At 31.7% G+C, this 72,089-nt stretch overlaps 7 protein-coding genes across 7 annotated transcripts; 3 read left to right on the top strand and 4 right to left on the bottom strand.

Annotated features, from left to right (window-relative positions):
• Positions 1–25,698: 25,698 nt before the first annotated feature.
• Positions 25,699–27,904, top strand: LOC137824389 (uncharacterized). Its single transcript, XM_068630025.1, has 5 exons — positions 25,699–26,168; positions 26,265–26,582; positions 26,678–27,047; positions 27,135–27,251; positions 27,343–27,904. The coding sequence occupies exons 1-5, from the start codon at positions 25,941–25,943 to the stop codon at positions 27,450–27,452; spliced, it is 1,143 nt and encodes a 380-aa protein (XP_068486126.1). The 5' UTR covers positions 25,699–25,940; the 3' UTR covers positions 27,453–27,904.
• A 4,247-nt stretch (positions 27,905–32,151) lies between these two features.
• On the bottom strand, positions 32,152–38,140 carry LOC137824452 (uncharacterized). Its single transcript, XM_068630101.1, has 5 exons — positions 37,801–38,140; positions 37,370–37,467; positions 36,780–37,193; positions 32,574–32,622; positions 32,152–32,462 (listed from the first exon to the last, which is right to left on the bottom strand). Exons 1-5 carry the CDS (start codon positions 38,031–38,033, stop codon positions 32,384–32,386), a joined length of 873 nt encoding a protein of 290 aa, XP_068486202.1. The 5' UTR covers positions 38,034–38,140; the 3' UTR covers positions 32,152–32,383.
• Positions 38,141–40,243: 2,103 nt separating this feature from the next.
• Positions 40,244–41,037, top strand: LOC137826250 (17.3 kDa class I heat shock protein-like). The gene has a single exon (XM_068632145.1). The coding sequence runs from the start codon at positions 40,341–40,343 to the stop codon at positions 40,818–40,820; it is 480 nt and encodes a 159-aa protein (XP_068488246.1). The 5' UTR covers positions 40,244–40,340; the 3' UTR covers positions 40,821–41,037.
• A 1,765-nt stretch (positions 41,038–42,802) lies between these two features.
• Positions 42,803–43,671, bottom strand: LOC137826487 (17.5 kDa class I heat shock protein-like). Its single transcript, XM_068632464.1, has one exon. The coding sequence runs from the start codon at positions 43,490–43,492 to the stop codon at positions 43,022–43,024; it is 471 nt and encodes a 156-aa protein (XP_068488565.1). The 5' UTR covers positions 43,493–43,671; the 3' UTR covers positions 42,803–43,021.
• Positions 43,672–46,487: 2,816 nt separating this feature from the next.
• LOC137826561 (17.3 kDa class I heat shock protein-like) lies at positions 46,488–47,180 on the top strand. Its single transcript, XM_068632564.1, has one exon. The coding sequence runs from the start codon at positions 46,540–46,542 to the stop codon at positions 47,011–47,013; it is 474 nt and encodes a 157-aa protein (XP_068488665.1). The 5' UTR covers positions 46,488–46,539; the 3' UTR covers positions 47,014–47,180.
• A 2,562-nt stretch (positions 47,181–49,742) lies between these two features.
• LOC137826588 (uncharacterized) lies at positions 49,743–52,512 on the bottom strand. The gene is made up of 3 exons (XM_068632601.1): positions 51,967–52,512; positions 51,319–51,684; positions 49,743–50,439 (listed from the first exon to the last, which is right to left on the bottom strand). The coding sequence occupies exons 1-3, from the start codon at positions 52,246–52,248 to the stop codon at positions 49,801–49,803; spliced, it is 1,287 nt and encodes a 428-aa protein (XP_068488702.1). The 5' UTR covers positions 52,249–52,512; the 3' UTR covers positions 49,743–49,800.
• Positions 52,513–64,675: 12,163 nt separating this feature from the next.
• On the bottom strand, positions 64,676–68,066 carry LOC137826498 (uncharacterized). The gene is made up of 3 exons (XM_068632475.1): positions 67,929–68,066; positions 67,027–67,617; positions 64,676–65,146 (listed from the first exon to the last, which is right to left on the bottom strand). The coding sequence occupies exons 2-3, from the start codon at positions 67,443–67,445 to the stop codon at positions 64,912–64,914; spliced, it is 654 nt and encodes a 217-aa protein (XP_068488576.1). The 5' UTR covers positions 67,446–67,617; positions 67,929–68,066; the 3' UTR covers positions 64,676–64,911.
• Positions 68,067–72,089: the final 4,023 nt, after the last annotated feature.

The following is a 72,089-nucleotide window of genomic DNA, read 5'->3' as shown; positions in this document are numbered from 1 at the left end:
TTGTTGGCAACGATAATCGAGGCTTCAAATTTTGCTGAAGGATGCAAATTACTCCATGTTCTGCACCCCAGGAATCTTCTAAGGCAGGGTTCTACGACAACTCATCTCTTCCCCGCATAACATTGACAAATCTTCATCCATGATTAATTTGTAGTTATTACCAAAACGTTATAATTTATTTCCATGTCTTCGTATACATGCGTTAATATTTTTCAACAATTTGCTTAAAAAAATGTGATGCTTGCTGGTTTTGTGTTTAAGTTATCTCTTCGCACTCTTGAAACTACTCCCCGATTGTTGGTCCAATTACAGCCATATACCCTTTGTGGTCACTGGTTTCTTTAAATTTTCATGGCATGTTTGTCCATTTTTAATAGTGCTATACTCTCTTTGTACTTTTTGTTATAACAATGAATTGAATTTTAGTAGTTAGTGGCCATGACATGCCAAACTTGATGACTTTACTCATTTCTTTACTCAGTTCAATTACTTGGAGAGATACACACACATCACATCTATACCTTATGATGGAAAGCACACAAAAAAAGGAAAATACCGATCTAAAGTTCTAAACTTGTTGTATGAAAGAGAGCATTAAGGTTATCAATTTTTTGGTTATAAATGAACTTTGAGCGTAGACTAGCCCATTAATCAATTAACATTGTTTTGATTGTTGAAGTTAGATATAAGCGCAATAGAGAATTCAATGTCTAGAAGGCACAATAATGAAGTAGAGTGGCTCCTTAAAGTGCCCCAACATCGACAGTGGTAGGTGCTGCCCATTAGCCCATAACTGTAGCACACTGAAGACGACATTTTCATAGATTAAGTAATAAAGTGAAACCACGGTAACCCATGTTACATAAAGCTTGAACCAATGACACCTCTTATCATCGTTATACGAATCATTGTCCTTTTGCTGAAAACTGTTTACCCATTTGCTTATATTCACATCGAATAAGCTACTAAACTATGTGCGTAGAAGTAGTAGTGGTCCAAATTCAAAGAAAAAGAATGATAATAACAATCTAGAAGATCCAAATTGTTGATATTATTAAGTCATAACTGCTTCTCTGTGTGTTTGTTTTTTTGCCTGTGACTTTGTACTGTTTTTTTCCTAGTCCAGCACTATGCTCTAAGCTCAAATGTGTTTGGCAGGATTGGTAAGAACATGGAGGAGTACATCCTCCCAAAAAGCCAATTTCAACGCATATATTTTTAGGTGGATCGTTGAATCTATGTGTCGTGTTCTTAATCTTGGCACAATTGAAAACGACCTGGTTCTGCCCTTTTTAATTTGGACTTAAATGTGGTTAATTGTGGCAAGATAAGTCCTTTTATGTGTTTGACCACACCATAATCAAGAAATTAACTTTTATGAATATGAATAAAGTATTCAACAATCAACGTCATCCCAATATGTGTATGCGAAAACAATGTTTAATTAGATCATTTCCACTATAAGAAAGTGCTTTCCGGCTGCACCCACATCTGCATTTTACCTTAAGTTTGACCAATGACTATAGATTTGATTTTTGGTATATGGATCACGTGATTCTTTTTCTAGTCACGTGAGCTCTTGTTGGGTACCATACTATACTACTATAGTCTATCCATGCATCTGGTTACCCTTAAAACAAAAACAAATATTTGATTGATCAAATAAAATGATATATTAAAGCTGGAAAGCTATGTATTTGTACAAGAGAATGAATAAAGTTGCACGAGAATGAACAAACTAGTTTAAAAAATAGGAAATAAATCTCAACCAGGTTAAAACAGAATAATTAAATTCCTAAAAATATAAAGACTTATTCAATAACAGAAAAAGCTAACTTGCAATTCTAACACATCTGATCCTACCGGGAAAACTACTGTATGCAACTGTGAATGACCTATTTGGAATTTATGTCAAAGATCTCAGATTTTCCTGTTATGAAGTACTTTGAGTCAATATCAAACACCTTATAGAAAATGGCTTCTACTGTTCTCCATCTCTTGAGCTAATCAACTTTTTTTCTATGAATAAGTTAGTACTAATTGAAAGAGTTTGTTTATGCTAAACACATTTTCAACAGATGAATGTTGTGAACTTACACCTTTTTATTAAAATGGAAGAAAAGTGTTATAATATTTGGTGGGGAAGGGGATAGAATGGTCGTGCGTGTCAGGTTTAGGCATGTGAAGGTTGGACCCTACAGTGTGGAAATTTTGCAATTGCCAACTTAGAGGCATTAGGAAAACTGGTACAGCAGAATGTATACGAAGAAAAATAAATAGATTTGAGGTTGACTCAATATCACTGTGTTTGGTACTTGTCATCATATTCACTGGATACCTAACCTCCTGAGTGCCATTACAAAGTTTTCCGAGGATGATAACTATATATATTCAATATTTAACTGAGTATTAAGAAATTAAAATCAGAAAAATTTCTGAATATGATATACTTTATAAATGATTAAATAAACTTAACTCAAAGGGTCTTGTTCAAGATGTGGCAAAATTTATTTTGGGACTTGCAGAGTAAAGGGGCATGTTATCAGTGCAAGAACAAAGTCAAATCCTGAGATTGCCCTTTGGAAGTGACAAACCATTCTTCTCTGGTGATGCTGCATAAGCACCAGTAGCTAGTTGTAGCATCTTGTTCAGGTAATATATAGCAGCTAATCATCAAATTCTTTTGGTTGTGGTTGGAGAGCAGCTTATCAACACTGAAGACACTAGGAGGCAATAAGCAAGTAAAAGTCCAGGGTCGTGCTTTTGCATTCTGCAAGATGCCAAGAGATCTGATGCCATGATTACAAGTATGGCAGTTGCACTTGAGATTTTACTTAGTTGTTGGTACTAAAGTTGTCAAATTCGAAAGATTTTCATGAGAGTTGGTGACGATTCTTTTGTAAACTTTGAAAAATTTGCCATATTTTAAAAACTATAAATAATAGAAATTATATGATTAAGAGCTTCTACTTTGTAGATCACAAGAAATATTATACCTCAAACAAGATTTGGAGAAATGCAGAAAAACCAATTTATCCTTGCTCTGTGTTCGAAGATTCAATAGAAAAGCCATATAAAATATGTGCTCTTTACATTATTATTCTTGTATTACTCTGTCAAAACAATTACATAAAATCAATTATATAAAAAAATATATGAATTAATTTCTTATTTTTTTATTATTTTTTTCTTATTCATAAATTTTTAAAAATTATAAAAAAAATATGTAAACTTATATTTTATTTATTTAAAAACAAAATTTACAACCATCACCCCATTCACAAACTTCAATAAATTTTTCTCATAAATTCCTTATAACTTATCTTAATTTAAATAATCTCACCATCTTCACATTTTTTTCTCGCAAGTCACTCCAATCTAAATAAAATATAAAGGATACTCACTTATTATTTGTTAAATTAAACTTAGAGCATATTTCTAAGAGTTTTTTCTTAAAGAATTTTAGAAAAGTAAAATAAAAAAGATAGATTAATAAGTAATTATAAATTAAAATTAGTTTGTGCATGAATTTAAAACAATTAAAAAGGTTGTATGAAAGAATTTATATATCGAAATTGAAATGGAATCAATCAATTAAAAAATATTAGATAAAACAAATTAAAAAATAAGCTCTTATGGCTTTTCAATTTTCAACAGCCTCTAATGGAATTTTGACTATGATAGGGTTATTTTTTTTGTTTTTTATCAAAATGGAATTCGTTTAAAAAAAATTACAAATTTAGGTAAGTCGTGCCAATTCGTCACGACTTCATATGCACAACTCGTCCCAATTAGACACGACTCTGTCATGTCATACTGAAGTCGTGTCAACTTGACACGACTTCTGCCCTGTCATACTGAAGTCGTGCCAACTTGACACAACTTTTGTCGCATCATTTTTTTTTTAATTTTATTGTTTATATATTGGGTAGTAAGTTATGTAATGTTAAAAATTAATTTGATACATAATTTTCTAAGAGTGTTAGGTTTAAGGAACAAAAAAATGGATAATCGTGTATAGATCATGTTGGCACGACTTCAGTATGACATGGCAGAGTCGTGTCAAATTGGAACGATTTGTGCATATGAAGTCGTGCCGAATTGACACGACTTGCCTAAATTTGTAAATTTTTTTAAACAAACCCTATTTTAGTAAAAAAAATAAAAAAATAACCCCATCATGGTCAAAAACCTCTACTTAGAAGTCAAGAAAGTACATTAATGGGTGTGAAATTTTGAGCACCATATATAATATAATTTGAGTGTTGGAAACCAAAAATGCTATTGAATGTATCAAAGATTCATGTCTTTTAGAAACTTTTATGAACTTGATGAATTGAGTTTTTAAGTTTTTTTTATCATTGTTATTGTTTTTATTAATGATATCCTAGTGTATACGAAGAGTAAAGAATTAATCAACTATATTTACATCAATTATACAAGTTTCGGTTAGATAACGTAACATTTTGACAAATTCTTACTTTAACTTCATGCTTTTATCTCTATTTTCATATTAATTGTGAAAAGTTGGTTTTAACCATTCTTCATACCCATACCTTTCTTTCAGTTGCATATGGTAACAACTTTTTTCTTCAGTTGTTGCGTATAAGAGAAAACAATTTCATCATTTGAGCGTGTGTGAGAGGGTTGACAAAAACATTGATTGTATTCGACCTTCCCTATCGTGAAGATAATTTTTTTTAGTTTTGTACTTCATTTTTGTACATCATTGATTTTTTTTTTGGGATTTGTGGCTTCCAAAAAAATAAGGGAACAAAAATATAGTCACCACTAATAAAAACATCACAAAACTTACATCAATCATCAATGTTCACCACCAGCTTGATGGAAAATTCAATACAGTAAAAATAATAACTCAACCAAAGCAATAAGCAACAAATAATAATTTCCCTAACTTGCAAGAATATGTGAGAAACAATAACAAATAATGGTAGCAACAAAAACACATTGAAGGAAAACACATAAATTTTTAACGTGGAAAATCTTCTCAATGTGAAAAGTAAAAACCACGGGCACAAGTCAGTAAATCAAGCTCCACTAGGATCAAAATTAAAATTACAAGAGAGTCTCAAATCACAACACAAATTGTGCTCAATAATCAGCCAAATAGCAAGACAACAGAGATGAAATAAAGAACAAGAAACCAGAAAACTCAAAAGAACTGCGGTTGTTGTACACGACCTATATGATACTGTTTCGGTAACTTTTCAACAATTCGAACGATCAAATTGAAACACCCCAAGTTATGAACTTGTTGACAAAATCTCAGTCGATCCAACGGTGGACAAAGCAGCAGCGACGATCAGAAAATTTTTCGTCCTCAAAACACGTTGCTTCAGTGTGAGATGAATTTCTCACTGCTCAAACAACTTTTCAAATATTTGAATGGTTAGATTGAAGTACCACACGTTATGAACTTGTTGACAAAATCTCCGCCCGATCCAACAGTGGACAAGGCGTCGACGACGGCTGAAAGTTGCTAGATAGAACTTCCTCTCTTCACTCTTTTCTCCTTTTCTTTTCTCTCCTTGCTGACGACTTTCTTTGTTTAAGAAAAAAACCTAAAGGTGATTAATATTAGGTTGGGCCTCCACATAGGACGTGAACCCAACCCAACAAATCTCCCCCTCACAACTATGTGGAGATGATCGACAGACAAACCGGCAATCTCACAACAAGTTTCAAACTTGATTCCGAGTAGTGTCTTAGTCATCATATCAGCACAATATCATCTGCGTGAACTTTTGCCAACTCTAGTAACCTAGCTTCCAAAGCATCACATATCCAATGATACCTCACATCAATATACTTGAACCTATAATGAAAAGTTGAATTCTTACCAAGATGAATTGCACTCCAATTATCACAAAATAGTTTCTTGGACAAAATTAAGATCTTGCAAGAGTTTCTTCATCCAAAGCAACTCCTTGCATGCTTTTGTAATGGCAATGAACTCTACCTCAGTAGTAGACAACGCAACACACTTCTACAATCTAGATTGTCATGCCACAGCTCCCCCTACAAATTTTATCACATAGCCCAAGATAGACCTTTTAGAATCTATATCTCCACCCATATCAGAATTAGTATAGCTTACAAGGATAGACTTATCACCTCCAAAACAAAACTTCAAACAAGTAGTAACACAAAGATACCTTAAAATCCATTTTATATATCAAACTACCAACAAGAGCATGTCATCAACATACAACAAAAGCGGTAAATATGTATTAGCTTAAACTTTTATACTAGAGTTATAACGAAAGAATTTAATCTCCATGTATTAACACAAAATCTTTGTTAGTGTAATTTTCAAAAGTAAAAGAAGATGAATTTAATTTTGTATTCTCGAATTTATAAGCTTAGGATATATAATAAAATATGTATTAAAAAATATTTGAAAGTGTGGAGATAAGGAAACCGAAATCTAAAAAGAGGAAAATTGAAGGCGTGTTTGTGTACTGTAGTGTGGTCAGGCTTTTTATGGGGGCAGCAGCAGAAGTAGCAGCAGATATTTTTTACAGTGAAAGTGAAAGTGAAGCAATTCCTCAGCAGAACACTGCACTCTCTTCTTTTTAGGCAACCAACCCAAATCTATTTTCGCGCCAATTCTCTTCCAACCATCTTTCTTCATTAACTAATGGTTAAATGTGGGAATAAAAGATAGTGAAAAAACAAACCAGAGAAAAAGTTTTTTTTTCTCCTAAAAGTATAAAGAGATACGCATAAATGATCATGCATACTTTATTTATAGTAGATTATGTTGTTAAAATGTGGGAGAATTTGAATTACTCGTTTTCCAAATACTCCAGGTAATGTAAATAAAAGTTGCCAAACCAATATCTTTTTCGTGCTTTAGAAGAATTATTAAAATCCTGCAAAAGTAGAAACAATATAATTATTATCAAATAAACAAAATAATTAACCATTTCCAAATATATTCTTTTCATTAAAAAAAAAACATTTTTGTTCACTTCTTCTTTATGTCATTTTTTTTCTGTTTTTATCATTATTAATATTAATAATCATTTTTTGAAGCAATTTATCGAATACAATTTCTTCCATAAAATATTATTCGATGGCCTATTAAAAATAGTGTGATTCCATCGTTTTTAGACCTGTCAAATAATTGTTAATATTAAATATGGATTTCTATTAAGTAAAGTAGTAATTAATTAAGAGCTGGTGATATTGATAAAAAAGACATCAATTAGAATCATACAAACTAACACTTTTTTAAAGCACAGAAGTTTCTCACATAATAAAAATTGGTTTGAATCTGACCTAAGATCTCATACACAAGGATTATGATGTAAGATAACATATTTTCTTTTGGCTATTTATTTGGTGAATCGTTAATTGGATCTAACAATCGTTATTTGTGAATTATTTGATTCATTGTGTTTTTTAATCACATTTTTAAAAAAATAGTATAATTTAACCAATCTAAAACAAGGGCTAAGTTAGTCTTTGACCTAATATACTTGAGAAAAATACGTGACAATATAAAAGAAAAAAAAAGTTATAAGCAATAAAATGTTATATGTCTTGATTCGCCCCCAAATAGCTGTAGGCTAGGAATATGGTGGATTAGGTCCCTAAAAAAGGTTAAAATTTAGAAAGAAAAAAAAGTTATATTTGTAATTAAAGGATACAAATATATTAATAATTAACAGCATTAGGTTTTGCTTTATTATAATTAACATGCATTTTTATTTTTCAACTAAGTATGGTTCAAATTATTAAGAAATTGGGTCAACCCACAAATTTAACTCAGTTTAACGGCTTTATTTTTAATTAATGCTTAGTTAAACAAATTCTCTAGGTGATAGAAGAAAGAATATATAATAATAAAATTATCATGGAATGAAACGTTATAATATTTTCTTTGCTTGCATGATTTTGAAAATATTTTTAATTAAGTATTACAGAAAAATATTAAATTGGCATTTAATAATAATTTTAATGATTTGAAAATTTTACATTTAGAAATCGTTGTTAACATAAATTTTAAATCAGCTATCAATAAGTTTAAAAATTTATCGTATGTGTCATTTTTAATTGAATAATGATATAAAATTATTCTATATTATTAGTGTATAATTTATTTTGTCTTGATCATGCATTCTTGCACCATTTAATAACATGAGTGATTTTTTAAAACTTACGGAAAATCTCAAAACAGAATTTGGATAAAACTTTATTCCTTCAAATTAGATGATTATCATTATTATATTTATTGAATACGAAGCTAAAATAAATAAATAAATTTTATTCACATTAAAACTGAACTCTTCTAAGAGCGATTATCCTACTTTAAATCTAATCTTGATTACTTTATTATTCAAGTGGTGATTCTCTAATACACATTTTGAAAATGATCTTTAAGCTCAGATGGGATGTTTTTTCCATCTTGTAAGTTTCAATCGTCTTATCTACTTCCTTAGACTAATTGACTACACTGTTTTTTCATTTTTGTTCTTAATTCATATATTCACCCCCATATCATTGTTTCATTTGAATCGGATTCGTGTTTTATCCCAATTATGTTATTTATTTAGAGTATATAAATTCATTCACATTTTAAGAAAAACATTTATTGGTAGTTTATTTTCTTGGTAAAATAAAAATTATTTATTGTTTAACACTTTCATATTTTGTACCAATTTTATTAAACTGGCAAAATAAATTATATCATAATGTCAAAGAAATTATTTTAAAGAGAAATATAGTGCATGTGTTATAATTACAATAAACTTCAAGGAATATTTTCACTCAATACTTATTAAGTAAAAACAAAAATAAAATTAAGAAAAGAAATTGATTTATGACAATTTAAAATAAATCCCTTAAGTAGTATTAGCATTCTGGATACATGTCTCAATTTTGGACAGGTTGTGATTGAAATATTTTCTTATCTTTACCGCAGATGCCTCATTTTTTTAATCATATTATGGTTAGAGAGGAACAAGATATTCCTAATTGGATTCTAGAGTCTGGTCGTTTCACTCTTAAATCGGGTATGAATTTTTTCTTGGAACTAGGAGTTCCATGTGGTTGGGGTAAATTTATTTGGTCTTTATCTATTCTGCCTTCCAAAACTCTAGTACTCTGGAAAATATTTCATGGACGACTTCCTACATATCAACATATTTAGAATAAGGGTTTGCATATATGTTCTATGTGTACGCTTTGTGAAAAACATGAGAAATCTATTCAACATATATTTTTTGAATGTTCTAACACATTGCATATTTGGAGTTGAGTTCGACAAATTTTTTTTAGTTCTCGTCTCTCTAATAATGATGATCTTTTTTTTTATTAAGAGTGATGGTAGTCCTTTGGTTAAATTGATTAAGCTTGTTGTGATAACCTTTTCTATATGGATGATATGGCGTATGAGGAATTATGCTAAATTTCAGGATAAGATTGAGGTTTTTAAGGCTATTTCGGTAATTAAATATTTAACTTGTCTAGTGGGAAATTCGTCTAAAGTTTCAATGAAAAATGATATGTTGGATTTCAACGTGATTAAGTTTTTTGTTATTATGACTCACAGTGGTAAAGTTCTTCGTCCTCTTCTTATCATATGGAAATTTCCTTCACGAGACTGGGTTAAAATTAATATTGATGGGACTGTTAGGGGTATCCTGATCTTGCTACTTGTGGAGGTATTTTTCGTGGGAGTATGAGATAATTTATTGGTGTTTTTTCAGCGTTTCTTGAAGTTCAGACTGTTTTGATTGCTGAGTTTTAAGGAGTTATACATGCTATGGAGGAAACTCAAAAAATGCGGCTTACTACTGGCTTGAATGTGATTCTACCTTGGTTTGTGATGCGTTTACTCTTAGGACTAATGTTCCATTGATGTTTCATAATCGATGAAATACTTATTTTAATTTATGTGGGACAATCAATTTAGGGTTACTCATATTTTTCGCGAAGGGAATGTGTGTGTTGATAAGTTAGCTAATTTAGGATTTATTCATAGAGAATCATTTCATTGGTATAATAGACTTCCATCTAGTCTGTTCTTATAATTCTTTATGAATAGATATAGTCTACCTATGTATCATTTTTGTTAACATATGAGTTTTGGTCTAGTCCCTCCATATTTTTATTTTTTTATTTTTGTTTTAATAATTTTTTTTTTCATGTGATGGCGGATGATTGTTGTTACTTGAGGTGTCAATTTTGCTGAGATGTAAGTTGTATAGTAATGTCTAGTTTTAAATGTATTATTCAACGATGTTGTTTCTTATTTTGAATATTTATATCTCGTGTATGTCTTATTTTCTTAGTCTTAAATTTGTTTTAAATAAATATAGTAGGATGATTTTTTAAATACAGTGACTATATATAACATGTTTCACAAGAAACTATTATTCGTGTGAAATAGTTTAATCTAATTTAACTTGTTTCGTATTTGATCGGTAAAAAGTAGGTTAGAATAAACTGATTTTTATAAGAATTATAGGTTAGTTTTATTGACATATGGTATACGGGTGTATGGTCCAGTATAAGCAAAATCCTAAAAAGAAATAGATATATATTATAATAATAATTTTATTTTAATGTTTCAAATTTTTGTTGCATCCCATAAATTATCATCGTTAATAAAATTTAAATAAACTAAATAAACATAAGATTAATAATCAAATATGTAACATCCCTAAATTTTTCCATATCTATAACCAAAATCAGTATGAAATATTAAAATAAATATATAAACATAATATAAATATATCTAAAATTTTATTATTATAATGTTTCAAATTATCTCTCTCTTCATAAGACTTGAAACATTTACATAAAATTTAAATCACAATTTCAAAAGAAAAACAAACATTTTCCCTCATCCATCTTCTCACCGAGAAACTTTATCACCTGTAACATCATCTGCTCCCGTGTAAAATACACGATCATCACAGATCAAAGAAAAACAACCACAAAACAAAACAAATGGTAAGCTAGGTATTTTTAAAACTTATAACACAAATATGACTTTAACATCCACATAAATTCATCCTTTCTCATGCATTTCACATAACCATCAAGTGTCTATCAACAATTTCAATATTCATCTTTCTCATGACAAACTTCTACTGACTGATAACACAGACACTTGACTCTACTTCCGGAAGACTCGTGTATTGAAATTAGCATCCAGAGACCTGCACCTGTCATACCACTGTTGTGAAACCCACACAGTCATGCGCATAATTATCTCAATATCTCCTCATCATCTTCATATGACAGGGTAAATCCATTTGATCTGCTCTGATCAGTTCTTTCAAACCTCAGACTCAGCCAAATGGACCTCCTTCAACTCTCACCAACTGAATAACTTCATCTATGTGATTCCATTATATCAATAGAGTCAGGATTGTCTCATTCACAGGACACTCACAAATCAATACACCCTAATAACAATCTCAACACGGTATTCTCTTTCCTGAAAATACTATGTCTTAATTAGAATTCATATTTTGAACCTCATAATATCCAAAATCAAATAATCAAATCATACCAATGTTTAGAATTTCCAAAATACACAACAATTCATCGACTGATTATATAAATGTCTAATTAAAGAGATTTTCAATTAATTATACATGAAATAAAAGTTTGCATACTTTATAAGAAAAACTATATAGAAATAAATAAATCAATCTTTTAAAAGAAAATAAAAACTAGTTTAATATTTTTTTATTTTTTTTATTTTACTTTAGCTTGAGCTAGAATTCGCTAGCTTGAGCTAAAATCCACCAGAGAGCACCCAGAATTTTAGCTTGAGCTAAAATCCTCTAGAGAGCACCCATAATTTTTTTAGCTTGGGCTAAAATTTGCTAGCTTGAGCTAAAATCCTCCAGAGAGCACCCATAATTTTAGCTTGAGCTAAAATTCGGTAGCTTGGGCTAAAATCCTCCAGAGAGCACCCATAATTTTTTTAGCTTGAGCTAGCACTTTCTAGCTTGAGCGAAATATGCAGATAAATTCTGCATAACTTAATATACCTATTAGATTATAAGTCAATATCTCATTCAATTCCTAAACTATAAATCTACACCTTACATTGCCAGTTCATGTTCAGCATGATACAATCACTCTCATTGAATCATTGAGTTATTATGTCCATTTATACATACATATATATATACATGATTTCCAATTCCAAAACCATTTAAAACAAACAACCAATTCTCAATCACAACACTTTCAATTTCAATCAAACTACAATCTACTCAGAACAAGAAGTCTTGCAACAAAATCTAGCATTTAAATCAACAACCAATTCTCAATCACAACACTTTCAATTTCAATCAAACTACAATCTACTCAGAACAAGAAATCTTGCAACAAAATCTGGAATTGTTGACCCCGTCATACTCACATTCAAATCTTCTAACCTATGGTTCTATTGAAGATTTTAAACTAGCTTCCCTTACCTTTACTTGAACATATGCTCACCAAGAGCTCCAAACCCACCAAAAGCTTAAGGATACCCTAACCTGCACCACAGAGTCCTGATCACAAATCTAACTACATCACTAGGACCCTGAGCTAACAGAGACTAATTTTGAAGATACAAACCTCACATGCAAACTTAAATTAAAAGGCAACCCAACCAGATCAAAACTAACTCAAAGGAAAAAGAGTCAAGAATGAACTTACTCTATCTAAGATTTTGATCGGTCAAACTTGTAGAGTTCACTGCCAGGAGTCCAATGACAGACTGGGGAGGTCAGAATCTAAGAGAGAAGGGAGAGGAAAGGAAAAAGGGAACAAAAATGAACATACTCTATGAAAGATTCTGATTGGTCAATCTCGTAGATCTCGTTGGCAGGAGTCCAATGGTGAACTCTGATCGTCAAATAGATGAGCGAGGAGGTCGGGATTTTAGAGAGAAGGCAGAGGAAAAGAAAAAGGAGTTTTTAGAGATGATGGTTTTTTTTTTAAATAAAACCTGAATAACTAAATTTCTATTTATATAGCCTTTTCTACGTCGGTCCTTACAAAATAAATATGTCAAAATTATTTCTTTCATAAATATTAAAAAAAAATCTATCGTCTACACTACCTAACTAATAATCATCTTGTTTTGACTTAAAAAAATATTATTATTGTTATTTCATTTTAATAATATTAAAATATAGTAAATATTTTGTTGCAGACTGTGTAGACTAACTCAATCCACTTTGTAATTAATTTGCATGAACTATAAGATTATATGAAATAGACTAAAAAGGAATCAGAAAATGAAAATATTTAATTCGTTTTGTACTTTTTTTCAACCGACTAATGTAATCTGCATTGTCATTGTCGTCTTTAATTCTCATTGTCTATTTTTTAAATAAGATAGAAATGGAGTTACAATAATTTATTAAAAGATATATATAATATATATTTAATTTTTGAAAAAAAACTTAGAGAGATGACTCACATTTAAATTAAAACTATTTTAAATATTTTTGCTATTATAATGCAATTCAAAATTGCAAACGTCAAATCCAACACACTAAAAATATATTTGAAAACTTCACATTAGGTATGAGAAATCAACCTAAACCAAACATGATGACTTTATTCAAAGACTCGTCTATTCAATAAATTCAAAAATTTATATTTGTCTTTTCTTTATTATCCTACAAAAGAAATACACGTACAAATGATGAGTGTTTTTATATTTAATTTATTAAACATAATTTACTGATTTTATTTTTTAAAATATTTGTTAACATTATTTTTACAGTTATAAGAATAAAGATATTTATTATATTTTGTATTGATATATTTAGCATTTAAAAACTGGTTTGATATGATTTAATAAATCAGAAAAAAAAAGTTAGAAAAGCAAAGAAACATGAGAAAATAAAAAACAATGATAGCCTAATTCCTTGTTCAATCAGAACTCATTATGTTTGTTATTTGTAAAACTTTAACTTTGAATAAATTTTTTGATGTGTACTTTTAACCTACCTATACAACCATGGATTAAACATGCTTCTAGGGGATATAATGGGCTAAACACTACAAATAGATTTTAAGATTTGAAAGTTTAAAATTGGAAGTGATTTTTAGAATGTGTTTGCTTCGGTAAATAACACGTGGGAAATGATTTGGACTATAATGATAAGTGAGTTGTGGAAACATAAAAATAGCGTAATTTTTAAAGGGAGAATTGTCGATGGTTTAAAAGTTGTTGTCTTGGTTCAAGTGAAGTTTTGATTTTGTTTTACATCAAAGTCTCTTTCTATTTTTTTGTCTTTTTCGATTGGTGCCTCGAACATTTGGTCGTATGAGAATGGTTTTTTGACATATTTTTAAGTTCAATTATTTGTTTTTGGGGTGTTTGATTTTGAGTAAAGTCATGAGTATTTTTTAATCAAAAGTGTTCGGTGATGTATACATTTTAGGATGAAGTGACTTAGATCTTTTATTTTGTATAAGGATTTGATCACTCTGAGTAGTTCACATTTATTTATTTTTTATTGTAAAAAAATAAATTTGATATCTGGTGTGATTTAAACTTAATTTACAATACATTTAAAATGTAATTATTAATTTAATTTTAATTGACAATTTTTTAAGCAATAGTTGACTGTTAGTCTTTAAGAAAAGAATACCAGAAATGGACTAAACAAACAACTTAATTTTTATTTTCTTTAATAAGAAAGTTCAATATCTGAATAAAAACACTTCCAAGGAAAAAGCCATAGATAGAATTTTAAGTTTTATGAGAACAATTTTAAGAACTGTTTATTTATAAGTAATTTTAAAAAAAATTAGGCAACTTACACACAACATATATATAAAAAAGATTTAATTAAACTAATATATTTTTATATAAAAAAAATTATAAACAAATTTTATTGAAAATGTTTTAAAAAGGATTAGATTATACTGAAAATATTTGAATACTATAATGTAAAAGAATAAATAATGTGATGAAATGGGCGGGAAATAGATTAAAGGAAATTGAAGGTTGGATTGAAATCCGAGGAAGATGCATCGATGCCCACGTAACGTACGACTGGTCCACGTCAGCCAGGTCTTGATTCACGGGATTTCTGTGACTATGCAGAAATTAGCTGCAATAAATGCTGCTACCTTACCTTTCTTTTCTATTCCCATTCTCACTGTCACCGCTTTAATCTCACCAGTAAGTAACATCCCTTTTAAACATTTTTTTTGTTTTACATCTCTGTTAAACGTTCCAAATTTAATTTTATTTCAACAAAATTACAAATACACCTTTCAATTTTCCATTTCTAGTTTTTTCATTTCAAATTATTTTATATTTTAAAATAAAAATGTGTATCTTAATGGTGTTGAATAGATAATGTTAGAGTAGAAAATAGGATGTTGGTACATTTTCAAACTTCACTTTATTAACTTGCAAACGAAAGTAAATTAATAAATGTTTGTCTATAACGACATATAAATTTCTTATTGTAATGTATATATTTTATATTTTTTAATTTTATTTAAAAAATAAATAAACTACTAAATATTTAAATTATATAGATACATCTCAGTAACATCAATACGTTATAAATTACTCACATATTTGATAATATTATTTTTAATACATAAAAGACATTATTTCTCATTAATAATAATAACAATAAAGAAGAAAACATGTTTTGCCGATAAAATAAAAACTTAAGAAAACATGTACTTTTTTATATATTAAATGTTACTAAGAAGTACCAAATATTATTAGATAAACTGCATCAAAGTTCAATGTTTGAAATATCATTAATGTTTTTAATAAACACTATTAGCTTGTAATTATTGGAATATAATAAAGAATTATTGAGTGTGATAGATATAATAATATTGTATTATTTATATGTGTAAAATTGTAAATATTTATGTCATGTTGTTAAAGAGACGTGACTTAATTTATTATGGTAAGTGAGAGTGTAATAATACTTAAACTATAACAAACATGCACTTTGAATCATTAAAATTTAAGTTGAATTGAATTATATATATATATATATATATATATTAAGTTAAAATGTAATTTTAAAAAAAGTACTCAATTGTACTTATAAAAAGAAAGAACTAAAATGATTTTCAACTAATTCGACATAATTTATGTAATTCTACAAAACTAATCTTCACATAATAATCATTAAATGACCATTTTATTCACTTTGCAAAATTTATTAATTTTGAAAAGTAGAAAAGTTTGTTCGTTGGAAGACCATAAAATTGTTCGGCAATTCTTAAAGATCATTCTCGAAAAATATCCAAGAATTTTATTTACTAAACAATTAAAAAGTTGTTAGAGAGACATGAATTAATAAATGGACGAATTTGGACACGCGTTTGATTCGTTTAACAAAGAAAGTACTTTATAAACTTTAACTAATACATTTTTTAAATGTTTTAAAATGTTTATATTTCACTAAACTATTATATTCTATTAATATATTGTTCTTAAATATTATTATAGTGTGAAGAATAATGAATTTAAATGTATTAATATTTTTTTTTATGTTATAATGTATGATTTTAAATGATAATTTTTTATAATGAAATCTTATACGATTGTTTATGTAATGATAAAATGTTGAGGTGGAAATATATGATATAAATTATGTATTATGTGGAATAAAATATAAAATTATTTAGAATATACATGAATATATGATGATTATAATATAATATGGTATTTGGTGTATTGTAGACATGTATATAGGAATTATGGATATCTAATTGTTTTTTTTATATTTTATGTTAATATTGATAATTTAATTTTTACTTATAGTATGACTATAGTTTGTATCTACTCATGTCTAAATTATATAAAGATACACATAATAATGATATAAGTATAGTTATATTAAATCGAACATGATATAAATGAATCTAGTATGACTATGTAATTTCAATGTTTCTACTAATAATTGATCAAATGTTGATTGAATAATATTTTATGATATATTTTTATTTATTTACGTATTTTTCTCAACAATATAACTCGGTTAATACATGCTTATAAATATATAATGAACTTGGATTTTTTTTATATCCTTAACTATTTCAATCAACATAACTTGAAATAAAAACTCAACTTGCAAAGTGAATCGCTCTCTTCGACTTTGAAAATTTAACACTCTTGTAATAGCAAAATTAATTTTAATTAATCTTATGTTTTACTGTAAAATAAATTCAAGAAAGTGGAAAAAATAACTGGAAAAATAAGTGTTCAATTTGTGTTTTGTTTTAAACGTAATTAAGAACGAAAAAGACAATACTTCAAAATTGGAAATGAAACGAGTTAGAATTTGAATTAAAAAATAAATAAATTTGATCGTCCAACATTGTTATTGTGATAATGAGTATTGTATTGTCTAAGCCGAATGATCGAAAGTTTGAAAGACTGACAATGAGACAAAAAATTAAATAAAAATAAATAAATAATCAAATATTGTAGTAAAGTCTATTAAATAGGTTCATTGTGTATTACAAGAAAAACACGAATTATTACAAGTCAACATTATATAGTTCCTATATAACTTTGACACCATGAAGCGGAAAGTAAAACAAAATTTGTAGTAGATGGAATTCAAAACCAAGTTACTTCAGTGACCAAATAAAGTTTAACCACTACACCTCACAAATTCTTTAGTATTATTATGATTTTTATTATACTTTAATAGTAAGATGCTTCAATTTTACTGTAAAATTGATTAAATTTCACTGTGCAAAATAGATTTTGTTTTAAAACTTAAATGTAAAAAATATACAATTAAAGGATATATTTTATAAATAGATGGGTATATAAAATTTTCATTCGTTTATTCTCTTTTTTCCACTATATTTAACTTGATTCAAATAACTTAGTTTACATTTAATTTTGTTTGATTGATTGAGTTTCTTTGGCATTAGCTGAGAGGAAGTGGAAAAAAAGAGTGTGAAGGAAAAGAGAAAAATGCATGAGGCTATGATTGGAGGTTGCGGCGTATTCGTGTGTGTATTGGGTTAGCATGTTGAGGAATAAGGAGCTGAGCATGCGTAGTAAGTAGCATGGGACCTCTTTGTTATGAGTAAGCAAGAAGATAAAGTGATTATTAAAGTTTGCATGTCAGTGAAGAGGTAACAAGAAGAACAGGATAAGGATGTTTTTCTGAGGTTTTTGACCATCTTACTGTGTCTTCACCCTCTTACTTGCCACTCACAGCAGCAACCAATAAAGAGCTGTAAGTAATAATCAGTAATAATGCATTGTTATGAGTCAAATGTCACAATGATTATGTCTCATCTTTTTCTTTATAACAAGAGTGGGCTAATTAAAGCAACAGTCAAAGATCACAACTTATGGGACACTTTCTATTTAAGAAATCACGCTTTCGATAAAAAAAAAAACTTCACAATAAATTTTAAGAAAATAAAATATCTTACGTGCTTTATATATCTTACAGGATATTGTTGTTTTTTATGAAAATATTCAAATTTGATTAATAAAACTTTAAAGCAAACAAAGGAAATATATTATGAGATTTCTTTTATTTAGACTACGGAAACACCGACATTGTGTCCCTACATCCCCATTTTTTTTATCATATATATAGTTATATTTAATATTAAAAATTAAATTAAATATGTCATTAATTTTACATTTATATTATTGTTATAAATTTATAATTTACTCTAATAAATAGAATACACATGAGAAGATACAAAAAATAAAATTGAATGTACATAGTAATATATTATTATCATTAAAATATAGTAGTTGTAAATTTACAAATAAATGTCTTGCAAAATTATAACTATATTTCTATAAATATATGTTTTAAAAGAAGAAAACAATAATTTGTTATCTCATTATTTTGTTTTAATACATTTTTTAAGTGAAAGACCAAATAAATAATGATATTCAAAATGTTAGAAAAAATTAAAAATACAAAGACGCAAGTTCATATTTTAAAAATTAAGATGTGTATATCTGTATTTCTTTTATTTTTACTATTCATATGTGTATTGATATTACAAACTCTTGTAAAAACACGATATTTTGTTTCATACTAATTTTTTATAGCTTTTGGTTATTGGTAGTTTAATATGTTTTTTTATCACTTTTAGTTATTGTTAGCTTAATATAGTTTAGACTTTTTATTGAATTTTTTTATTCAAATTACACTGATTTTGATATACTAAAAAAATTATAATATATTTTAAATTATTAAATTTAATACATTTTAAAGATGTACTAAAAATTTAAAAAAAATAAAGTTTTATTTTGTCTTCTTTTTATAGGAGAGTAGATAATATTTTACTAGTGAGACTTATCATTATAACCAATCAATTGTTTGTTAGTTGACTGGTCAACTTCTATTTTTTTCAAAGTTTATTGTAAAAAAATAAATTTATAAAAAATAAAAATCATGATTCAATAAAATTTGCAGACTATAAAATTTTATGGAGAATAGTATTTTCTACACCAATACTTACAAAATTAAATTTTTTATGATAACTATGCAGACTAAATTATTTTGAGTGAATTTTTTGAACAAAAAAATACAGTAATTATTAAAGAAAAAAAATTATTATTTTTTAATAAATTAAAAATATATTTATTTTAGTACCAACGAAAGAGATGGTCTTTAGTACCAAGGAAAGATTTTTATTTACCAATGACATCAAACTATATTAATTTGTCAAGATAATATTAATTATTTATTTTAACACATTAAATACATTACATTAAAATATCATTTTTATCCATGACGGAAATTAAATGTTTCAACAACTTATATTTTAAATTAATATTAATTATTTATTTGAATGTAGTAAAAACACCACCTTAATAATCAACACATAAAATCCCAACTAACAACGAATAAAAAATAAATAATAAACTTGTATCTATTATTTTTTTTTTTCAAATTCTATTTTTTTAAATTAAAATCCGGTAAGGGTTTATGTTATTATACAACTATATTAAATACACACATTTTCATATTATAAAAATATTAAATAAAAAATAATTAAAAAAACATTAGAAAAATAAGTCAATGATTTAAAACATATGAAGTTAAAATGTTTATATATTATCCATGGTCTATCAGAACTTAAATCAACACACCGATAATGATATTTTTAAAAAAAATTGGTTCATATTAATTAAAGGGACTTAAAAAAAAATTAGAAGGGAAAACATTAAAAATAATCGTGAAGGTTAATCAAGAAGTGAAAAGTTAAAATATTTGCCAAAAGTTACACAAAAGAAAGAGAAAAAAATGAATCTTTATATTTCAAAATTTAAAAGTGATATGTCAACTACAAAATGATGGAATAACCTTAATAAAATTATATATATATATATATATATATATATATATATATATATATATAATATGTAAGTCTCGTTCATTATATTAAATTAATTCAACTTAATTTTGAAACATTTTAGAATGATTGTATTTTTAGAATAAATAAAATATTTAATAATAACTCCAAGTATTTTTGGAAAAGAACTTGAAAGAAGATATTATATAATGCTATAGAAGGTTTGTAAATCATGGAGAACACATTCTAAACTATGTAGTCTATGAAGAAATTAAAATAAATAAATGGTTTAAAATATTGAAGAATAATAAATATAAATGCCAGAAAAAATAACAAAAAAATAAAATACAAAGAACAAATAAAGTTAAGGAGAATATAAAGAAATTGGACAAATACAAGGGGTCAAATAAGAATCTCCAAAGGAAATTATAAAAAGTGGTGATAGAAAACACCAACATTGATTTTCTCATTGCCATTTTTTAGTTTGGGCATTACAAAAAGTTAATGAATTATAGTTTTTTATACCCATAATTTATATATAATAATTTTTATTAATAGACAAATTATTTGAGTAATTGTTTTTGCTTATATTTATTTACACGAATATATATTACATTTGTTTCATATCCATTTGTCATTATTTTTCTGAAACGACATAATTTCCCATACATATTTAATTACTCCGTATTTATTTATATAACGCCCTCGTCAATCAATAAGGATATATTTTCTATTTCGATGAGAGATAAATCTTCTAACTTTCTTTCTTTAGAAAGGTGTTCACAATATTTTTTTAACTTTTTTTTATGACACATGACTATATTCAATACATTAAATTGATATCAATTGTATCATATTTTTCATCAATCAATTAATAATTTTCCATCATAAAATTTCTTCCATCACTAACCATTTTTAATATTAATGATTTTATATAAACAACATAATTTACAACTTGTAAATTTATTTTATATTAAATTACTTAATAAATTGATTAATATTTTATATGTTATTTATACAACAAAATTTTGCATTTCAAGCTTTGAGGCGGTCAAGAAATTTTTTTATTTATTTTGTCACTAAATTAAGAAACTTCGTGACTTTCTTGACATGAGAGTAAGCGTTCAAAAAGTTTAAAGATATGAGTCATTGTTTGAAGTACCAGATCAATGACGAGGATGAGATGCAATTTCGTGTCAGTCGATTGAACTCTGCTTGACATGTTAATTATTAATAATTCTTGACAAATATGTAATTAAAGTTGTTTATTATCTCGATTTTTTATTTGTATTACAATAATAAATAAAAGTTTTCCCTAAATGATAAAAGCTAAATGATGCACCCCATCTCTTATCATGGAGGGGGTACGCATTGTTAGAGCAACGTCTCGTGAAGGCTCGGAGAAAGGCAACATGGCTTGAGTTTGTTTACCTTGTATTTCCACTTCCCATTTTGAGATGTGAAAGGTTGCTTACACGAAATCAAATAGACAGATAACTTTAGAGTTTGTACAAATTGTTGTTGATAAAATCGTAAGTATAAATATATATACTACCATTCTTATTTCCCCAACATTCACATGTCATGTATTTATGATTATAAATAATTATTGTTCGTATATTGCAAAAATCTTTAGTTGACCAGACCACTCGTGACTCATTTGTTCCTTGTGATCGAGATGATGATCATAGGAAGACAAGAGCATCCATGACATGTTTGCGATACTAGTGCTTCTTGCGGGCTCCATGATATTTTGACCCATCACCATTAAGGATTATTGACTTTTGCAATCAACATGCGTTGCACAATATGGGAATATAGCTTGAAGAAAAAATGAATCAAATATGACAATGTCTGCAACAAAAGTTTGTTGAGAACTTAAAATCCTTTGCTCGTTCTCAACAATAAACTCAAGAAACACCTTATACAGTTCTTGAGGTTGTTCGAGTGAACACCAAAGAGAGTTGTGATGTGGTAAATCCCTTTGCAGACTATAATCACACTAATAAACCAATCTAATATGAGTTATATGTAAAAGATACCCCCACGTCTAATGACAATTAATTGACAAATAGACAGAGGGTTAACCATCTATGATGTCTTTGCATAGTCGACTTGACATGAATAATGTTTAGTGAAAGCTCAAGATATTGGTTCTCGAGTACCTTTACCCAACAAAGAGGTTAAATTGGTCAAGAAGACTTTAGACACATTTTTAGCTTGACTTGGACATTTGGTCATGCTAGTCTATTGACACGCCTATTACATTATGTTTTTTTTTAGTTTTTATTGTTATAATGTTTATTAATGTCGAACTAACATATTTACTTTGTTTAGGATTTTGTCTATCGTGATAAACAGGTTATGAGAGAACTTGTTACCGATGATTATGACATGGTGGAAGTCGAGGATGAGATACATTAGGACAACAAAGTTTTTGGACTCTATACTACCATAGTTCCCATGAGTCATGTAAACCGTGTTACATCGTTTATGTTTTTCATATTATAATAATTACATATAACTTATAATTTATCATGTTAGGTACATGTATACATAGAGTGTGGAGCAAGGCAAGTTGGAAATATATCAATTTGTTGAGTTTGAATCCATGTAGGAATTTGAGAACACAAATGTTCAGATCCAGAGTATTTGCAAACATGCGCGGGTGACTCATAGAGACATATTTACTTGAATCCATACACTAAAAAATTATTTTTCTAAATTGTATTTTTTAAATTATGCTAATTGTGTACCTGATTACTTATCCTTTACTATAGGTTTCACTGACAATTAATTATAATTATACCCAATGATTACATAATAATGTGATATTGTTTACTTAAGGAAAATATTGTTAGGAAATAAAAAACTTATTATAAGGGCGATTTTAACATTTTTCATTACACATGAAAAATATAAGTGTATTCAGACTCACATGTATGTCCTTCCTATAATTGCTACTCACACAAATAATTTAAATGGAAGGAGACAAACAATGTCACTGTAATTCATATATCTTTAAGTTAAACAACTTTTAATACATATAATAAATATTTTAAAAGTTACAGAGAAATAATTTGTGTCACTCATTTCTCATTTCACTGTAAGAGGCAAGTTGATTCATACGAATCATTTCGACATATATTACAAGTTCACAAACAAAGGTAACACATTTCAACATTTGCTAATGTATTTTACTTTAATAACTATTGCATAATGATGTGAGTCAAATGTTTGAGGTCTTCAATGATCAATCTCCATTGTCTAAGGATGACACCCAACAAATAAGCGAACAACTAACAACATTTCTTGTTCAACATAGATAATATAGTTAGGTTTATTTTCTTACTTAGCTAATTTTTAGGTTATATTTTGTTTTTTTATTGAATTTACTGTTGAAATACGTAGTTTATGTATATGTGAATTGTATTTTTCCATATTTGAAGAATTTATTTAAGTCAAAATCAATTAAATTTAGAAAATAACTTTCATTTATTTCGTTTAACCATATACTAGTGAATGTAAATTTATGTCAAACATCACTAAATTTGACGTAAATTTGAAACATTTTTCTCTTTATGTGAAACCCATTAAGTGTACGAGTATATGACTCGACATAAATATACACTTTTTTAATACCATATCTCATATAAATTTATATCTCCTATATTCGTGTCAGACGATTACCTATTGTAATTAACTTTAAATAATAAATATTAAAAACATATTATATATTAGGATATAACCTCATTATGCCATAATTATTTTTTAAGACTTAAGAGTATGTTTGATGTTGTGAAAAACATATAAATAAAAATAATAGATAAAATTATACTCGTGTGAACATATCATAACAATAGATGTTTTGCTTTGTTTTTCTTGAATTTATTTGAAGATATTTCTATTTATCTTTTTAAAATATATAGAACAAAAAACATATACTGTATTCTTGTTTTCAAAAGACCCTCTAAATTTTATAATAGCCGTGAAGATGAAAAAATCTGGCAAAAACGATGGTACAAGAGTAGTTTCTTTTGGCCCACTAAATTAAGCTTGCCTTCGAAGAGAAGGAAGAGTTTTACTGTGAATCTATTTGTGTTGGAAGCAAAAATTCGGGTGTTTTGTTTTTGTCAAATGTGACAGTGTGAGTGAACTTAGCTTAAAAATACAAAACTATGACGGTGAAAAATATCACAAGTTATTAATGAAAGTAACATGAATATATTTGTAAAGGTTCAATTTATAAGGATTTGATTCATATCACAAAAACATGGGGTTCAATGAGTTGTTGATATGACGACCTTCTTTTTGTTAATAATTTTTTAGGCTTTGAGTTATTCCAATCCGAGGGAACGTTAAAACCCCACCTCAACAACATTCAACATTTTTCTGTTCATTCACTATTTTATTATTTAGTACTCGTATATTTAATTTAAAATAATCCTCACTTATTTTTTTTTATCTCTGGTCATACCATAAGTTTTTTAAGCTTTTTTTCCATTGAAGTTAAAATTGATGCTATGCATTATTGACATTTTATTTTCTTCATTTCATTAGCATAACAAATGATGTTGATTTGAAACAGAAAGGCATATTTCATCGTCACACATACATTATTTTTGCACATTAGACATTTACTAGTGGGTTTTGTTAGTTCATTACAAGTTTGACATAAAAAAAAACTCTAAAAATGTAACTTGAAAAAATAAATGGCCATTCCAATTTTAAAACTACAAACGACCAAAATAAAATTAATCTTTATTTAATTTGAAAAAAACTGTAGAGGAACATTACTGAAAGGACCCCATCGGTTTCGAGATTTACATAATAAAGGGTTGATCTCAAGGTCAGCATCAACGGCAGATCCAGTGACGAAAATAAAAAAAATATTGAAAATTAGAAGGCTAAGAATTTAAATTTTGAAGTGAATGTTGGAAAGTCCAAAATTTTCCAAAAGAAGGTAGGGACAAAAAAAAGAGAGAAAGGAGTAGAGTGGAATTAGGTGAGAGAATGGGAAGTGGAGCAGGCCAAAATTTTGAAATTTGATTTGAAAAGATAACAAACCTTGAGAAGGAAGCTGAAGCAGTAAAAACTGAGAATCCCATATCCCAAAACAATGATTTTGAATGATATCTGTGTTGTGGCGCTTAATTAATTTGAAAGATTATTTCAAGTTTAGGAGAGAAATTGCATGCAAGGACAAATGTCCCCAACCACTGGGCCAGTGTTCCAGTTGTTCACACTACAATTTTCTCATTCCTCTCTCTTTCATACCAATTTTTTTTATTTTATTTTATTATTTTGAAGTGTCTAAAAGGGACCCTGAAACCTTAATAAAAGCAACTTGTCTTCTTACATTCTATTATCCTCCAACTCACCACAATCCTTTTTTTTTTTTTTTTTCTTTTTCATTTGCTGTGTGGGTCCCACTCTGCACACACAGCTGGGTCATTATTAAATCTTCCTCAACCAGCAACTTCAACTTCCTCGTTCCCCTTCATTACCCTCGTAAATCGTAACGGCTTCATCACTTTTTCACTTTCCTCTCAAACCCCTTTTCCTTCTTCAAACCTTTGCTTTGCCTCACTCTCTCGCTCCCTCCACCCATGGATGACTCTGAGTTCGACGCCGCTTTCGGCTTCCCGTCCGAGTTTCCCTACGAATTTCACTCGCTCGGGGCCGAACCGCTCGACTCCGGTTCGACCGGGACTGAGAGCAGCGACGAGGAGGACTTCTTCGCCGGCTTGACTCGCCGACTCAGCCATGCCTCGCTTCATGAAACGAGAAAGGACCAGCTCCTCACTGTTCCAATCTGTAACGCAAACAAAACTGAGGTACTGATAGACAAAGCGCGTCGTTTGGTTTTCTTTTGTTCGTTTTTTTTTCTCTAGGGTTAACTGACGCCGTTTTGTGGATTTTCGTTGATTCAGAAAACGATGGCTCGTGGTTTGGCTGGGTCGCCTCAGTCCATACTGAGTGGAATCGGAAGTTGGTCGGGTCGAAGCGGCGGGTCCGGGGACGGAAGCCCGAACGGGTCTTCTCGTGTTCCGTCGCCGACGACGACGCCGTTCAAGGCTTCCAACGATGCGTGGGATGTACTGTACGCGGCCGCAGGGCAAGTTGCGCGGTTGAAGATGAACGACGAAGTTTCTTCGAAGATTGAGTTTCTGAACGGGGGAGTTTTTGGTGGTGTTTCTCCACCAGTACTAGCGGGGAATGCGTTTTTCGTGAACCAGGGCGGTCCACAGGTGAGTTATTTTGAAACGTGTTCAAGGTGTTTGTAATAATGCGTAAATGAATTTGCATGTTGGACTCGGGTGTTTATTTATTTTTTCTTGTGTAGGCTCGGTACCAGCAGGTTAGACCGGAGCAGATGTTCAAGCAGCAGTGTGGTTCGGTTTGGGGGAGGCAAGAGAAGGTTGGTTGGGTGACTCAGCAGCACCAGCCACAAGTTCAGAATAGAGTGCGTGATTTGCGTGAGTTTGGGTATGACTATGAGGCTATGAACTGCTCACGCGCTTTGCCTCATTCAGCATGGCACCGTCCTGTTCAAATGAAGCACCAGAATCAACATGTGCCGCATTTCGGATCCGGGTCACGACCCGGTCTGCAAGCTGGATCTGGCGGTGTTAACAAAAGGGGTTGCGCTGGAACAGGGGTTTTCCTGCCTCGTCAATATGTGGCCCCTCCCGCTGAATCTCGCAAGGAAACAAGTAATTTACTGAATCTGTTCTTTCTCCTTGGTTTAGCACTGTTTCTCCTTATTTAGCGGTTACCTGATTGATTTGTCTTGTAAATAGGTTGTGCTGCCCCAGTTTTGGTCCCAGCTAAGGTTATTCACGCACTGAACCTCAACACTGATGACCTCAACGCCGCTAACCAACAACGCTTCTCTAGTGCTTTTGGGGTGGATTATGGTAAGTGGGTTTTAAGAAAAGCATTTTGGTATTGTCTTGAGTTCTTAATCGGAGTTAATGGCTAACTTGTTTGGGTTTGTGGTTCTTGTAGATGCTTTGTTAGCAAGGAGAAATGCTCTTCTCCTGCAGCAGAAGTTAAACATGCGGCGAGAGGAGGCAGCAAACCACGAACTTCGCTTGCCTCAGGAATGGACGTACTGACTCCTTTGATGATAGTTCAAACAAAGATTCAATTTCTATAAGTTAAATTCGGTGGTGAAAGCAAGCTAGTGAGAAATAGTAGGGAAGTTGTTTTTTAGTTTTAAATTTTATGATATAAATATGAGATTCGAGAATGTGTTTGGGTAGTTTAGTGGCAATAAACATCCGGTTTTTGTGAGAGATGCAGCTTTTGGGATCTGTTAGCCGAAGAAACAGTGAAAGATAGGAGTTTAGGGGAAGGGATTTATCTTTGATTAAGAATATATTTATTATTTTGTAATAAACGGTGGAAGAAGGGTAAAAAAGAGCTTGCTTTGTTAGAAGCGGGTTCAAGTCTAGCTGGCAGAAAAGTGTTGGAAGATTGCCCATAACTCTCTGTAAAAGCTCTTACTCCTTATAGAATAGTATGTAATAAGTTATACTATATCTAGTAAAGGCAACTGTTTGTGTAATTCCAATATCCTCCATATCTCTATTCTCCTTCTTTTGAGGGATCGCATTTTAAGCTTTTCTTTATTTTCCTCTGGAATTTCTGCTGCCAATGCCCATGAGTAAGTACATGAATATGTTTGACTGATATCAATTTTTGAGTTATTTTCTTTCTGAAGTAAAATTATGAAAAACAAATAAATGAATTAAGAATGCAAAACTAAAGAACTAGTTAAAGATACTGTGGGACATGTTGGAGTTGAGATACTCTAAGATATTTTTCCCTGGAATGTGAATTTGAAAGGTCATTATCAAGTAAATGGAGGGAAGGGCAGAAAGAAAGTAAGAAAAGATGAAAGTGTAAGCATTGGGACAGGAGTTGCTGGTTTAAGATGGGAGTGTACCTCTGATGGGTCCCTCTCTGGATCCAGTGATAGGGCCCTCTCCTCTCAGTTACTACCTCTTCATCTGCAATCCCGCCCTTTTATTTTATTTTATTTTTATTATTTTTATCCAAAAACCGATCTAAAGAGTTGTCATTTTGAAATTCGTGATTGCATTTGGGACATTTCTCTTCTGATTTTGACCTGGTCAAACTTCGCATTATTATATTCCTCTTCTCTTAATATTTTATACTGGTTATCTATTAATTACCTCTATTTTTTATTATGTTAATTTATGTTTTTAAATATAAGGATTTAAAATGCTGATACTTGCTTTTCTATCTATCATACTTAGGCGATTAGTGTTTATTTTATCGTTATTAAACCAGATCCATTAATTATAACTATTATCACTGCTTTTAATGTATGGTTATTTTAACACTTTTTCCACATCATTATCGTATAAGCACTATTGTTGCTTGATGGAATATCAAAACACAGAAAAGGGAATCTTGATTTTCATAGACCACTACCCTCCTTTACGTGATTCTCTTAAGAACAGATACATCAAGATATTTTAAAAAACTGCATTTCAATCTAACGTACACGGTTTATTTAGGAATATAAACAATTTTAACGTCTGAAAAACTTACGATGAAGATGAAAATTTTAAAATTATTTTGATAATTAATAAAACGCGTGAACAAATCATTTATAGTGGTGAAACCCATCTCAAGAAAACGAAACCACAAAATCACATATAATAATAGATAAGTGCTTTTGTTTTAATAAATAAGCGTGAAATGATGATTATATTCATTTACGATGCATAAATTTACAGCTGATAAAAGTGAGCTCATAAATGTGTTTTTTTTTTGAATAAAAGAAACAGTTAATGAATAGCAGTTAAGGACTTATGGACTGCACGTTAGCATTTAGAAGACACATCAGCTTAATAAATTATGCAGTTAACAAGTTGTTGTACTTGCTTGTTTAAGAATCTAAAGAAGCCTTCAACAAATAGTTATTTTTTCCACCATAATTTTCTCTACATGTCTCCTTCGGTGCAGAAAGAAAACACTATATTTTGTTTTTGTTATTTTCTTACTGCAAGTGCCCCTTTGAAATTTCATGTATTAACATGATTATTTTACGGACCAACTTACGATAAGAAACTTGAAACAGAGATAGAAAAACAAACAATTTTTTGGGATGGGAAAATAAGTTGTGAACGTTAATCAATAAAATAAGCAATAACATAATCCAGTTGAGGGAAAAAAGGTGGTGACTGTAATTAAAATGAAGAAGGTGGGTGATATGATCCTAGGTAAAAAACTGTGTAAGATTTGTTTATATTAATCAAAGTGGTTGAGTGGTGGTGAGGTAGTGGAATACAGCTATAAAGTGTGTCACAGAGAATACTAACATGGCAGATGAGATGGGTGTTTGATTAGGGATGATTCTCAGGCTGAGACTGAAGCTGAAACTTTGTGTGCATGTGGGGTAAGGCTAGGGTTCATCTTCACTCATTTGGTTTTTGCAACTTATGCAAGCAAACACATAAAATAAAACAACCCTCTATGTTTGTATGTAGTCTATGTCACGTGTGGCTAGCTAGCTAGCTAGCTAGACGAAACAATATAATCAACACCCAAAATCATTCTTTTTACTTACTTGGCCACTAAGTATGAGTTCATGTTTCACCTGGCAGAAGTGAATGTGTTTTTACTGAGTTAATAATGGTTTGGGAAGCAAAATAGGTGGTTTTGGTGCATCATGGGTGGCTGATATTGAAAAGGGTATAAGCATAGCTGTCTTTTCAGGGATCCAAGATGGAACTGAGTGAGTTGGTGACAGTTCATAGCTTAGTTTTACTTGTACCATGTTTTGCTTAATTGACGGTCTAAGTCCTTGTCTTTTACTAGATGAAAGGGGTATTGGAGAAAGATAGGTAGGATTGTGAAGTGGTTACTAGAAATGGTGCAAGTAAAAGGCACAGATTGAGGTCGGTGGCGGTTGTTGCGCCTCATTAATTGATTTCTTTTCTTTGGTTACTTACTCACTTCTTAATCAAGCCCAATAAGGATGTTAGATTTGTCCCTATGGAGCAACAAAACAAACACCCCAACTTCCTGTCTCCATTGAAATTCAATTATTGCCATTTAAGCCTGTTGTTAAAGAATTATCTACTATGCTATGCTGTGAGTTAATTAATGGAATCATGTGTCTTGTGTTGCTTATCTTTTTCAACAAATTTATTACTTGTCCTTTATCTGTGAGATGGATTTGCACCTTGCACGCCCATAGGGGTGGTTTTGATTTGATTTGGTTTTGTTGGTGGTGGAACTGGCCCTTCTCTCTTTAAAGAGGGAAAGATAAATATTGATGAAAGGTTATGTGCGTATTGATTCACTGTTATGGACTTGTCTTTGCCACCAAGATACCAAGCAAAGCCTGCAAAATAATTTAAAGTAACGTGCAAGAGGAGATGGGTTGTCAACACGTGGAGGGTCATCGAGATGCCATTAGGAGTGCCTGTGATAATATCATCTTTGATGTGATCATTCTTTTGCCCTTTTTTTTTTTCCTTTTTTTTTTCTTCTGGCTTTTGACGAATGGGTTCCCTTCAGCCTTGCTTGATTTCTGGCCCATATCTAGCCGTAAATCACGTTTCTTATGGGTCCCTGATACATCCATTTTTAACACTTATCCTCATTCCATCTGCAACCATTATAACTTACACTTCCCTTTTGTTGTTAACATACACCCAAATCTTACTAATATCTAATTATTATAATGTAATGTCAATGCTTAATGCTTGTGGATTGTTGTGAAATTGTTGGATTGGAAGAAACCCTCATAGGCTAAAGTACATAGGAAAATGAATTATGGATTTGAATATTGAGTTGATTCATATGTGTAGAGATGGTAAAAGTAGTGGATGTTGAGCGTTTGAGTAACAATACTAAGTGAGTGTACGGAGTTTGATGAAGCCAGGTACAGAGTTGGCGTCAATCATATCCTATCCTTCAAGGCCCACACCGCGCACATTCTTCTTCACTGATTCATTTTGTATAATACAAAAATAATAACATGGTTTATCATTAATAATGCACGCTTCATTCTCATCGCTCAATGGCGTGAACATAAGTCAATCATTTGCAGTAACCAATCTGTTTAGAAGAGAGAGAAACTTATCTCACTGTGACCAGGTTTTCATTGCAACCTTTTGCTTAGTTATTCTATTAAAGCATTTCGTTTCTAAAGCTTAGTCAAAGATGTTGATATGCAGATTATAGAGTCAACTATACTTACTTTCGAATTATAACCAAAGGAATCATCAACATGGATGGATTTTGTTTTTGTTATATCTATGGACTTTTTTTTTTCCGTTTAATAGCGGTTTTAATATTTTAATATTGGTCAATACTGTAGTGACTTGTCTTTTCAATAATATTAGTTATTTTTAATAATAAATAATTTGCATCGATATCATATTAAAAACATTAAGTGATATTTTTCAGTTTTTAGTATCTAAAACAGATTAAAATTAAAGAACCAAAACTGAATTTACTTAGTATTTTAAGCATTAAAATTTTTATTACTTTTATCAGGAATTGCTTTATAAGAGTGGTATTTTGATTTTTAATAAGTTCATGTTAAAAACTACCACAACTTTTATGAACGGTCAATATAAACTTCTTGACGTAGTTAATCAATTAAAAAATTATTATATATAATTTTTAAAATAATTATCATAAATAGATAACCATATGTGTGTAAACATTATTATTATTATTATTATTATTATATAAATACTTTGTCACTGCGGAGGAAACAAAATGTCAACGATAGAGTTGAGTCCCGATCATAAAGAACTTTTGACCTTAAATAATAATATAAGCAAACTTGGCATTGATTGCATGCTTAACTTAAAGATTCCACAAAAAAATTGCTTAATAAAGACTTACAATTTAATCCAACTTCATGCTACTTGTCACACAAATATAATGGATAAAGCAGCTGCTTAATACAAGAAAAATTCATTTGGTAAATGCATTTTGTATCCAGAAAAACTGACTTGCAATTCTCTTGACAAAACTTGGCTTACGAACAAAACTAGATGTGGTGCTTCTTACTTTTCTTCTTTCTTGTAGCAAAGCTGCTTGGTCCAATTTCTATTGACATTCTTTTTGTCCTGCAGAAAAAGAAAATTCAACGGATACTTGTGTCAGTATATAAAGCCAGACAGTACTGTTAAACATTCAGAAACTATATCATTTCCATAATTTCTTACTGAAGAAAATACCTTGATGACAACTCTTCTGTCTCCTTGCAATCCTCAGCAGCAGTACCATCTGTGAGAAAAATAAGGAACAACATGAGAGATCAAAACTCTCGCTTCTACTTGCAATACGAAACAACTAACAGCATGAGCATGTACTCATGTCCAATGGTGTCAAACTCTGACAATTATAGATAGTTAAAGGATCAAAAGGGGTATAAAAGATGGTAACTCATGATAGAAAAAAAATCAACAAGATCCTAAAATCCTTCCTAAAATGCAAAATTATATTATATAAATGCATATGCAAAAAAAAAATATAGATAAGGAAAACTAATAACTCATAATTGTCATAAACAACTAAGAACAGAACATAGAGTATTGCTTTGTGTACTCCCATTTTAAAATTATATGGGGGTGCAAAGGCGAGTTCTTTAGTTTTACAAAAAGAAATACCCCAGAAAATAATAGGCCAAACACACTAAGAACAGAGGGTTATAAGCTCAAACAGGTCAACAGACTCCCACGTTGTCTCCTCAGGTGACCCATGCTGCCATTATACCAAACCTGTGGGATTACGTCCCCTTGTTCTGCTATTATGTAAGTAACCAAAATCTGATTAGGAACATAATTAAAAACTTGTTCCCTTCCCGAAGTTCTGTACGTAAGGTAGAGAAACATGGAAAACTGGATATATACGCCCCTCCTCTGGTAACTGCAATTGAAATTTGAGAAGCCCATAGCAACGAGCAGATAACTTTGGATGCAGCCTAGATGGCATAGAAACTTGCCTATGAGGACGAAATTTCAAATACACCCAATGTTCTACTTTTATTTTAGATGGCTTCCTATGGGCAATAGAAAGTCCGACCATTTGGGTCTAAGCTTTCTCCAAATGAAACTTCAACTGCCTTAGAGATTCAACCCTTGTCATTAAATCTTGTGCAACAGTCGCCACATAAGTTTGTCTTGAAAAAATTTGACTAGGGACAGAGGAACTTGACCATATACTATTTCAAAAGGAGTACATTGAGTTGCACCTAGAAAACTGATACTGTGCCAATATTCCAACCATGGAATGAAATCTTCCAAAGATTTGGGCTGTTCAGAACTCAAACACCACAAGTAGGTTTCCAAAGTCTTGTTAAACACCTAACTCTGGCCATCCAATTCACAATGATAAACCGTACACAGCCTGAGTGTTGTCCTTTGCAGTCTGAACAACTCCTTCCAAAAATGGCTCAAGAAGGTTGGGTCCCTGCCACTCACAATGGAAGTAGGAATTCCATGCAGCCTGACTACTTTGACAAAAACTCCTGTCATAGATCTTGCTTAATATGGATTTTATGAGAATAAAATGGCCATACTTGCTATGTCTGTCCACAACCGCCAGAATTGCATCAAAACCTTTAGATCTAGGAAGACTTGCAATGAAATCCATGCTGATGTCTCAATGAGGCACTGGGAGTGAGAAGTGGTTGAATGTGGCCTGTGAAGATACTTGGCATTTACTTCGTTGGCAAATAGGACAGGCTGCGACATAATCCGCTATTGTTCTTTTCCTATCAATCCAGTACAAAAGATTGAGTTAACTTGGGATGTGTGAAAAATCCCTGAGTGCCCTCGCATAGAAGTATGATACTTATAAAGCACTGCTTTAAAAGCAGTTTAGGAACCCTACTGGAAAAGGCTGCTAAGACCAGTCTACCCTTGTAATATAATCTACCATGTTCCAAGGTCGTGGCCATGAGAATTTGGGTCCTTCTGTAAATCTTCCAGAATTTTGCCTAAGACTGGATCTTCTCGTACCTCCTCATCAATCAAATTCACATCTTGCCAAAATGGTTCAACAACACTTGCAATTCCTGCTCCCCATATTTTCTGGATGAAGCATCTGCCACTTCCCCTAGTTTATATACAATACCAAAATCATACCCCCCCAGCAAATTAGCCTACCAATTTTGTTGGTTCTAAGCAGAAATTCCTTGCTCTAGCAATATCTCAAGCTTTTCTTGTCAGTGTACACTATGATTTTTCCACCTAAAAAGATAAGACTGCCAAAATGTTGAATAACTAGCACCAAAGCCATCACACTCAATACAAAACTGTTGAACAAAAATTTGACCTTGCTAAAATCGGAGTTGTAATTACAGCAACTTGCAATTGTTCAGATGCTGCAGTACTATCTTGAGACAATTGGAAATTCCCTTTCTTTAGCAAATCTGTGAAAAGTCTTGCTATTTTTTCACAATTGCTAATGAACCTCCAATAGTAACCTGTGAGTCCCAAAAATCCTCTTGACTTTAGACCATTGTAGAATTGCTTTTATTTCTGTGGATCCATGGCTAACCCGTGCACAGAAATCACATGCCCCAAGTATCTAACCTCTGTCTGAGCAAACTCACTTCTTCAAATTTGCACAGAATCTGTGTTGTTGTAATGTACTAAGAACCTGTCTCAAATGCACCAACTGCTCTTTCGATGATTAACTATAGATTAGTATATCATAAGAACAAACTAAGACAAACCTTCTAAGGTAGGGCTATAAGGTTAGATTTATAGCACATTGGAATGTAGTTGGAGCATAGGTCAACCCAATAGGCATGACTAGAGAGATTCATAATGTCTTCGATGAGTTCAAAACACAGCCTCAGGAATGTCAGGCTTGTGCATGTGCATATGAATCTGATGATATCCAGCTTTTAAATCCAACATAAAAAAATTGGTGATCCCCGGTAACTTATCTAGCAACTCCTCAATGACTGGAATTGGGAATTTGTTAGCTAAAGTGGCCTTATTTAAAGCCCTGTAATCCACACAAAACCTCCAACTTCCATTGTTTTTCTTCACTGACAAGACAGGACTAGATTAAGGACTGGTGCTGGGCCTAATAATTCATGAAATCAGCATATCTCTGTCACTTCGTGGACAACTGGGTTCCTCATGGAGCTGTTTTCCTCAGTTTCTATCCCCCATAATATTCATACTTCCTCTATCTCTGTCACTTTTATCAGAGCTTGCAGAGTAATCAATGTTTTTGACAACTGGGGATCACCTCTAATTTCCACAACCTGATCTTGTTCAACAAATTTCATTATCGAAGTCCTGTCCTACAATGTACTTTTGCATCTCTTAGAGTGGCCAACCATGACACACGCAAAATTAAATCACTCCCTCCCAATTCAAATATGAAAAACTCCCCAATATGAGCACACTCACTGAACTAAACCTTAATATTTTACAGAGTCCTTGTGTTTGTTTTCTAGGCTTATCTCCTGATTTTAATCTGTATGGTGGAGTTGTTTCCACCTGTAAACCCAAACTGTACGCCAACTTAGAAGGAAAAAGTTGTGGTATCTATAAAAACCAAAACAGGTTGCTACCACAAATTTAAAATCCGGCAAGTCAAACCAATAGTTAGGATTTTCAGGATCAAGAAAAGAAAAACTGCAGAAAAAGGTTGACTCTTGAATTTATTCCTGAACCAAAAGAAGCAAAACAGATTACACAAGGAAATTGTATCCTTTCACTCTACCTAGATAACCCAGACACCACAAACTAATATTCCAAGATGATCCCACTAAAAAAAAGGTGAACAACTGTCATTCAACCTATACAAACAAAGCTTAATTCCTACTTTTAAACTGCTTCCTATAATAACCTCGTCAAACCTTCTCCTCAACTGGAAATTGTCTTGTCTAAGAACACATCTATTGACTATAGCAACCGAGGCATTGACAGAGGACAAGAGCATCTTCATTTGTCTAGGTAAAGTGGATCAACGATTCCAACAATCTTGCACTAGAACTTACTCCACAAGCAATCCACACAGCATGCAATGCTTGTGCAAGTTAATACGTGAATCCCACCCCCTCCTCAAGACTGGTAGCATCGAAAGAATCAGTGAGTTTTCTCACAATTTTGACAACACTATTCATGTCATTTTTTAAGCAGTATCTTCAATGTCACAAGTCAAGTTATAAATCAGCTAAGTGCTTGTTTCAGAAACACTCAGACTCAATAACTCATGACACACATTACAATATAAAATCTATGATCAGGATTAATATGGGCACACATCCCAATTAAGTTCAACCGATCAAAATTAACTCAATCAAAAATCAATTCTCCCAACTTTGAGACAAACAAAATCTATGTTATTGACCGTCTAAGTTAATTTGATATTAAATTAAATCTCATTTGTGTTGAGAGCATGAGGGGTATACATACCAATTACATTCCCATCTTCAATTTCCTGCACTGACTCTGACTCTGACTCAGACTCGGAACCCCATCGATCTCCTCCATCATCATGGTCCCACCGATCACCAACAGGAGGCCTCCAGAAGTCTTCCTCTTCGATGTCACTATCCTCATCGGAAGACTTCCTAACTTCTGATCTAATCTCTTCAATTGTCGTGTCCTTATTCTTTTTTTTCTTCTTCATTCTATCCTTTTCTCCAGAATTTTCACTTTTTGACTCCAGTAAGTTTTCCTCATCAATTCCTTTGTTGTTATTCTTCTTCTTCTTGTTCTTCTTCTTTTTCTTTATATCCTTTCTTCCACCATCAGCACTCTTTGACTCCTGAACTCTCTCTTCAACCTCCACTCCTTGGCACGACGACTTCTCTTCTTCCTCTCGCTCTGTTTATAATAAAAGCCAAAATGTATCAGTAAATAAAGCTCCCCATAGCCATACTCAATCACAGATCACATAATCTGAAAACACTAGCAGGAAGACTTGGTCTCGCTTCATTATTGAAGCACTGGCGTCACTCCAAATCCAATATTGAGTGAATAAAAGACATTACATCACTGACCTAATTTATTGAGAAATCTTTTCCCACTCATATGCTTCCAGATATGTTCCTCCGACTTATTCACGTTGTCCCCAGTCAGCTTACATATCAACTTTGAACTGAAAAAGAGGACCAAAAATAACTATGTTAGTAAAATACTTGACACACACAGAAAATGGGGACAACAAAATATCCCTTGTAATTTGACTCATTTTCATGTCCAGATTGTGTTGCTACTTGATACAAACAGGCTCCACACAAATTCAGTAAAAAATCCACATTTTTTTAAACAACATTTGATTACCGGCAGGTTTCGAGATTATTCTGCTTAACCTAATCGAAGAACGTAACATTGGTATGATAGACACACATGAAGTCATGGAGGGAGAGAGGAACAAAAATCAGAAAAAGAAAACATTGGAAAGAAAAGGAGAAAGGAAAGTGTAGATTACCGGCAGAGAGGGTCTTGCTTGAAGATGTTGAGAGGGGGTTTGCGATTGGACAAGGCGAAATCGATGAGACCCAAACGACATTTTTTGCTGTGAGAGTAGGACGCTATGTCCTTAGAAAGGACCTCGTGCCCAGTTTCTACGCACTTGAAACGACCGTTTCCCAATTCTGTGAAAGTGGGCGAACCAAGCAAGTTGGTCCCTTCCTTCTTTCCACTGTCTTCGCTCGTTGCCATTGCCTCACTCTTTGCAGAGATAAACCAAGAACTCCTCTCCTTCGAGCTCAAAAAATACAAGACCTAATTGCACTTTAAATTTTTATTTTTTATTTTTTTAGTTTCTTATTAGTAGGAAACTTTCAATCTTTTCATAACTTGAAAATATAATAAAGTTATTATTATTAAATATTAAAAATGATGGTTATAATTATTTTCTAATTGATTAAAAATGAGTAACATAAATCCCTGTCATTATCAATGACGACTGGGAAACACATGCCCATAATTTTTCTATTTATGATAATAAAAAATTAAAATTTAATTATTATAATAAAATTAATTACTAAAATTATTTTACAATTTTCATTTAAATTATATAAGTAGAAAATAATATAACTCTTTTTATTAACTTTTATAATGTTATAATTATATTGTAAAATTCTATCAAAATAAAAAAGGGAAATTTTAATAAAATGTTTATATGAAAAGAATTATAGAATATTTTAATATTTATTTGAAAATTATGATTTTGGTTATACAATAAAAACAGTTATAGAATAAGTATTGTATTGGGCTCATGGAATAAGGTTGACCATATCAATTGTGCACATCTGTAGCTGATCAATTTTGGCAAATTCTTCCTGCACCATATCAATTTTAACCTCCACCATATCAATTTTTTAAATTTCCAAAACTACCCTCCTGCACCATATCAATTTTAACCTCCACCAAATATTTTTTTAAATTTTCAAAACTACTCTTATTCCAAATTAAAAAATCCAAAATAATAATTATAATTGAGAAATAAAAAAATACATGCTAAAAAAAAATTCTGAACACAAAACTAAAATTACATTCTGGATTAAAAAATTTCAGAATTCAAAAATATGTTCCGAAAATTGAAATCCAAAATATTTCAGATAAAAATTTTAAAAATAATTTTTCCATTTTTGTGTAAGGTTATTTTCGTCATTTAAGAGGAGTATTTTTGTCATTTTCTAAAGCTGATTGGGTGCATGTTGAAATTGATATGGTGGAGAGAGAAATTGCCATCAATTTTTGGATGTCAAAAAGAGATTTCGGCCTACTTTGCAGACCAGCCCAATCCAGCTAGCCCAGAATTCCTGCACCCAATCAATTTTCGAAATTTAAAATTGTTTCTTTCTGGAATTAAATTTTTGAAATTAAAAAATATATTTGGAAAAAGAAAATTTAAAATAATTTTTTGTGTTCCATAAATAATATTTCCGAATAAAATTTGAAAATTAAAATGCATTCTAAAAAACAATTTCAAAATACAAAAAATATATTTAGAAAAATAGTTTTGAAAAAAAAATTCAAAAATTACAGAAAAGAAATTTCAAAAGGATCCTGGAATTCAAAAAACTGTAGAAATCTTGGAAATATATTCTAAGAAAAAGTTTTTATGTAATGTTTAATTCCTGAATTTTTTTAATTTCACAAATTTCCCCTTAATCTTTTTCATAAAATTTGTTTCTCATTATTTTAGCTGTGTGACATTGATTTATGCATTCCACGACAAAAGTGTAAAATTTATCACATCATTCTTTAAAAAGTATTACTTTTAAATAAATTCAGGAAATACTATAATCCATAAATCATATTATGCTAAAATTAAAAGGTAAACAATAATATAAACATATTTTTTGAAACTAAACTTTAACATAATGTTAGCACACTTATTTTTTAACTAAAATTTACAAAATCAGGATAGACATTTATTAAACAAGACAAGAGATTTACAAAATTTCATAGAATTCAACTGAAAAAGATGTGTTAAAAGATGGTGTTGGTAATAATTTTAGTTGCATTATAAAATTATAATTTAAAATAATAATATTTAATTCTATTTTTTATACAATCACATTACAATTCTTAACACTATTATTTTAATTATTTTTTTTATATTATTTAATTATAAATTTACTTTTCATTATTTATATTAATTATATCTAAATCAATCACATAAAAAATTATATACCACTTCTTAGTTTTCAGAATATCATTTATCTATAATTTATAATTAAATAGAATTAGAAAAATCTTAACAGTATATTTTAAATTGTTTTGGAATTCAGAAAATTGATTTTTAACAGAAAGATGTAGAAGGTTACAGAAAAGCACGTGTCTCATCCATCGCCATCTGAATAGAAGATTCTGGAAAAAAATCATGGCAGTTCTCTTGAAACTTATATACAGCTCTCGCATTTTTCTCTCAGCATCAGAAACAGTTCATTTGAAGAAAATATCCTCTCAGCAACAAAGTTTTCATCAAAACCAGAAGAGATCAAGATAACGACAACGATGTCTCTCATCCCTAGCTTCTTCGGTGGTAAACGAAGCAACGTCTTCGACCCTTTCTCTCTCGATATATGGGACCCTTTTGAGGGATTTCCTTTCTCAGCTACTCTGGCCAACGTCACTTCCTCTGGTGGTGAAAGCAGTGCCATAGCCAACACTCGGGTGGACTGGAAGGAGACGCCGCAGGCTCACGTGTTCAGCGTGGACCTTCCCGGGTTGAAGAAGGAGGAAGTGAAGGTGGAAGTGGAAGATGGGAAGGTGCTGCAGATTAGCGGAGAGAGAAGCAGAGAGAAGGAAGAGAAAGATGATAGATGGCACCGCGTTGAACGAAGCACTGGGAAGTTCATGAGGAGGTTCAGGCTTCCTGAAAATGCTAAAATTGATCAGGTAAAAGCAGGTATGGAAAATGGGGTGCTTACTGTTACTGTACCTAAAGAGGAAGAGAAGAAGCCTGAGGTCAAGCCAGTGCAAATTTCTGGTTAGGTCATTTGGTTCAGCTATCACAACCATTTCCATGTTCCAAACAAATGTGTTCTGTTGTTTCGTGTGTTTGTATGTTGTTTGTTTATACATGTTATGTAATGTGGTGATGTGTAGTTTGAGTACACATGATGCTTGTAATTAATTTGAAAAACTTTGTAGAATGCATGGATAAACAGTTATTATCTTAATAAACAAAAAGTTCATATTTTCCTTGTTACTCCATGACCCTTGTTCAGTTTTTTCTTGTTCTGCTTTTTCGATGCTTGTAAAATTGGATATGGTGCTTGAAGCTTCTGATGGAAGCTGATATATAATTAATATTTAATTGATATAAGATTGTTCTGAACCTCCTGTTTACTAATTTACCATTTTTATTTTTATTATAAATTTATGTATATTTGTATTTTTTAAGTATTATTATAAGTTTAAAGGTAGTATTTTAATTTATTATAATTCATAATTTTTAAATATATTATTACAAACTTATAGTGTGATATTCTAATTTATATAGTATTCTATTTATTATAAATTTATGTATATTCGTATTTTTTAAATATATTATTACTTAAATATTATTATAAGTTTATATTATTATATTTTTAATTTATTATAAATTTTATGTATATTTTTATTTTTAAACATATTATTACGAATTGTAATATTTTAATTGATATAGAAATCTAATTTCTTATAAATTTATATATTTATATTTTTTAAATATATTATTACATTTTATACTGTAATATTTTAATTTATTATAAATATTAAAGTTCAATTATTAAATATTTTATTAGATCGTTTGAGGAAGAATACTTTATATATATATATATATATATATATATATATGTATGTATATAAATAATATAGGTATAGATAAAAGAAAAGGAATCAGTTTAATTTTTAAAAAAATCAAATCAAATACATGTATTTCATAGAATTCAACTGAGAAAAATGTGTTAAAAGATGATGTTGATAATAATTTATAGTTAATAAATTCAAATACATGTATGTTATTAATAATCAGTTTATACCTGTAAATTGTCTCAAAAAAAAAATCACAACAATGATTGAGGTTATAACCGTCATTATATTCTGGAGTTTTAACAAAAATTCAAGATATCATAACTTAAATTTATTTATTTATTTTGACGAAAAAATTGTCTCTGTGGTTATTGAGTTTACTTACGATAAGAAATTCTCTTCTAAATTATTTTTAAAATTTTATTTAATTATATAATAGTCCTAAGTGTCATTAAACTATAAAAGTTATAACAACATGCATCTTTACTGACGATAGTTTTAAAATCGTTTTTAGAAATCCTTTCTAACCATTATTAAAAACGATTTGCTAGCAAGGAGAAAAAGATCTAAGAGTATTTTGTCTGATTACAATGAAAAAAATAATAACACGAAATTATGCTAATAACTGTACATTTTTACGTCTTTTTTTTTTTCAATTACGTGGAAGTCAAGAGCCTTAGAACTACATCTACAATTAGCAACCACATCCTTACAGTGTCAAATTCCAAGAGCCTTCAGTTGCCTTGTCTACAACTAATCAGACATCAATCTAAGCTCTACCAGCTTTTGTCCACTTACGATGAGGCAATAAAGAATGTCCCTAAACGAGACAAAACAAAGAAATCAAACATAAACTATGTGATTATCAATGCACTCATTTTTAATTTATTCCATCTATCCACGGTTGTTACAGGGACATACAAACAAAGCAGTGGGGACAAAAGTTCATTTACCTTCCATAGTTATAAATTATTTTTAATCAAGGTTTAAGATTTGATTTTCAAATTAAACAGAAATGAAACGAATGTTCTATACTCCCAAATTGAAAAGAAACTGATATACTCCTTAGTTATAGAAAAATAAAAAACATTTTTAGTAAGAGCATCAATAACTTCCATAACAATTAAAATTTCTTGAGCAGTGTATTATGCAGGAAATAATAAAATTTCACATTAAACTAGTTAATGAAAACAAGTTGCGGAAGCTATATTAATGAACACAAACACTTACAACATTTCAGTAGTATCTGAAACTCCTTAAACTCAATTCAAGCACATACATTTATTCATAGTGAGACACACACATAAAAGAAAAAGAGAAACAAAAAAGACACAACACCATCGTTTGACTCCAAGCACATAGGTAAATAGGTTCCACATGAAAGTGTAATATTTGGGAGCCTATCCAGTGATCTGAACGGGTTTCACATCGGGCTTCTTGACCTCCTCCTTGGGAACAGTGACAGTCAGCACTCCGTTCTCCATAGCAGCCTTTACCTCATTGACTTTGGCGTTCTCCGGAAGCCGGAAGCGGCGGAGGAAGCTGCCGCTGCTACGTTCCACGCGGTGCCACTTCTCGTTCTTGTCCTCCTTCTCCTTCGTCCTCTGTCCGCTTATCTGAAGCACCCTTCCCTCCTCGATCTCCACCTTCACCTCTTCCTTCTTCAGCCCCGGAAGATCCGCTTTGAACACGTGCGCCTCCGGCGTCTCCTTCCAGTCGATGCGCGTGTTGGCGATCGCCGCCGTCTCGTTAGAGACCTCGGAGCGCGGAAAGGAAAGGGCAGTTTCGAAAGGGTCCCACACTTCAAGGGAGAAGGGGTCGAAGACGTTGGTCCTTCGCCCTGTGCCGAAGAAACTTGGAATGAGCGACATTGTTTGCGAGAGTTGTTGATGGATAGATTTAGTCTTGGTGATTGTTTGTGGATGAGATTTTGCTGAGTGATGAGAAAGTGGAGAAGAATAAGCTTATTTATATGCAGTGAGGAGGATGTTCGCGAGGTTTCATGATGGATCAAATGTTTGCAGAAAAGAGAAGAAGTGTTGAGAGGGTTCTGAAGAATGTATGTAACTTCTGATGAATCATGGAAGGAGATGCCAGCGTGGACAAGGAAGAAGCATGAAGATGTTTCGGGAACGAACAAAGCGTTTTTTAACATATGACTGCCACGTGTACGGCTGCATTCATCCTTCAACTGCTTATCATTCCACAGCATACAGCATATATGATTCGATCTCTATAGTATGTTTTTTAATTGATTTTTTTTATATTTTAATAAAATATATTTATTTATTTAATAAATTAAATATATTTTATTTTAAAATAATTATTATTTTTTTTCAAAAAATATAATTTTTCATTAATTATTTATAAAAATAATAAAATTATATATATATATATATATATTTCTATTCTATTCCTATTCCTGTAACTATTAATAAAGAAATTATTTTATAACCATTTTGTAACTGTCATTTATAGTATAAACAATTTATTATAAATTTTAATTTTCTAATTTTATTTTATTATTTTACCATTTATATTTTAGTAATTATTTTTTAAAATTTAACTAACTAATTATAATAAAAAATCATGTATCTAAAATTATAAAAATTATTTACTTTACAAAAAAAATTTATGAATATTTTCTATTTAATAATTATTAAAATAATTAATTTTAATTTTTTTATTTAATAAAAATTGAATATACATACAGTAGAATATTATTTATTCATAAAATAATAATACAATAAAAATGTGAATACAAATGAGTAGAAGGATATGTGTGTTTTCTAGTTTGGTATAAAAATAATATTTTTGTATTGATGAATTAAAGTTTTAAATATCTTTAAATGATTAATAATTAAATATTATAAATTAATAACTTAAGATCAAGATTATAAAAGAATACATAGTCATGTCTAGTTATTGTTTTTTAAAACATCAACTAATTAAATGAAAATACCAAGATGATTAATTTCAAAAATATTTTATCAACAATTTTTATTGATAATAATTAAGTTAGTCAATCATTTTTTAATAGGAGTAAATAAATTGAAAAGATGTTGTAAGCAGGACGGAGAGCATATATAAAATTTACAAAAATTAAAGATTAAATTCTAATCTTGATCCTTTAAATTCTTTATCCATGATTTTGTATTTCTATTTCTCTCGTATAACTTTAGTCTCAGAGATTTAAAATATGTAATTTTTTATTTAGTTTTTAATTTCATACATGTTTAATTATAACAAACAATATTCATAAGGTTCCAACAATAATAATTTATCTAATTAAAATCAAGAACAATAATGTAAGCACAGTTAAAATAGAATAAGATTTTTTAAAATTAGTTAAAAAGACTAAACTCATATTAGAAGTACCCAAAATGAATCTACGTGATTACACCAAACGATCCTTTTAAAATTCAAACCAGACTTGTGAAGTGAAGTGATGAAATTATAAGTGAAGGAGTCGTCTCATCCCATTTACACATTTATTTCATATATGAGTTTGCAAACATTTATTGAAACGATTAAATTCGTATAATCGTATTAACAAAAAAATATCGTGAAAAGAAACCCCTCTCTTCAGACATTTTATTTTGAGTGTTTGTTAAAAATATTATATCCTGTATCGATAGAGTCCGCACTAAGACTATAATTTAGTATTCAGCGATCAAGAATTAAATAATGCATTTTCAAAACACGATTCAACTCTACCATCTGCTCAAATTAAATATTTACATTAATAATTTATTTCAAAGTTATAAATTATGGATGCGGTCAAAATGTAGATTTTTTTTTTATAGTTTTTAGTATTATAAATAAATATTGCGAATAATTTTTTAATATTATAATCATTCAAACTAATAATTAAAGTTACTAGGAATACTAAATAAGTTGACAATATAATAAAAGATTATGATAATCTATGTAATTTCTATTATTTGCATTATAATTTCATCACTTAATATATAATATTCAATGTAAAAAAAGTTGTCTTTAATAATAAAAAAATCGATATATACTAACTATATATATATATATATATTTATTACAATTTAAGCAGCTTTTTTTTATATAAAATATCTATATCAAAAGTTTAAAATAATGTTAAAAATAATATAAAAAATTGAAACAGTAAAAGGATATATACATATATATATATATATATATATAAAAATAAATTAATGCTCTTTATATATAACTTATCCTTTAACCTAATAAACATACGAAATCCGACTTTAGAAAACTTTTTATAATAAGTATGTAAAAAGTACACGCTAAAAAATTCGAAGTAAAAATTATATTACATGGTAAATTAATAATTAATAATTATAATATATTAATTCAGGTGTATCTGAATTTAAAATTTACTTATAGATTCTAAAATAAACCATGTTTTAAAAAAATGTAACAAAAAAAGAACTGTTTGTATACTTAAAGTATGTTTTTTATCATGATCAGAAATCAGTATATATCACAGAGATTGTAAATGATGATTCAGAAAGCCTACTAAGCTAAAGTGAAAATCTTCTGTTGCATGAAAAAAGAACTTTGGGACGTGTCTGCACTTTGGCATAACACTTAATACAGCTAAACATTTGCTCTTGCAACACCTCCTATATCCCCTTTCGCCATTGAACGCCACATCATACACACATGTTCAAACCAGAGCCATGCCTCAATTTGTTTCTTAGTGAAGTTACAATAAATAAAATGTTAACTATTAACTAATTAATACTTAGTTCATGAACTCATAGTTAACCAATGATATAAAGAAGTTAATAACATATTTGAACTAAATCCTACTCAAGCAAAGGTCCTAGACAGACACTGGTCTTGTTTCCTATATAAAGGTTCCTCAGTTTCTTCTCCACAGCACAAAGAGAGTGTGGTGTTCAGAATCCAATAAACCACCATGTCTCTCATCCCAAACATCTTGGGTGGTCGACGAAGCAACGTGTACGATCCTTTGTCTCCTGATATATTTGATCCTTGGGGAGGGTTTCCCTTTCCCTCACCTCACACACCTTCATTCGGTGGCGAAGGCAATGCCATAGCGAACACTCGCGTGGACTGGAAAGAGACTGCAGAGGCTCACGTGTTCAGCGTGGACCTTCCCGGGTTGAAGAAGGAGGAGGTGAAGGTGGAGGTGGAAGAAGGGAGGGTGCTGCAGATTAGTGGAGAGAGAAGCAGAGAGAAGGAAGAGAAAGATGATAGGTGGCACCGCGTTGAGAGAAGCTCTGGGAAGTTCGTGAGGAGGTTCAGGCTTCCCGAGAATGCAAGAATGGAAGAGATAAAGGCTGGTATGGAAAATGGAGTGCTCACTGTTACTGTACCTAAAGAGGAAGAGAAGAGGCCTCAGCTGAAGTCAATTCAAATCTCTGGCTAGATATCTCTTTATTCTATATTCTGTGTAGTGTCCTTGTATTTCTATGTTGTGTGTTTCGTGTTCCTTTGTCTCATCATGCATCATAGTTATGTGAAGTTCTAATGTTGTGGGTGTCAAGTTTTTCTTTACATGTTTCAATAAACCGTCACTGCTTTATTTCTGTTTTATTTCCGACCAGAATTTTCAGTAAAAGGTTAGCTCAAGTCACTTATTAGATTTAAAATTCTAATCCATTAGTAATGGCAATTAAGTTGTTCAAATGTCATTATTCAATTTTTCGAAATCTAAAATATCAAATCATTCTAAACTCAAACAGATATTATAAAATAAAATTAGAAATAAAATTTATTTCACACTTTTTTTTTTTGTAATTTTAAATAATTTTTTATTATATGTCTTTTCAATTAAATTTATTATAAAGTTTTTTTTTTCTGAACTTGACATACTGTGAATCCGTCCCTGTACTACATGGTTTTTCTTGAAAAATACTTATAAGGCAGTTTCTTTCTGCACCCCCACAAGGTTGCACAAAGACAAAACTGTTCCTCTATAAACTGTATATTTATTTTTATTTATTTTTCTTTTTTTATTCCAATTATGAAATCCGGTAAATTTTTGGGTTGACGCTTTTTTGGTAAATTTTTGGGTTGACGCTTTTTTGGCGCATCCGGTAATCTTCTGGATTGATGCTTCTGGTAGTATATGAATAATAGTCTGGTAGTATATGAATAATAGTGTTAATTTCTGGTAGTATATGAATAATAGTGTCAATTCAAAATAAAAAAAATGCAAAATATTCATAATTGAAAAAATCATTTCGGATCCCCAATCCATAATTCAAAATATGCATTCCGGAATTCATAATTAAAAAAAATCATTCTAGATCCACCGATTCTTAATAGAAATTAAGCTTCTGGATTCAACAATCCAGAAATCAATAATTTATGTAAACTTTGCTTTCGGAACACCCATGCAAACTTTGTTTCCGGAACACCCCCTCATCCAGAATGCACCATGATTCACTTCCGGATTGATGAATCCATAGCACACTCCCAAATCCCAAAATTATGGGGTCAGTTTCGGAATTTACAAAATTGTGGAGGTGGATGAAGGAAAATGTAGGGGTAATCCCGAAATTATGGGGGTCAGTTTCGAAATTTACAAAATTGTGGGGGTGGATGAAGGAAAATGTAGGGTTGCAGGAAGAAACTGCCTACTTATAAAGTAGATCAATTTGTTAAACTGTAAAGCCTATGGGCCAATCCTAGTCTGTATGTTATGTGGCTTTTTCTTTGTATTTTTATGCAAAGGCAAATTATTCGCACCATATCAATTTTAACCTCCATCATATCAATTTTTTAAATTTTCAAAAAATTTCCAAAACTACCCTCCTGCACCATATCAATTTTAACCTCCACCATATCAATTTTTTAAATTTCCAAAACTGCCCTTATTTTAAATTAAAAAATCCAAAATAATAATTATAATTTAGAAATAAAAAAATACATGCTGAAAAAAAAATTCTGAACACAAAACTAAAAATACATTCTGGATAAAAAATTTCAGATTTCAAAAATATGTTCCAAAAATTGAAATCCAAAATATTTCAGATAAAAGTTTCAAAAATAATTTTTTCATTTTTGTGTAAGGTTATTTTCGTCATATATAAAAGGCTATTTTTGTCATTTTCTAGAGCTGATTGGGTGCATGCTGAAATTGATATGGTGGAGGGAGAAAATGCCTTATGCAAAACTCTTTTTACTCGGTCCAAGAGAAATTGGGCTATAAGCCATTTTAGCATCTCTAAGAATTTACTTTGATGGGAAACCATTTCCATTCTACCAAGAATATGTAATCTAATAAAGCGTGATTCACTGTTTCAAAAGTAGCTTTTAAATAATTTAATTATGCAAAGTGATGTATATGTAGAGGTTCACTTAAGTATGGTTAGATTGAAGAGAAAAATAATTATATAAATACTTAAATTAAAAAAAGTAAAAATAAATAAGACACATCTAAGCACTCGAAAAGAATATCTGCATTGGAGATTATGTGAGATGGTTACTATTTTTGGCAGAAAAAGAGAATTTCGAATCGATTAAAAAGCAAATCTAAGTGACCAGAACTATATCTAGCTCCTTGAATATTTTTTATCACATTTTTCTTCATTATTATTATTTTTTTCTTCTCCTTTCAATGACGACATTTCTTATAAATATTCTCCTTTTTTTATTCTTGTATTTATTGTTTCATTTTGTTCTTCATCCTTTGAACAATGAAACTAAAAGAAATATTGTGTATATTGGCCCATGAGAAACAAAATAAAACAAGATAAAATAAATTATTTCTCCTTTCTTTTATATTTGAATTTTTGTTATTTATTCATTTATTCCATTTTATATCTAGTTCAAATAGACATCAACATAAGTATTACTCTAATTTAATATTATTAAATAGTATTCATATAAATATACAAATAAATAAGAACTAGTATTACCCAATATTAGACTAAATTGTGTTTTGGCTTTTAAGAAATAATTTTAGTCTCATCGTAAACTATTTCCTACAAGCTTCACCAAGTTCCATAAAATTTTCTGATACATCTTTGGTGTTGCCCTTTTAATATGTCATCAAAATATACTGATTTTAATATATTAAAAAAGTTTTTAATATATTTTAATATATAAAAATCAGTATATTTTTGAAGGTACACTAGAGAACACCAAAAATGCAGGAGAGGAACCAAATTCGAAATTGGTGTGGTCTTACAAAATGGAAGGTACTGATTTACATGTCTTTTTCATCATCACTTTCAGTACCACTTGAATCATCCACGTTAACAGCAGCTACTTTGGAAACATTAATCTTAAAAGAAGCAGATTGAATCTTGTAAGGTAACTTTGTATTGCTTGCAGGCATTGTACAGTCTTGTACCACTTTTTCTTCCTCTTTCTTCAAATCACTAGGTGGTAGGAAGCAATCAATGGACAACCCTTTGATGTTAAAATCCACTTCTTCAATCTTCCAAACCTCTTTTACTCTAGTTTTGGAATGGCCCTCAGGGCCTTCACCAAACCTAGACAATGTCACCCAAGTTTTTCCTGCATGTGCTATGTTTATGCCATCCACAGTTTTGTAGTCTTGTATTAGGGACTCCATGTTGGTTTCCCAGAATATAGCATAACTTGTTGTGGTTTTGAGTTTTAGCAAGTGAGAGTCTTCTAATTGAACCAAGAGACCTGTTCTTTGGCTGAAGTAGCCCCACAAAGTGTGACGAATAATCTCTACGTTGCTGCTACTTCTTGTGTGAAGTGAATTGGAATCAGCTTCAAGTTTCAATATGAAACATTCTTCGTTGTTCACTGTCTTCTCTCCTATGCATATGGAGTTGTTGAACAAATTGGCTGTGGTCCTTGGATCAAGTCCCTGTTTAAAAGGCATTCACTATCAAAGATTTATAGAATAGATGACAGTATTAATTATATAAAATTCATAACCAAAGTGTGGAAATAAAGATGGGCTTAAGAAGCATGGAATGGTTGTTTGATTATGATTCATACGTCAATCACGCATACAGATAATGCATATGATGCTTATTGTTAGTCATACTTCATGTCCTAGTAATAGCCAAAAGATGCCTAAATGCCATTACGTGTTGAAAGGCTTGGGAGGACTTGAAAAAATGGATAAACCAGTTGTCATGCACTGAGGAAACAAGATAGATATGATTGACTTCTAGAATGACTAAATAAGGAAGAAATTTTCTTCTAGTTGCATATTAAATTGTTGACTTTTGTTAATAAATGTAGACGCCATTGCATTCTGGGAGGGCTAAGTTATTAATTTCTATGAAAAACAATGAGGAAAGTAATTTGACTTTTTCTATAAAAAAAAAGTTTTGGTGTTTCTTTTTGCAAGGGAAGCACTTGGTTTTGGGTGAGTAAGATTTGGTTCGGCAGCGCTTGAAAACATATTCAAACTAGCTTTTTTATGTTATAGGGAGCTAAACCTTTATTCTAATTGCTAGAAAAAGAAAAAAGCAAGTGAAGTGGGAATGCAACACATTCAAGTCAGATTCACACTTGAGTGACTCAGGAAATCAAATCTAATCAAATCAAAGAGGAAACAACAACTAGTGCAAGAACACGGTTTAGAAGATAACCTATCAAATCCTAAGCATAACTAATCTTTTTCCATTATGTCAAATATATAAACACACTCTCACGCATTTAACAACTTAAATTAAAGGGAAAAAACTGAAAAAGAAAAGGATAAAGATATTGGTGAAATTTAAAGTGAAATTACCTGAAGTAAACGCCTAAGTGGTCTTGGTGGGCCACGAGAAGCATGAGAATGGTGCCAAGGTGTTTGCCTCCATGCCACTTTCCCATCACTCCCGGCACTGATTTTGTACCCAGAAACAACAAGCTCCAAACACCACAGTTCTGGCTTCTTCTGCCACACAACAAACCCTCCCACTTCCCCTTTCTTCTTCACCTTCTTCACCTTCACCATCTTCTTCTTACTCGTACATTCTTCCCCTCCTGAAAACTCCGATGTCCCTACTCTCACCTCCCCCATCGCGTACATGCTTTCCACCCAATTCAAAGCACTCTCTCCTCCCACAGCCGCCACGTACTGTTTCACTATGTACTTCGCCATCGAAGCCTCCTTCACAACACACAATGAAAGATTCAAACTTTAGATACATACACACTACATAGAAAAAACTTAGCACAGTATACTTTATATACTTTTGGAGTTGTTTTTCAATCAGAATTAGAGAACTAGAGTTTCATATCAGTAATCGACATAATAATAATAATACTAGTAATAAATAATAAAGTTTTGCATTAAAAATTAACATCGATTAGTGAAGTGAAACTCCAAATTGAAAAACAGCTTCTAAGTTTTGTGGAAAACATAGAGAATGTTGTCTCAGTAACTACTAACAATGTTATGGGATTTAATGGTGATGGGGTGGTTGTGAGAGGTGATAGGGAGAGGGATCAATGGCGCTCCAACAACACCAAGCAGGAGTTGGATATCAGTATTTTGGTCTCCAAAGAGTGATGATGATCTAGAAGATTCAACGTTTGGCTTCATCCATGACTTCATGTTATGCCAAGCTCTGCTGGTTCCGCTTCTGATGGTGAAAATCTCTTCTGGGATGGGAACCTCCAGCACCGTTTGGAGCCCATCCTCGCGAGTAAGATTGGGAGAGAGCTTCTTCATAGCAGAGAGATATATATGAAGCAGAAATCAAACAGATGAGTTAATAAATGTGGTTTGATTTTGATGAGCATGAACGGAAGAAGGACTTTGGTGATAAAGGTTATGTGTTTATGGGTTTAGAAAGCTTATGAGATGAGGAAGTGACGAAAGAGAAGAGAAAAGAGAGGGTTGGTGTCTTGAATTGAAAGGGAGAAGGAAATAGTTATACGAGTGTTGTTGAGTATGGAGTATGTTACTTTGGAAAAATATTAACAACCAAACTATGGGGGCCCTCATTTGTCTATATCCTCATAACTTAAGGTTTCCCTCTAACATTAATGTACATGTTTGAATAATTTTAAGGTTTTCATGTTAACTTGTTTTATTTTTTTCTAAAGGGGAACATGCTAAGGTAGGTTGCTGCTGCTTATCTTTATTTACTCAGCCAGAAAATGATACTTCAAATCCTCATAAAGTCCTCCACTTCATACCTTCTTATAGTCTTTCTAAAGGCCAAATTATTAGAATTTATTACATCACTATTTAGCTAAATTATTAACCCAAATGTGCAGTATATAACTATATATTTATAATGTGTCAACCATTATTAAATAGGTAAAAAAAAGAAAGTTACCGAACATAATATTTATTTATTCACTTATTGGTATTTGGATTTAATTTTACTACATCAATATAAAACTGGATGGCAAGTAAAAGAATCAATTCTAAAAATCCATAAAAAAATTGTATAGTTTTTTTTTTTCTTTTAGGTAAAAACGTAAATGGAAATTCAATGATGCAACAATCTGGTGTTCTTTCTCTTTCACATAGCAATATTATGATTATTTAACTACATTAGAATTGACATTGTATCATACGTGATTGAGAGGAGGTGAAATATGTATATACTTAGTGTGGCCGCTACACAATTGGGATACTTTCTCTTGAGACACAGACATAGAGAGTAAGTGAATTTGATTAAGAGGTAAACAAGTTACATTAAAAGTGAAATTGAAGAAAAGGAAAATAGAAAATGATGAGTGAAGTTGCAATTGGGAGAAAAGAGAAACACATAATAAGGAGGAGGTCCAAAGAGAGAACATTACCCCACAATTCAAACTGTGTTACCTCCCAGAATGGCATGAATACTTTTATATAAGCTTTGTCTTTTTTTACCTAATAATTAGTAACTAGTTAAAAGGATAAGATCATGCCTATTGAAGATGCGATACCTTTTAACTTCATATAATGTCGGCAACACATGATGTTTGCGAAGAACATAAAGATGCATGTCCCAAACAAGCATACAAGATATGCAAGATGCGACCAACATTCTAAAATTGTAATTGTAATTGAGAATGGTAGCCCATGGCCCTGGCAATTGGTGGTTGCTGGTTATAGGTTAGGCTCACATGAATTTGTTCATGTCTCCAATGAACAGGGCCACATGAGCTGTGGTCTCTCATCCCATTTCCGATTATTGGTGACAAAGAAGCTATTAAGCGACAAAAACACATCTTGTCGTTTCTCAATTCTGAATCATTTCATGCACGTTCATCAAAATGCTCCAGTAATTAACTATATATGATGTTCTTACAACAATCCAAACGTTTATTATTTGTGATTTTTTTTATTAATAAGACACTTTTGTATACAAGTTTTATATAATTAAGAAAAGTGTATGTACAAGATATCTTAATAAGTTTAACTCTTTGTTCACAATAATGATTTTTTGTTTGATATCATATTGTATTCATATGTTCTAATCGATATTTGATGTTGTACGGTCTAGGTCGAAAGGTTGGTCAAAAGGTTGACCGGAAGGTAAAAATCAAATAAAAATAAAGAATAAATAATTAGTTATTATAGCAAAGCTCATTAAAAGGCCAAAAACTTAGAAAGTGTGTTTAAAGAAGATTAGGTACAAAGAGTAAAATTCCAATTGGGTTTAAGGTCCAATAAGAAAATGCTATAAATAGGTTATCAACTCAGGTAAGTAGAGTGAATTCTATCTGATCATTAACTAAAACCAATTTTGACTTTATCATCGGAGCTCATTGCAAGTACACATTCTCACCCGTGAGAGGATACCGAAACCAAAGACCGAGAGATCCAGTGGACCTAGCCCAGCGAAGGGATAGCCCACAAGTTACATCCAAGCCCAAGTCCAAGTTAGAGTAGTAGTCAATCGAAAGCATACACTGAGATAGAAGACCGAGAAGTCAACGATTTCAAAAGAAAGAAGTTGTTTCTAGGCCCTTGTAAGAACATATGCCAATGAAGGCTTGCCTTAGGGTTGTGACTTCGGAGTGAATAGTTTCCTATGGAATTGAAAAAAAAAAGTTTTAATATATAAAATTAATTAGTGTATCTTAATGTTTTCATGTCAACGAATTTTCACGTCAATGGAACTATTATTGTTTTTTCTACTTAAATGCATTCATCATAAGTTAGAGGTAGTTCCTCAACATGCTTTAGTGCGAGTGAAATTAGATTTAGTTTCATTAAGGTTTCAAAGTCAAATTTTGTAAAAAAAAAACTAAGTTAAAAGAAAATATTCCACTGAAAGGAAATTTTGACCCTTAGCGTAATTGATGAGTACATTCAAGTCCAAGGGCATGGTGAGGAGGAATTTGACCAAGACATTCCAGACTTAGGTAGACCCATGACAAGAGGAAGGTTTAGAAATGTCAAAGATACATTGTAGAACATGCTTGGAGTATTAGAATAAAATCATATTAATATATGTTGCTTCAAGTAGGATTTGAATCTAGAAACAGATAGAAAGTATCAATTAACCACTGGACAAATGATCATTATTGAAAAATATGGATTGTATTTACATTTTATTTACTTACAAACGAGACAAGACCTATAAATAAATTTGTATTTATACACTTTTGGAATTCAGAATGATAATGAATGTTTTGACAATTTAATAAAGATAATATATCTCTACTAGGATTCTTTTCTGCATCTTGCGATCTTAGCAAGAATTCACCAATTCTTGTGGCAATCATCCTCAAGCTTATCAAACTTTGCTTGTGGTGCCTCCCTCTATCTAAGTTTTCATTGTTACTATTTTTAATTGATTCCATTCCGTAACCCTAAATTCTCAATTCTATTGTTAGTTTTATTTGGAATCATATCATCAACTATGAACTTCATATGTATTTTATGTTGTTCTTAGTTTAAGAAGAAAGACTGACCTGTAATACACAATTTTTTCTTACATTTTCGTTATCATAAGGTTTTATATAATCAATATATATATATATATATATATATATATATATATATATTAATATGACCTCTTAATAATATTTAATGAGTTTTTATGTGTGCATATTTATCTATGGAGAGTTATATTAAAAATAATTTACATTGTGTTCGTATTTGAGTGAGTATTGCTCACCCGGATGAATTTGCGATGATTTATTTTGTTTGGTTCCAGTGATTTGCAAGCGAGGAAAAATGGGTAAAGTTGAAAAGAGGATCCTCACATATGGTTGAAGAAATGAGTAGAAAGTCACGTAACATGTAGTCATTTATGTTGGTGCCCTTCATTTTTGGTGAACAAAGCCGTGTGACCCTCTATGTATTCGTGAGAGAGAAGACACTCATAATTGATTATGGAAGTCATTCAAATGATCAATAATCGATTATAGGTTATTTTTAAAAGGATAATCGATTATTCTTGCGCCATTATCGATTACGCGCTATTTTTTTAAAGCATAATTGATTATCCATTTGCCATAATCGATTACGTATTTTTTCTGGAAATGGTAATCAGTTGTCCATGTGCCATAATCGATTATGGGTCCATGTTGATATTAAATTGTGACCCATGTTTACGTAAGTGGTGACCCAAATAAAGATTTTTGTACAAATTTTTGGAATGAACACATTGTATTTTTTTTAAAGGGTGATCGGTTATACTAGTGCCATAGTCGATTTTAAGTGTGTTTTCTACTGTATAACTGATTATCCTTGGTTGATAATCGATTACGGGTCAATGTTGATATTAAATGGTGACTCATATTTACATATGTGGTGACTCCGAGTTTTTGTACAACTTTGTTGAATAAACACATTGAACCTGATGGTTAAATGAGAATATGAATCGTAACATCAAATTAATTACTTTCCTGACTCTTTTGAATAATACACATTTTCCTATATGATTGTTATTATTTTATGAGACATTATTCTAAAATCTTTTTTTTTTTTCATATTATGGATTGTACATTAATTTGATTAATATCAAACCATTTTTCATATGTTAGGACAATGTTACATAATTTATATATTTTTTTCAAATTCATTTATTTGACAGTATCATAAATAATGTTTTAATTATAAACAACTAGAATGCAATAAATAAATAGATCATATTTCTTTTCCAGATAATTTTAAATATAATGGAAAATTTATAATCTTCATTTTTTTATCAATTAAAAAATTAAAATTTCAATCACATTATTCAAGTCACTCACAAACTTTCATAATTTTTTCTTTTATTTTTCTTTATTTTCCACTCTATTTATCTTAATCCAGAGAATCTCATGTTTTCTCACATTTTTCCCCATTCCTCCAAATCATCTCAAATTCACTCTCCTAATTAAACAAAGCATTAAAATGTTAAAATAAAATCAGACAAATACTTGATTGTATGCTGCAAATTTAACGTAAATATACATATTAATGTTAATTGTTGGTTCATGCTTATAAATAAAATTTTCATTTTTTTTAATGAGGATGTATGAGGAGCTTAATATTGATTAAAAATTAAATCAAGTTGTTTACATAAATTGCTTTGTTCGATTTACAAAATAAATTTATTTATTTTTAAGTATAGGTGAGATTAATATTAAAATAATAACTTTTTTTTATAACTTTCATATTTGAGATTCTCTACTATAATTTTAAGTATAATCAATGATATAATTGATAGTCAAAACAGTATAGTAATTTAAATATTATATTCGATAATAAATTGACGTACAATCTTTTCATAGGATAACTAATACACAATTAATAAAGATAAAATACATTTTCGGTCTCTTGAATTTTAGATTTTTTTGTTCGTCATTCTTATTTTGTGGAACTACAAATATGACATGTTAATCATATGTAATTTGTTTGTAAATTGTTTATTACCTTTTTATAATAGTGACTTTTTGTTGCTTATCATTTTGTTAACTAGTTTTACTAAATAACATTTTATAAATAGTTTGTAACTGATTTTTGTTAAAATAGATGTAAACTAGGATTAATCTAACCTATTATAAGATTGTCATGTCATTCATAACTTTTTTCTATTGAGACTTAAAATGTTAATATCTACACTTAAATGTGTCAATTTGTCTCAAACCACAAGGTTTGACTTTGACCGACATGGACTTGCTAAAAAAAGTTTAGGAGGGCAAAAAGTTCATATAAAAAATATTGGGTGAAAATGTCTGCAAAAATTCCAAGGATAAATGTAAATTCATGGCCAAGGAATTGGGGAATGGTAACCTTTAGACAATTGAATCAAACAATTTCTCTCGAATTTTTGTCTCGAATTTTTGTCCTATTTCTATTGACTTGAGTTTTGAAATCGCATCCTCATTGTCCAAACACGATATTTGCTTGCTAATGTTGCACGAACACATTCCAAACTTGTTCACAGTCATTCCTAGGAGTTGACTCAAAATCCTAGGCGACGAGGTTCAGATTCCTCACCTCCTCCGATTCGCCCTCCTTGAAATCCCCAATCTCAAACTCGTCAAACATGACGCTATTCTCGTTGAGGATCCCAAAGTGCTTCAAGATGTTGGAGCGGGAAGAGGTATGGGAGGCTTTAGAGGTGTGTGAGCATTGATTGAGGTGGAGACATTGAAGAATTGGTTAAAGTTGGAGGATCCGATGACTTTAATGGAGATGGCAAGAATAAACCAGTATTAAAGAAGATGAAGTAGAATGAGAACGAGAAACATATCCAAAGAAAACGTAATTAAGTTATGGAAAATACTAGCATATGCACATAACAAATTTATAAATTCTAAAATTATTAATTATATCGGTTAAAACTATAAGTCACATAACAAAAACTTATATTTTTTTATGTCATTTTTATTTCTAACATAATAATAAGTTTGTAATTTATTATAAAAATACTACTGCCTTATTTTTTGTATTGGTAGATTATAACTGTGATAATATATTGTCATATAATCACGATTTTCCATTAGTGTATATTTATTTACGAAAAGAATGTTCAAATAATCAAAACATGCTTCCCATCTTGAAAATATGAAGAAAACGTATACTCCCCGGGTGAAACACTCCATCTCAACTCAAAGCTTTCGTTTTCTTTTCTGTTCTTTTCGTGTTTATTTTGACAAGTACCAAAAAATAAAATAGGATTGTTTTTATTTATTATTATGTTGAGGTACATAGTAAAATGTCATTAAGAGAATCTTAAATATTTATTTTCTTGCAATCCGTGTTCTCTTTATTGTATGACTGTGAGTTTTACACAAAATTTAAACAATATTTTTTAAATTAAATATTTAATTGAATACTAAATATAATACTCTAAACAATAGATATAATAATATATTTATAAATGTTATGAGTAAAGTAAGTTTCATTATTTAACCTATTTTAAACTATATTACATTTAAAACTCATACACATATATTATGAATGAAGTGTATTTTGTTTTTTCATATATTCATAAATGAAAAAAAAAAAAAGTTGACACGTGTAGTGGGTGAGATGAGATGGAGATTTAGGTGAGAAAGGAATGAGCGTTAATTGCGCCGAGTTAATGGCAAGAACTCGTGCATTCACTCAAGAAATTGGTTTCCAATTTATTAGTATTAATGATAGCATTCTAATTATGCTGCCTCACCATCTGAATAAACAGACACCTTTATGTCATACTCTGACTCTGCTGCATCATCTCATTCCTCTCTCTTTTTTCTTCTAAACCTAACTTCTTTCTCACTACAGCTGTATTAGCTTCACCTTCTATATGCGACCCACTATTTAGGATAAGAAAAAGCTTAAGAGATTATCATTATGAATTAATGTTAGCCAATAACAAATTCTAATAAATATATTATTTAAAACAGTTATCCTAAAAGTTTATAATCTTAATTTTAATAAATTCTTTTCATAATTTGATTAAAGAATTAAACTTGTGATGAAAGCATTAAGATCTAGATAAGAATATAATATCTTATAAATATGATAATATTAATGTTAATTTCATACACTTAAAACATTGTTTAAATCATATGGGTTGGGTGTTAAAAAGTCCACATGCCAAATAACTCGTAAAAGAAAAATTGTATAAGATCAAAATAGCAATAAAAATCCTATATGACAAAGACAATCAATATGTTCGATTTTAAAGTAAAAAAACTTATTTTATTTAAAAATGAAAAAAAAAATCTTTATCCACGTGAAAAACAATTCAAAATAACAAAGTCAGATTGGAATTTTGTCAAGTTAGACTAAGATAATATCATCTCAAATTGGTCGACATGAGCCCATGTAATCAGATTTTGGTTCAGGTCAGGTTAAGTTAGGTGTGAAGCAAGTCCTATCGAGACGTGAAATTGAGTTAGGATAGGTTAAGTCAAATTGAGTACAAGTGAAGTTGAGTTTAGTTTCAAACAAGTCAAATCAGGTTGAGATGACTCATGTCTGGCCAAGTTAGATTGAAACCATGTTAGCTAAGTCAGGTCGTGTTTAGGTCAGGTCGATTCGGGTAAAGGCCAAGTATGTATGAGTCGGTCCCGTCAAGATAGACATGGTTGAGGTTGTGCCCAAGTCAAGTAGGTCGATCAAGTTAGGTTAGAGTCAAGCCAAGGTTGGTATGGTCTATGTCATGTTGAGTTGAATCAAGTCCACGTTGGACTAAATTGAGTTATGCTTGTCAGACTAACTTGACTCGGGTCCACATGAGTCGAATCAAGTTAGGTCCATGTTGAGTCCAGATCAAGTCGAGTTAAGTCGAGGCACCTTGGATTGAGTCATTTTGGCTCCACTTGGGTCGAGTTGAGTTAAGCCCACCTTGAGTCGATTTGAGTTAGGTTCACACTTTGCTAAGTCGTGTTGGACCAAGTAAAGTTGTGTCCATGTTAGGTCAAGTAGCATCGACTCACCTTGGGGATAGTTCAATTTGTTGGGTCGAGCACTTATCATTAGGACAAAATTTATAATTAGTAGTCAAAGCATCATGATTCAACTGTGACTTGGTCCACTTGGCCTCCGCCAATGAACAATTGATGTCACCTGTAACAATCTCCCCCTCAACAACTATCACATTAGGAATCAAACTCTTTGATTGTGACTCAACACCTTATCTACACCATAGGACAATTGTGCAACCTACAATAATCTCTCTCTCAACAATTGTCTCACTGGGAATCAAGCTTATGACCTTGACTCTGATACTAATTGTTGGATCTAACGCTTACCACTAGGCCAAAATTTATAGATAATAGTCAGAGCACAACTCTTTCTACTTAAGAGTGTAACAATCCAGGCGTCACGATTCGATTGTGACTTGAATCACTTGAGCTTCGCCACCAGACAATTGATATCACCTCAAACATAGTTGGGTGAACATCAAGCTGAGTTAAGTTGGATCCATATCAGATCAAGTCGAGTTGGACCCACATTGAATCGAGTATAATCGATTCCACATCAGGCCGAATCGATTCATGCCCATGTCAGACAAAGTTCAGATTAGGCCATGTTAATTGAAGTGGAGATAGGACTAACCACCCATATCGGACTATATCAAATCGGCCAAACCCAAGTTGGCCAAAAGCTCAAGAGTTTATTATTATGAATTGTTGGTATAATTTTAGCCAACAACAAATTATAATAAGTTTATTATTTAAAATAGTTACCTTAGAATTTATAAACTTATTTGTAATATTTTTTTTATATCTTAGTCAAGAGTAGTTATTTAACAAAGAATGCTCAATTTTAATTAGGAGTGACTAAGTTCTACAAATGTTTAGTGTTAGTCAGGAGTGGCTGGATCCAAAGACTACTCAATTTTGAGTCAAGAATGGTTGGGATAAAAAATACTCAATTTGATTCAGGAGTAGTAAGGTTCAAAGAATAACCGATCTTAGTCAAGAGTGACTGCATTCCAAACAATACTCAAGAGGTTAGCTATGAGTGGCTACGACCCTAAATAATGTTCACAGGGTTAGTTATGAGTGACTACAAGCCCAAACAATACTTAAGAGGTTAGTCAAAAGTTGTTACAAGCGTAAATAATACTCAAGGGGTTAGTTAGAAGTGACCAAAAAATACTTAAGGGGTTAGCTAGGAGTGACTACAATCTCAAACAATACTCAATGGGTTATTTAAGAGTGACTACAATTCCAAACAACACTCAAGAGGTTAACCAAGAGTGACTACAAACCCAAAAAATACTCAAGGAGTTAGCTATAAGTGACTATGAGTTCAAAGAATAATAATTTGTAATTCACAATATTAGTCTACTTAATGAAATCCAATCTATTGATTAAGATTTGGACATAGTATGTTGTGTGAGTCAAACCAATATAAACATATCGTGTGTATTTTTTTCTTATCTTTTTTACTTTTCATGTTATTATTGTATGAACTAATTTAAGAAGGCGAATTATTAAAAAACACTAAATTTAAAAAAATGCTTTAAAACAAGTAAATATGTTAAGTTATAAAAAGTTGTGTTTGTCACATCCCATTAAACCAAATATAAGTTAAAAAAGACTTAAACAAATGACTTGCCATGTAAAACTATCGTTTAAATAATCACAGTTAAACATATTTAGGAAAAGTTTTCAAAAGATTATTAAAACACAATCAAACCATCATTTCTTATATTTTTCCTATTTTTTTTACAAATGTTTACGGATCAATTTGCAATTTATAATATTGGAAGGAGCTTTGGTGGATGAGCTTTTTCAAGTCATTCATTTGGTGTACCAATTAAAGAAAACTTATTTCAAGAATTGGTTCAACCTGACTTATAAGTCATGAGTCAAAATTATAACTTTAATAATTATTATAATTTAACATATTTAAAATGTGAAGATTAAAAATTGTATGAAACAAAAGAATATTTTTAAATCATTCATAGTTTTTAATCATTTATTATGATTAAATGTTTGTTTAGGTATGATTAATTGTCCCATTTAATTTATAAGTTAAAATGTGAGATAGTTTATATACATTATTCATTTCTTTAACTAATTAATTATCAGACAAAAAATTTAGTATTATTTTTATCTTTAGAGTCAAAATCCAAATTTATAATATGTTATAACAATTATGATACAAAAATTAATATATAAAAAGTAAATTATAAGTTATTGTATTAGTCGGTATCGGACGAGTCATGTCAATTGGTCTCGATGATCGATCGGTTGGTTGAAGACACCTTTAAAGCAGATACAACTACAATAAATAGTAGTTAAGGCAAGGCATTTGCAAGAACTCTTTGAAAATACAGGAGACGTTCCACCGAATCTAAATAACGTCGTTCACTTTGCATATACAATTATAAATAAAATATAATTATTTTAAATAAAAATACAACGTTAAAAATAAATTATTGAATTGAATATATACCTATCTTATTTATATTAAATAATAAATATAATACTTAACTAAATTATGTGATTAAAAATATACTAATCTTAATTTGAAATAATATTTATTACTTTAGTTACACTAAATAATTTTTTTAATTTTTAGGCTTAAACTAACTACAGTCAATAATAAAAACTAAAAAGAATGATTAAAAATGTCATAAACTTAACTAACCGATATTTTTGTTGAAATTAAAATATATATTTAAATTAATATTAAAATAAGACTTGTGTTGAATATATTAAAAATCTTTACAATGATATTCGGAGCACTAGAGAAAGTAAAGCATTATATCATGAAATGATTAGTGATAAAATATTAATGCAACAATCATTCAAGATATCATTATACACTGTTATTGGAATAATTTTTTCGATTCAGTGGATCGAATGTCACCTTTTAAAAATTCATTGTTCACCAATGTTCCTTTATTAGTCCTAATTAAGATGGGAATAAAATCATTGTACGAATCTTGGAGGATAAAGTCTCAATCAAAATCTATTTTTACCTTCTTTCTAAGTCTTTATCAATGCTAAACATAATTATTAATGTACACTTTTTTATTTTGGCTAAGAGACAATCTTGTCCCTACAATAATCTAAATTTTGTTGAATTTACTTTAGTTGCCTATAAGCAATTTGGTACCTGGTAAGAAAACTGTACTTTTAAGAAATGACCAAGATCTTAGTTTCTTTTCAGAAAAACAAAAATTATTAATCCGAATTCAACAATATTTAACATATATCAAATGTTGCTTAATTTGAATATAGCAACCTTAAACGTCAATAAACATGAAACAGAGACAGCATAATTTGTAAGTGGACAAATTATTGTTTTTTTTCTTCTTGTAAACGATAAACAAAAGTACCCACTCTTTATTAAAGAGATTTACTATCCATTATTTTATATAATGATAGTAACAAAGTTAAAATCTAAGATTTCACACAAACTGCCCAAACTTTCATTTCTAGAACAACCCTAATAGTTGAATTTAGTATAAGTTTGATTGAACACTATAGTAGAATTAGATAAGATTGATTCATTAAAATGTGTATTTTTTACTAAAAATTTGGGAAAATAACTGTTTGATGTTAAAGCAAACTCAAACTTTTTATCTTTAGACTGACCATAGTAGTTCAATATAGTAACAGTTTGGTTTAACGTTAGACTAGAATTAGATTTTTTTTAATTAAATGCGTAATTTTTAAAAAAATAGGATTTTTTTTTACACTAAAACAAATGGAAACAACTTTAGCAATTTCTGTGTCAAATAAAAAAAATACATGAATTTTATCATTAACCTATTATTAGAATAGAAACATCCAAATATAAGCCATTATTTCAAAAATTAATTTTACAAATACTCACTCAACACAATACATTGTGTACCATTGGAGATAAATTCACTTTGCAGTATATGAGAGCTGGTGATCATTGCTTTTTTAATTATTTGAAGAAAATGGATATATAGTGTAATATTTGAGGTTCAAAGTTTGAGGGTAATAGATGTTTAGCTTAAGGTTATGAAATATAAACTTCCCAAGGAGGGTTTTGTATCCACTTGGAGCAATGACTCCATTGAAAGTGGAACACAATTGGAGCAAGCATGAATTAGGAAAAAGTTTGATGCAAAGGACAACAATTTAACTTAGAAAGTTATTGGATCTTGAACTTCATCTCTTCTCATCCATATCATAGGGTTAAAACTAGGTAATGCACTAATTATCCAAAATTGTGAGGTGCATTGTACAAAGTACAAACCCTCCAAGTTAAGCTATCCATTCCAGTACAATTTCTAAGATAGGAAACGAGCATGTTATATAACTTTAATTAAGAAAATGACCATAAGCATCCATGGTGGTATTCTAAGTTGAGTAAGGAAAGAAAGAAAGACATGGAAAGAAAGAAAGAGTTCCAATAAACTATGCAGACACAGGTATTGAGTTTGATACCTGTGTTAAGAGGCATAGGTTGGTCTAATAACCCCCCATCATCTTAACCTGCTTCAACCTCAAGTTAAACAGGAATTCAAGAGGGTACATTAAAGTGGAAGAGCCAGGATATGACAAATGCAAAGACCATACAGGCTAGTAGGAAATTCAAAAAACGGTGACCCTGCCAGAAATTTCTAGTTTCTGTGGGTGGTGCTGTTCCTGATGGTGGTACCGTGGAAGCATCATTTGCCTCATTCCATTGTTCTGTCATTTGAATTTCAATAGCTCCAGCTACATTGCGTGCAATTGATCCACATATTTCACATGTTCTGTTAATCATACAGATCAAATACTTAGTACAATTTACAAGTCTATTACATACAAAAGTATAACACTATTGCAGTAACTTTTAGTAGTTTAAATACACAAGCAGAAGTAAACTAAAAAGCATGAACCAATAGAAGCTGCATTTTAATGATCTTGAGCCATATTTTACCGAAAAAACAAGTAAAGTCATACGAAACAGTTTCTGAAATGGTTCACTTTAACAAATAGCAGCAGATGATAACTGACTTGCCAAACTGCTGTCACTTCTTTATGTTCTCTGTTTGGGCTGGGAACAACTTACACATGGATTATTTGAAAAAAAAGGAAGAAGAAACCTTCATCTATTATTTTCATCTTAATATCTTTCTATAGAATAACGAAAATTCCTATAAACTTGATATAAACTAGAGACTGAAGTGTCGTAAACCTTCAAATTTCAATCAAACATTGAATAATTGAACTTATATTTTCTAGCAATGACCGATTCTACTCACTTAATACAACAATCCTTTCAAACTTCAACTTTATTCCCTTCATTCAATATGCTCACAAGGCTGTCAAAAAAACAATTCCAAAATGACATTTTTTCTTTGATATGAATTGAAGTCTGTGACTTTCTGTTATGGATTGGTGTTTTGATATCCCACTGGTAAAATAACATGTTTCTTTCTGAAAAATAGAAGTGTAAAAAAAGGAAATATCTTTCTGAAATGGGAAAACAATCTAGATGCAGCAAATTTCATGATGCTTCTACGGATTAACAATTAAACTTATGAATTTGAAAATTACTGGAGCCTGTCAACAATAGGTGATTATTACTTCATGAAATTCAGCTGTCAATGTGTCACAAAAGTCCAAAGTGAATGATACACTTGTTCATGATTTCTTTTGAAGAAAGAAAAAGAAATGACTATTTAATAACAAGGGCCAGATCAATAAATAAAGGGGTGATTATACTAATCTCCCTTGAGGTTAACATTAATTAACTTAGGGCTTTCTTGATTGGGAAACTATACCCACCTCCATAAATGTACTGTTTTAACAAAATCCTTCTTTTACAAGAAATTTCTCATAACACACCAACTTTTACTTATGGACCATACATGCTGTCTGATTAAAAATAACAAAGCATTGAAGGCAAGTTTAGTTTTTTTTTTTTAAAAATAAAGCTTTCAAAAATTCAACAAATGAGGTTTCAAAAATTTGTTGTTTTTTAATTGAAAGTTATATATTGTTTCTTCAAATAAACAAAAGGTTAGGATATCATTATATTTCTTTGTTTAAAAATTACCAAAATTAGAAAATATTTATCAAGAACTTAAATTCATTGTTCCTTTTCCTTCAAAACCTCACTCTCAGACATACTTTTGAAATTCAATTTGTTCACAAGCAACTGGATAAAGAGGTAGAGAAGCAAATCAAACATGCTTGGACAGTCCGATATGCAAATATGATGATATTTTCATCTCCCCTCCAACATCTTTCTTTAAGCATTTAATTTTGATGTGAACAATTTTGGGAAAAATGTGGCCAAATTTAGCTCACACAATGACTTTCTCTTAGCAAAAGAAGACCCTGCCTTTTATCCCAAATCCTCTTCGTATCATAAGCATATGCTAAATTGCGAAAGAGTAAGAAAACAACAAACAGACAAGTCAAGTCAAAGCACCAGATTTGGGGGAAAAATAGATTATCCATATCTCAAATTAAAGCAAGACCACTAGAGATACCTTGTTCATAACTTCTCTCCAAAAGACAAAAGCCAACAGCTTAAAAATGGTGTGTAGTAAACTACTAGCGAGTAAGTAGTACTGATCAATCTACAAATTCACAATACTTTGCCAAGAACCAAGTCATTCCAAAGACATAAAAGTGAACTTACTTGTTGCCCTTGATCTTGAACCAAGCCTCAGCACACTGCTTGTGAGCAGCAGCCAAATCATCCTTGCAAGAGCATCCCAGCTCAATGGGAGTTCCAGATTCATGGTTGGTCATATCCATGCTGAGATGGCAAATCCTACAATCCCTCTCCACATTATCCAAATGCACCTTAACTTCGAGGACTGAACCCTCCTCCAGATCCACCTCCACTGAACACTCTGAAGCAGAGGATCCTCTCTCCTTCTCACACACTCCCACTATCTCAGTGCCAGGATCATGGGAAGAGCTTTGCCCCTCATGCGAGTGATCGGTGGCGTCGGAACACCCCTCGTCAGCGGCCGAGCTCCGGTGACAACAGCCATTACTGTGTATGTCAACAACAACAACAACATGAGACTTGTCCTCAGTAGTGACCAACATTTTGAACACCCAAGTTGAGAATCTATATGTAATGACTCAGTGAGGCAAAGATCATAAATACCCACAAGTTTTTAAGGAGAAAGTTTCAGTCTTTCTGAAGCCCAGCACGAGTTGTGTGAATTGTGTGCAAGGTATGTGATCTCTCTCTTCTGAGACCCTGACACAGGAGGACCTTTGAGAGAGAGAGAGAAGTGGATCAGAAGAGATGATATAAGAGAAACAGCATTATGATTATGCAGTGATCTGATGGGAGAAATATAGCAAAAAAAATAAAAATTCCCTATTTTTTGTTTGTTTGTGTGTAAAAAAAAGAGGGGCCTTGGAAATCTAACAGTGTCTCTCGACTCAAAGACCCAAAGCACACAGAGTTTTTAATATGTCTGATTATTATTATTTTCTGTGTGTCTATACTATGTCGTTACCATAATAACAAGCAAAAAGAAACCTTAAAACAAGAGAGATTGTTGAACACGGGTCACTCACGGTGAAGTGACATGGTGTGTGAGATAAGTGGACCCCACGATTCTTTTTCCTTGTGGAGTCTGGTGAGAAACCAGGGTGGTTTTTCACTATGTGCTGCAAATGATGAGTGCAACAGAGGAGAGAATGCAAGAAAGAAGGAAAAGGGAAAGGAAAATGAAAAGAGAAGAGAATGAATTTGAAGAGTGAGGTTATGATTGATAGATAGAGAAGACACCTATAAAAGCACTTTCTTTTGGCGCTGCCATCAACAGATAAAACTGTGAAAAGCACAAAATTCTTTGTCCTCTTTGCCATTCACCACTTTCACTTTTCTCTTTCTTCATCTTTTCTTGTCTTTTATGTCTTTTTCATTTTCTTAACTATGTCTTTTCTACTTTTGGTTTTATACTTTTCAAGAGATGAGAAAATTTCTATACTTATGTATCAATGAATTTAATCTTTCAATTCAAACAAATAGATTTAGTCTATTTTTCTGAGAATTCCTTACCACATGATGAATATGGTTGAAAATAAGATTGAAGAACTTATAAATATTTTAGAATAATTTCCGATTTTATTTGTATTTATTATTTTACTTCATATTTTCAGTTTTTTTTTTCATTTATATGCTTGTACTCGGACTTAAAAAAAAATCATCAACAATACACAATTTTAGTTACCAAAATTATTCCTTTTACATCTGATCCGATCGGTCATCGGTAGTCGATGACGTCAGCATCAGAGAACCACGTGGACCACTCGCAGGGTGACACGTGGACCAGGTGGCAGAGAGGTCGGGGGGACGATCGCCAAGAGAGGTGATCGGTGGTCAGTAACCAAGTTACCACCGACAGATCAGGCGGCAGAGAGGTCGGGGGTAGATCACCCAGAATGGTGATCGGTGGTCAGTAGCCAAGTGACCACCAGCAGATCAGTTCCTAGACTCGCGCCTGGAGGCAGAGCGCGATAAGCGAATAAACACTGATCAGTCATCGGGTGTATTGTCATCGGGGTCTCGTGTTACACGCAGTTAAACTGGGACTGAGGCTCCCAGCGAGAGCGTTACGCATGGACCCCGCATGAACACACCTCAGGGAATCGTGCACGAGAGTGGCCTGAGGGAACTAGTAAGCCAGTCGATGATTGGTGATTCCCTCAACCCATTACGTGCGTGTCATCCTGAAGGGTAAGTCGCCTACGCAGAGAGTAACGTTTGGTGAGTGTGCCTAGACCAGCCACACCCGACGTTCTCCTAAGAGTATGCAATTTACCCAGATAAGAGAAGCATCCTAAGTTACTCCGCAAGGGCGTAACTTAGGCAGACAAAGAGAGGCGCTAGAGCCCTTCCAGTAAGTGACACGTGTGTGGTTAGATGTGAGTTGCAGGCCTCCACGTGTCATCATCTGAGAGGGGTGCGGTCCAGACAAAAGAGCACTCCGTACCGCTAAAGGTACAGACAGGCGCAGCCAAGCGCAGACATGCGCAGACTCTCACGCTCCCCATTGCTGATTCTGAAGGTACGCTTTCTCTGAAAAGCATGACAGGGTTCTGACACATGCCAGAAAAGCATAACAGAATTCTGTTATGCCCAGAAACAGGGAAAGAGAGATAAAAGGGAGAATCAGAGTGAGAGTGAAGGGGGAGAAAAAAAAAAGAGATAGACAAAAAACAGAGTGCAAGTTTTTTCTCACACACACATTACTAGTTTCCAGTTTCTGGTGGTTCTGTTGGACTAACTTGATCGTCGGAGTGCAAACGGCCGCTAGAGGCGCCGTCTGTGTGTTTTGCAGGTCACATTTGAAGACGTCTGAGAGAAAGTTCGGGGAGTGATTCCGCAGAAGACGCAGTCGCGTAGACGGGGCAGAGAGTGCCACGAAGCGATTCCTCCACGTTCGAGTTGCCGGCAGGATCATTTGGCGCCCACCGTGGGGCACGAGTGAATCGTTGTCCCATATATACCACAGTTTTAAAGCTCACCAGAGTTTTTTCAGTTTCTTTGATAGAGAAGATGCCTAGAAACAGACAACCATCACCTGCGCCATCCGCTGACGAAGGAGCTGTGACAATGGCGCAGGTCCTGGAAATGGTGCGCACGCTGCAGGATAACGCTGCAGCGTCGAAAGTTGAACAAGAAAGGATGCAGACGGAGTTGGCTGCGTCGCAAAGCAGGAACGACGAGCTGAATCGTGTCAACGAAGAGTTGAGAAGGACGCTGCAGGCGCAGAGGGAGCACGTTGTTGACGAAAGGGTGTCTAGGCAGCCCTCACCTCCAAGGGCATTTCCCATGCCATTCTCCCCTGAGATCATGGGAACCATGGTGCCTCCCAACCTGGTGGGGGTAAAAGCGTCGTTCAAGGGGGTAGAAGACCCGGAGGCGCATCTGACGGCATTCCACACCCAGATGATGTTGTCTGGGGGCTCAGACGCTGTGTACTGCAAGATGTTCATGAGCACATTGAGCGGAATCGCCATGGAGTGGTTCGTGAGTTTACCAGAAGGGCATATCACGTCTTTCTCTCAGTTCTCGAAGCTCTTCACTGAACAATACATCGTCAACAAGGCACCTGCAGTGGTGTCCTACGACCTGTTCGACGTGCGCCAATACCAGGGGGAGTCGCTGAAGGACTACCTCAACCGCTTTGGGGCACAAGTGGTTAGACTACCCAGCAAAGATGAAGATGTGCTTGTGCACGCGTTTAAGAAGGGAGTGCTGCCTGGCCCTTTCAGCGAGTCTCTCATCAGGAGCCATCCCAGCACCTTTGCAGAGATCCGACGACGTGCGATGGCGCACATAGTGGCAGAAACAGAGGTTTCTGAGAAGAGGGGAAGTGCTGCACCACCCAGACCGCGTGGAGGGCAAGGAAAACCACAGCAAGCAAGGGTGCATGAGGCCAAAGAGGGGAAGAAGGTGCGGGAAAAACCTCGTCCCTATGCACCAGGCAAAGACCAGAGCAAGGGGCGTGCAAGGGAGAATAACGCACCCCCAAGATACAACTTCATGGTGGGATTGGCGGATCTCATCGCCCTTCCTGCCGTAGCAGCAAGACTACGAGTACTAGAGAAGACAGATAAGGTACTCGGAAGGAAGAAGAATGAATGGTGTGAGTTTCATCAGGCCTTTGGCCATACACTTCATTCCTGTTTGGCGCTGGGACACCAACTGGCAGAGTTGGTGAAGTCTGGTTTTCTAGCAGATTACCTGCGTGAGCCGCAGGGTGATCGCGCGTCAGGATCCCAAACTGGAGAGCAACAGCATGAAGTCCCTGTGCATGGGGAAGTGCAGACGATCGCTGGAGGCTTCTCTGGTGGGGGATGCACAGCTTCACAAAGAAGGAGATACACACGATCGGTGATGGCGGTAGATGCAGTGAATGAGAGCCATTACCCCGAGGTGGACATTATCTTCAGGAAAGCTGACCTACGGGACGTTGTCCCGCACGACAACGACCCTGTGGTCATTTCCCTCATCACAGCAGGAAGACGGGTGCATAGAGTACTCGTAGATCAAGGAAGCTCGGCGGATGTCATGTTCTGGCCAACATTCAACAAGCTACAGTTGTCCCCTGATCAGTTAAGACCGTATACTGGTTGTCTCTACGGTTTTGCAGGGGATCAGGTAGAAGTGCGGGGATACATCGAGCTGAGGACAACGTTCACTGACGGAACGATAGCCCGCACTGAAAAGATAAAGTACCTGGTGGTGAACGCCCCTTCTGCGTACAATGTCCTGTTGGGGAAGCCAACGCTCAATAGACTGGGCGCAATACCATCGACAAGGCATATGAAGTTGAAGCTGCCGTCTATGGAAGGGACCGTGATAACCATCAAGTCGGATCAGGCTGAGGCAAGACGCTGTTATGAGAACAGCTTGAAGCAAAAAAGAAGTGTGTGCCATGTCACCACAAAACCACCACCAGGCGTGCGCGAAGAGCGATTGGCGGTCAGGGAGACACAAGGCGCTCAGAGGATGGAGAACGCTGCGGTGGGGGGCTCCCAGGTAGCCCAAGTTGAAGAAGAAGAGGAAGGCACGATCACTCCTCGCGGGTCAGGGATCGCGAGAGCGGTCATTGCCAGTGAGAGAAGGCCCCACCCAGCTGAAGGATGGGTCGAAGTGGACATCAGGGGAAGAAAATTCAAGTTGGGGGGATCCCTCATTGAAGAAGAGCGAAGGCTGATCATGGG

This window comes from Phaseolus vulgaris, chromosome 8, assembly GCF_000499845.2.
Source record: "Phaseolus vulgaris cultivar G19833 chromosome 8, P. vulgaris v2.0, whole genome shotgun sequence".
NCBI classification, from domain to species: domain Eukaryota; kingdom Viridiplantae; phylum Streptophyta; class Magnoliopsida; order Fabales; family Fabaceae; genus Phaseolus; species Phaseolus vulgaris.
The sequence above is the reverse complement of the archived record's forward strand: the minus strand, read 5'-3'. Positions and strand labels throughout refer to the sequence as shown.

What these genes read in the sequence shown, in the direction of transcription:
- LOC137824389 (XM_068630025.1), top strand. Translation starts at nt 25,941, where the DNA reads ATGGATGACTCTGAGTTCGACGCCGCTTTCGGCTTCCCGTCCGAGTTT. An exon ending in TGAACCAGGGCGGTCCACAG is followed by an intron (nt 26,583 to 26,677) that starts GTGAGTTATTTT and finishes TTTCTTGTGTAG; the next exon opens with GCTCGGTACCAGCAGGTTAG. An exon ending in TGAATCTCGCAAGGAAACAA is followed by an intron (nt 27,048 to 27,134) that starts GTAATTTACTGA and finishes TCTTGTAAATAG; the next exon opens with GTTGTGCTGCCCCAGTTTTG.
- LOC137824452 (XM_068630101.1), bottom strand. Translation starts at nt 38,033, where the DNA reads ATGGCAACGAGCGAAGACAGTGGAAAGAAGGAAGGGACCAACTTGCTT. An exon ending in AAGATTTCTCAATAAATTAG is followed by an intron (nt 37,194 to 37,369) that starts GTCAGTGATGTA and finishes TATTATAAACAG; the next exon opens with AGCGAGAGGAAGAAGAGAAG. An exon ending in ACAGAAGAGTTGTCATCAAG is followed by an intron (nt 32,463 to 32,573) that starts GTATTTTCTTCA and finishes CTTTTTCTGCAG; the next exon opens with GACAAAAAGAATGTCAATAG.
- LOC137826250 (XM_068632145.1), top strand. Translation starts at nt 40,341, where the DNA reads ATGTCTCTCATCCCTAGCTTCTTCGGTGGTAAACGAAGCAACGTCTTC.
- LOC137826487 (XM_068632464.1), bottom strand. Translation starts at nt 43,492, where the DNA reads ATGTCGCTCATTCCAAGTTTCTTCGGCACAGGGCGAAGGACCAACGTC.
- LOC137826561 (XM_068632564.1), top strand. Translation starts at nt 46,540, where the DNA reads ATGTCTCTCATCCCAAACATCTTGGGTGGTCGACGAAGCAACGTGTAC.
- LOC137826588 (XM_068632601.1), bottom strand. Translation starts at nt 52,248, where the DNA reads ATGAAGAAGCTCTCTCCCAATCTTACTCGCGAGGATGGGCTCCAAACG. An exon ending in CCATTAAATCCCATAACATT is followed by an intron (nt 51,685 to 51,966) that starts GTTAGTAGTTAC and finishes TGTGTTGTGAAG; the next exon opens with GAGGCTTCGATGGCGAAGTA. An exon ending in CACTTAGGCGTTTACTTCAG is followed by an intron (nt 50,440 to 51,318) that starts GTAATTTCACTT and finishes CCTTTTAAACAG; the next exon opens with GGACTTGATCCAAGGACCAC.
- LOC137826498 (XM_068632475.1), bottom strand. Translation starts at nt 67,445, where the DNA reads ATGTTGGTCACTACTGAGGACAAGTCTCATGTTGTTGTTGTTGTTGAC. An exon ending in TTCAAGATCAAGGGCAACAA is followed by an intron (nt 65,147 to 67,026) that starts GTAAGTTCACTT and finishes TATGATTAACAG; the next exon opens with AACATGTGAAATATGTGGAT.